The following is a 72,089-nucleotide window of genomic DNA, read 5'->3' as shown; positions in this document are numbered from 1 at the left end:
GAAAAGGGGAGGGATTATTTAGTGAGGGTTTTAGGAGGGTGGTTTTTGGACGATCTTGGGCTTGGGGCCGACAGGTTTTGGGCAGATTTTTTGACTGGCTAAGCTTTGGGACAATTAAATTACTAGCTCAATTAACAAATGAGGGCAGACAACCTTCTTTCTTTTCTTTTTGTATTAGTCCTTTTGAAAATTAGCCATTTTGGACTCAAATTTTAATTAAAACCCATTTTCATATGATTAGCCTATTTTATCTCTTTTACCTAATGATTGACTAATGACCTAATTAATTAAATAACCTAAGAATGCAATTTTTTTTATTTTTAGTTATTTAAAAGATGCATTTAGCAATGTAATTAAATCCTAAAATGCAATTTAAAATCTAAGAGGCCATGAAAAATTAAGATTTGGATATTTTTTATGATTTTAAAACAACTCTAAATATGCATGAACAACTCTAAACTATTTTGGAATATTTTTAGGAGTGATTTGCATTAGGGCAAAAATTAGGTGCTAATAGCTGCCCCTCTTTGCTCAGAAACATGAAAATTTTGGGGCAAAGATAAAGTGAGCAATTATGAATAATTTTTGCCCGTTTGATACCCTTTTGGAAGCATTTTGAAAAAGTTTGACCAACCTTTGCTTTGGAAGTTGCCTACATATCCTTGGCTATAAGGAATCAGGTCAGTGTAGTTCTGAAAATTTTGGTAGCTGAGACTACCGAGAATTTATAATTTCACTGTTGTTGATGTTGTTACTGCTTGCTGAGCTCTTTATTATACCAAAGTCAAAAATAAAAAAGACTAAGGGTGTGTTTGGTATGAAGGAAAATATTTCCGGAAAATATTTTCCAATTTTTTTATGTTTGGTTGACTTAAATGTTTTGGAAAAAAATTTCCTTATGAACTCATTTTCCTCCAATTGGAGGAAAATATTTTCCTTATCAAGAGAAGGGAAAACATTTTCCAAAACTCCTTCTCAACCTTCCCTACCATCACCAACCCACCCCACCCCCTCTCCAAAATAGGCTTCTTTTTTTTTCAATTTTTAGTTTTTCCGTTACCACCCACCCTATTACCTCTCCACCCCACCCCACCCCCCACCCCCTCCCGCAAAAAAAAATTATTTTTTTATCTTTTGTTTTTTTGCAATTTCAAATTTCTGTTTTTTCGTTTTTTTGCACCACCCATCCACTCCCTCAACTCCCCCACCCCACAAAATATTTATTTTTTTTTACATTTTTTGTAATTTAAATTTCTGTTTTTTTAGTTTTACTGCCGCCCCCTCCCCTAAAAAAATATTTTTTAAATATATTTTTCAGTCTTAATTTTTTTATTTATTGGTTTAAAGGTTCAAAATTTTACAAGTTCCAAAATTATGTGTTCAGAGGTTTATGTATTTGCAAGTTTATGGGTTTAGAAATTATAAAGTTTACGGGTTCGAAATTTTGCGGTTTTGAAAGTTTAGCGGTTCGAAAGTTTATGAAGTTTGTGGATTCGAAAAGTTGTTGGTTTGAAAGTTTATGGCTTCATGTTTATTATATCTAATTATTTATGAATACTCTAGAGAAGTCATTTTTCTTAATTTGCGTACCAAACACCGGAAAATGAATAAATTACTACTTGTTTTCCAAGAAAATATTTTCTTGAAAACCATTTTCCACGGAAAATATTTTCCGTTATACCAAACACACCCTGACTAAGCTTATCAGCTATGAGTTACAAGATTCTTATCTATTAGTCTTGATCTTGAGTCTTAGCTCGTTCTTCACGCAGACTCTAATCTGAACCTTGATGCTTTCTAGCAACATGTTCTAGTTCATTTTTCTTCAGCTTTTTCGAATCAAGACTTGACATGCAAAACTTGTGACTTCAATCATGTCTTGAGCGGTCCACATCTTTTCTCCGCTTCTGTGCTTTGAATTCACTTCTTTTCCTTTTCTTTTCTCTATTTTGGATTGAGACTTCTTTTGGTCTTCTTAAACCATGTACCTCGAGGTATAACCTGCCCAGGCACCAAAACAAACAAACAAACAAAAATTATCTGCCCCAGTTTTTACTAGGAAAATTTCGTGAATTATTGGTAATAAAACTCTATACTACTTCATTATTGAAAGCGATAAAAGGTCGGGGTTGGTGTACACTTGGGAAAATAGAAATTAGGGAGTGGAGACCCTATGTTGGAAAATTGACTAGGGAGTGGAGCCATTATGCCTAAAAATTATCTACTACGGAGTGGAGACCCTATGTAGGAAAAGCGACAAGGGAGTGGAGACGCTATGTCAAAAATCATCAACTAGGGAGTTGAGACCCTATGTTGGAAAAGAGACTAGGGAGTGGAGACCCTATGTCTAAAAATCATCAACTAAGGAGTGGAGACCCTATGTCTAAAATCATCAACTAGGGAGTGGAGACCCTATATTGGAAAAGCGACGAGGGAGTGGAAACCTTATGTCTAAAAATCATAAACTAGGGAGTGGAGACCCTATGTTGGAAAAGCGACTAGGGAGTGGAGACCCTATGTCTAAATATTATCAAGTAGGGTGTGTAGACCCTATGACGGAAAAATGACTTGGGAGTGGAGACCCTATGTCTAAAAATCATCAACTAGGGAGTCGAGACCCTATGTTGGAAAAGAGACTAGGGAGTAGAGACCATATGTCTATAAATCATCAACTAGGGAGTGGAGACCCTATATTGGAAAAGTGACTAAGGAGTGGAGACCCTATGTCTAAAAAATCATCAACTAGTAAGTGGAGACCTTATGTCGGAAAAGCGAATAGGGAGTGGAGACCTTATGTCTAAAAATTATCAACTAGGGAGTGGAGAACCTATGTTGAAAAAGCGACTAGGGAGTGGAGACCCTATGTCTAAAAATCCTCTGTCACACCCCTTTTTTACCAACTCACTTAACCCTCTTAAATAAATAAAAAGATTTAGTAAAGCTTGAAAAGGGTTTTCCAATTAGAACGTGACAGAAATTGTATTAAAAAGAAAAATAACTCAGTGTCACCACATTTGTTTTCGGTGTGTTAGGTCACCGTTTTTTTAAAATAATTTTTCCTTTCAAAACACTTGAGACTCCAAAACTAAGTATGCACCAGAGGTTTGGGTAAGGGGGTTCATTTGACTCGGGGAGAAGGTGTTAGGCACTCCCCAAGTCCGGTAACTAGTATGGTTTCATACTCGATCTAGTTGGCTTTAAAAACATTCAAATTCAGGTAGAAAGCACAGAAAGGAAGAATAAACACACAAGAGGTTCGAGATCGTCCCTACCTAAATAAAAGAAAAGGAAAAATGAAAATAAAGTGAAAATACTACAAGTTTTTACTTTTGGCCTCCATTTACAGAATACTTCGGGCATTCCCCGGATAAAAATATATACAAATCCTTCGGGGCATTCCCCAGATAAATTTAACTAAGGGGAACGACCTCTTGCCTCAAAATTAACAAAAGTCCTAAAGTTTGCCTACCCAAGTGTAGTCAGCCTAAAACATGCTCCTAGCGGACCATATAGCAAAATAAACAAATGAATAGAAGAAACTTTTAAATCATGCTCATTTTCTAATCTATTGATTTTACTTGTTAGACCGAGCCCAATCTTAAAGCATGCCAACAAATTTAACCACTGGCGAGCTCGGCATTGTCCCGATTCCTCGGCCCAACAATCATTTAAGATGTCAAACAAAGCATCAAGAGCACAAAGTATACGAGAAGAAATAAAGCGAAATGAGGGATCAAAATATGATAAGAGCCTCTTAAGATTCTAATTACTAATTATTCTTACTTCCCAGCTCAAAGAACTATATTTATTTTTTGCTGACTTTCTTAATTAACTCCCGCCCCCTTTGTCTCTACGTAGTATGTTTATTCAGATTCCGTTAAACTAACTAGAGTCCTATTAACGCACCGTGCTAACCGAACACATATTGCGACAGAACTTTTCAAAAGAACACTTAAACTAATCGCAATACATCTGACGATTCTACCAAGACAAATAGCAAATGACAAAACCAAGTTGAACTCATGATTCTTTGTGAACGAGAATTTTGAACACATGACGATAGATTAAGCTGCTAACATTCATAATCAGCAATCCTACAAGAATGCAATTTGAAATCAATGCAAAACAAATCTAAGCAAAGTAGATTGTCCCTAACGAGGTTTAATCATTATAGTGTGCTAAATGTGAAGTTTCTCATTTAGGAGATTAATGTACCAAAGGTTACACTTCTGAAAATGATAACTTTGGTTTTAGAAGTACCCTTTTACCAGACATTAAACCTTGCGGAGCCAATTTATGTGCTGCTGCTATCCAAAATATTTAAGAGACTCCTCGAACAATTATTGAGTAGCAAATTCGATCATTTCCTTAACAGGAACCCCAATTATGCACAAGACCTTTTCCGTTTCCTTTTATGCTCATATAAATATTAATTCTTAAATAAATTAATTCATCAAAAATTATGGAGGCAAGCAGAACAAGGATCGGATCCAACAAAGTAATCACAGGCTACTTAAGTGCTGATTCAAGTAAACACGCTAATTTTCGTGCTTAGATACGTGACAAAGGGTCATTGGGCACTAAGAAAACTTTGAACGATAATCCTGACACTCCTTTTCAAGTTCGAACTCAACTAAACAAGCAGAACTATTCAACAATGTTTTTGGTACATGGTCTTTAAAACATGGACACTAACTTGAAAATGAAACTAAACGCATCAATTCAAATATCCAAGTAGATCTCAACACGACTAATCTACATATTCATTCTTCTTCGATTTCGATTTCAAACCAGCATATATGACACTAATTAAATTTGCAAATGACACGCATCACTGATCCATAAATCACACGAACAAGCAAATTTCGGAAACTTAGAAAGATCGAGTTAAGCCAACAACGAACTTAACTTCAGAACAGAAACACGGCTTATATCAAAGTAAAACAGAGTATCAAGCAACCAAGCAGAGTATTGAATACCTCTTTCGAGCGCAAATCAATGCCAAAGAAAGAAACGATGAAGGAAAAGACGGACCTGTTAAGCCGAGGTTTTTCTCAACAACAATAAAGAAGCAATGAGTACACAAGCTTTGACTCCAAAAATCTCGTCGTGAAATGGCAACACAAAAAAAAAGAGCAGCAACCGCGATTAAAGCCGCGAGCAGAAACTGAAACCTCAACTCGGCACCGCAAATCTCGAATCGAACACAAACTCGAACGAAACTTAAGATTGGCGACTGATATCGAACCTCGAACCTCAACTAAACTCCATTTCGAACAAGAATCCAGAAGAAGAAATTGATTTTTTTGATTTTGTTTTTTGTATTTTCTGACTTGATGTAAAATTCCAATTAGAAGAAACTAGTTTTTGTTCTTTTTATATATGAAAACGTACAAAACAGAATCAAAGAACACTAAAAAGAGAACTCTAATTTTCGAATGAATTGAAATTTGAAGAACAACCAAAAGTCCGTAAACCCTCGCTCTTTTTCCCACCATTCTGTCCAAAAACCCAAATACATAGCCTTCCCAAATCTTCTCTCCTTCTTCAACAAGAAATCACCTCAAAACCGTGTGGCCTCTAACAAGATCCGAAAATCCCATTTTTTTACAAATAGAAAATGGAAGTCTTGGATCAAAATTTAATCCAACGGCTCCCATTTTCCAACATTTATTTCAAAGACTTGGATTTTTTGTTTAATCAAAAGAAATAGAAGAAGAAATCCGCGTGAATCGGATTGAAATGATGAGATTTCGTGCGATTTGAGTGATGTGGAAGAAGGAAAGGAGAGGAGGGGGGGCCATGGGACTGGGACGAGTGAACTTGTCTGATTTCGGCGAGTTCGTGGTGTTTGGGCGTGGCAAAAGCTTAGAAATGGGGGGCGCCGATTTGGTTAGGGATTTAGGTTTAGGGTTTGGGAAATATTAGGGTTTTATATGGAGTGTGGGGATTAATTATGGCCATTGGATGAAATTAAATTGATGGCTGAGATTTGAGTAGGGAGATGGGGCAGGTTGGACGAGTTTTGCAGGTCGGGCGAACTAGGTAAGGGGTCAGCTGGGTCTTGGCACTGTTGGGCTCAGGTTTGGCCCAATTTGGTCTTTTTTTTAGACAAGACTAGCCCTAAAATTCATTTTTCTTTTTTCTTTTCTTTCATTTTTCATCATTTTTTTTAAACAAAAGAACAACAAAATACTAATTAATTTTAACTAAACTAAATCTATATTAAAAGTGAAATTATATATATTTTTTGTAATTTTTCCAAAGATTATGTTAAAGTGAAAATAGAAAAGATAGCAAAATTAGACTAATGTCACTATAAGAAAGACTAGTAATATTCAATTGTATTAAAATATAAAAATATTTGTATAACATGAGAAATATTATAAAAATAAAACTATTTTTGTGTTTTCAAATTTTTGTGCTTTAAAGACTAGAATTAAAATTAACAATAAAGTAAAATCCTATAAAAATAAACTCAAATAAATATCCTAAAAATTACTAGGACTATTAGAGGTTATTTTAATGTGTGGGTCAAAAATTACATGTCTACATCATCAACTAGGGAGGAGAGACCCTATGTTGGAAAAACGACTAGGGAGTGGGACCCTTTGTATAAAAATCATCAACTAGTAAGTGGAGACCTTATGTTGGAAAAGCGACTAGGGAGTGGAGATCATATGTCTAAAAATTATCAACTAGGGAGTGGAGACCCTATGTTGGAAAAGCGACTAGGGAGTGGAGACCTTATGCCTATAAATCATCAACTAGAGAGTGGAGACCCTATGTTGGAAAAACGACTAGAGAGTGGAGACCCTATGTCTAAAAATCATCAACTAGGGAGTGGAGACCCTATATTGGAAAAGTGACTAGGGAGTGGATACCCTATATCTAAAAATCATCAACTAGGAATTGAAGACACTATGTTAGAAAAACGACTAGGGAGTGGAGAGACCCTATGTCTAAAAATCATCAACTAGGGAGTGGAGACCCTATGTTGGAAAAACGACTAGGGAGTGGAGACCCTTTGTATAAAACTCATCAACTAGTAAGTGGAGACCTTATGTTGGAAAAGCGACTAGGGAGTGGAGATCATATATCTAAAAATCATCAACTAGGGAGTGCATACCCTATGTTGGAAAAGCGACTAGGGAGTGGAAACCCTATGTCTAAAAATCATCAACTAGGGAGCGAAGACCCTATGTTTAAAAATCATCAACTAGGGAGTGGAGACCCTATGTCTAAAAAGAATCAACTAGGGAGTGGAGACCCTATATTGAAAATGCGACTAGGGAGTGGAGACACTATGTCTAAAAATTATCAACTAGCAAAGTGTAGACCCTATGATAGAAATGCAACTAGGGAGTGGAGACCTTATGTACAAAAATAATCAACTAGGAAGTGAAGACCCTATGTTGGAAAAACGATTAGGGAGTGGAGACTCTATGTCTATACATCATCAACTAGGGAGTGGAGACCCTATGTTGGTGTCATGACCCCAAACTTGGACTCGGTCGTGATGGCGCCTCTCGTGAAGACAAGGCTAGCCGACACATTTCCAATCCAGTTTTAAGCAATTTAACAATAGGCATTTAGTCCTAAACATGTTATAAGTCCAAAAGTAAGCAGTAACAATACAAATAATTCGCGGCTGTGAATGCCACCAGCTACCTAGAGAATTTTCGAATCCGCCCGAGCTGGAAAGATCAACACTCGCTAGCGGGATCATCAACGGTTGAATCTGCACACAGGGTGCAAGGAGTAAAGTTAGTACTCCAACTCAGTGAGTAATAATCATAAATAAAGACTGAAAGCAAGAAATCACGTAAGGCACATTATAGGCTATAAGGAAACAGTAAAAGCTAGTAAAGCAGTGAAGCAATAAAGATGTGTAAAATTATTGAGTTCAGTTTAAACTTCATAAAAATGTCTTTTTAACAATTAAGCAAGTAAATGATAGGCAAATAGGAAAGATAAGCACATAAAGGATCGCCCATCGGGCAAGATCAAAGAACAACACCAGCCCATCGGGCTATCTCTCACATCACACTGGGTACCCGCGCTCACTGTGGGTGTGCAAACTCCTGAAGGGGCCCCTTTAGACCCAAGCGCAATATCAAGTCATCTCGTGGCACCATCACTAGGCTCTCAGCCTCATGTCAACAAGTCACCTAGTGGCGTACATATCTTAGGCCCTCGGCCTCATAATCATAATTAGTATTTCCTAACAATATAGGCCCTCGGCCTTACTTAATCAGAATCTCACAGCCACTCGGGCAACAGTAAAACATAGTGCTCAGCCCAAAATATCATTTAAAATGTCATTTAAATGTTAAAGCAGAGTAAACATGGCTGAGTTATGAAAAGCAGTAAATATAACATGACTGAGTTCAAGTATAAAGTCAAAACAGTGAGGAAATATCAATATAAACCCCCTAAGGGTTCAAATAGTTGGCATGGAGCCCAAATATGGCATTCAGCCCAAAACATGATGATATCAAACCGTTTTAAGTCAAATACACAGTAAAACAGTCATTCGAAACGGACTAAGTCACAATCCCCAACAGTGCACGACCCCACACTAGTCATCTAGCGTGTGCGTCACCTCAATATAGCACAACGATGTGCAATCTGGGGTTTCATACCCTTAGAACATCATTTACAATCATTACTCACCTCAATCCGGTCCAAATCTAGCCCGCGACACCTTTGCCCCTCGAATTGGCCTCCACTCGCGTAAAATCTAACCAAAATTAGAATCACGGTGTCAAAATATGCTAAGGGAATGAAGCCCAAGCAAAAATAATCAATTTACAACATAAATACCGAAATTACCAAAACTTGACCCCTGGGCCCACGCCTCGGAATTCGATAAAATTCACATCAATAGATTGCTCATCTCCCCACGAGTTCATACATATCAAAAGTACCAAAATCCGACCATAAAGGGTCCCTCAAATCCTCATGTCTAGGTCTCAAATACCAAGCCCTAGTTTCCCCCAATTTTAACTCTTAAATTCCTTTAATTATAGCTCTAATCCATGAAATAATACCATAGGAATGAGTTTTAGGTCCAAAATCCTTACCTCAATGAAGTTTCCTTGTAATCCTTCTTCAAAATCGTCCAAAAAGCTCCAAAGTTGACATAGAAATGGTGAAATAGCTCAAAAATCGCGAAGGAAACAATTTATACTTTCTGGCCCAGGGATTTTGCATCTGCGGCCATTCCCGCTTCTACGGTACCACTTCTGCGGTCAGGCCACCACATCTGCGGTCCTCACTTAGTCCCAACTATTCGTATCTGCGATGAACATTCCGCACCTGCGCCTTCGCAGGTGCGGTGCCACAGCCGCATCTACGGTTCCTGCCTTCCTAGGCATTTTCCGCTTTTGTGGCCTCCCTTCTCGCATCTGAGGCATCGCGCCTACGGTCCCCAATCTGCATGTACGGAAATACCAGAAGCAAAAAATCTGCAGCTCACCAAAATTTCAAAGTTTTCTGTCAACTATCCAAAATCACCCCGAGGGCCCCGGGACCTCAACCAAAAGCACCAACATATCCCATAACCTTATTCAAACTTATACCAATCTTCAAAATACCTCAAACAACATCGAATCTTTTGGCCCAAGAACAGGTGAAGTTTTGAAGAATGACAAATGAACTCAGTCATGGACCAGGTCCATCTTGTGAAGCACTGTCATGATCAACCTACACATGTGAGATGCACGTGAAGGAGATAAGCCCTACTGATCAAGCAGCAATATCTCCTGATCTGATCGAAAAGGTTGCATATTGGATAAGGGGAGAAAGTTTCCTTATATGAAGAGAACATAATCCGGATAAAGAGAGTGTTAGAGTTTGATATCTTCAAGGACTCAACTACGATAGAAAATCAGAAATTGAGTCCCAATCAAACTCTGATTTCTAACCTATTAAATGACAGTGAATGTTCTCTTTTACTGGTGTTGCACAAATGCAAAAGTTAAACTAAATTGAAAGCAAAAGAGCAAGGTGATTTTGCAAGCAATTTATGTGAGATTTGAGTGTGCACTCCTGAAGCTACTTGAACGAGATAGAAGAATCAGTTCCATTGTGTTTTTTCTTATTCTAGTTCAATTGTAGTAGGTGGTTTAAAATTGTACCTTTCAGCTTTTATAGAAGCAATTGTATTAGGTACTTTGAGTGTTCAAGTTATAAGCTAACTTGAAGTTGTCGCAACAGTTGAGGCTGTGTGCTACAAGGGATTAGACTTAATCCCTAGGTTTACAAAGAGTTTTTGTAAATGCTATTTTGTATCAGTGATTTCAGTGGAAGTTTGGAAAAATCCTACTGAGTAGTAAGTCGTGGTTTTTTCACCTTTTGAGCCAGGTGTTTTCCACGTAAAAATCTCTGTGTTCTTTATTTTATGTACTTTTATTCCACAGATAGTAGTAGTTAGAACATCTAGAAGAACCAGGTTCTTCTAGAGCGAAAATCGGATACCACACAAATCACCCCCCCCCCTCTTGTGTGGTATTGATGTTTAGAATATCAGTTGGTATCAGAGCAGGTTATCCTTGAAGAGGCTAACGCCTTAGGCTAAGATCAACATGAGTGCACCACCTGGGAACTGGGAAGGGCAATCTACTGCTAGGCCTCCACTTTTCAATGGTCAGTACTATTCTTGGTGGAAGAACAAGATGAGGAATCACATCATAGGAGAAGACTATGAACTCTGGGACATAGTCACTGATGGTCCTCTAGTAACTACTAAGAAGAATACTGAAGGAGTGGATGTGCCAAAGATAAGAGCTGACTGCACTGCTGAAGACCTGAAAAAGTGGGAGAAGAATGCCAAGGCCAACAAATGGCTTGTGTGTGGACTAGGTCCAGATGAGTACAATAGAATTCAAAGTTGTACCACTGCTAAGGAAATCTGGGACACTTTGCAAGTGGCTCATGAAGGAACACCTCAAGTGAAGAGGTCTAGAGGAACACTGTTGTATTCTCAGTATGAGAATTTCACCATGAAGGAAGGAGAAACCATCCAAGAGATGTATACAAGGTTCACCACACTGACAAATGAACTTATGTCTCTTGGAAGGATTATTATTGAAGAAGACAAAGTTGAGAAGATTTTGACAAGGGTTCTGCCAGTCTCTTAGGAAAGCAAAATCACTGCTATTCAGGAATCAAAGAACATTGCTACCCCCAAGCTGGATGAACTAATTGGAGACCTTACTGCCTATGAACTGAGAAGGCAAACCATGAAAATGGATGCACCAAACAAGGAAAGAAGTCTGGCTCTCAGAATTGCTTAAGGTTCATATCTGGAGGATGATGAAATGGCTATGATTACAAGAGATTTCAAAAAGTACCTGATGAGAGGAAAGGGTTTTTTAAGAGGTACAACCTTCAACAAACCAAGGGATCCTGAGAAACAGACCAATGAGGGTTGCTACAAGTGTGGTAAAACTGATCACATGATCAAAAATTGCCCTCAATGGTAAATTGAGTGGAAAGAGGAAAGGGCTAAATGAAGGAACAGGAAGAAGGAACAGGTTCAACCAAAAAGGAACAAAGGATCAACAAAGGCTATGGTTGCTGCCTGGGGAGAAACATTAGATGATGACTCAGAAGATGAAGCTAGAGATGAACAAGCACTTATGGTCATCGGAGAATCAGATGATGAACAAGAGGTAAGTATTCTTCATCTTAAAGACAAGATTAAATTCTTGTCTAAAGAAAGGTTGTCTGAGCTACTGCTAGACTTCATTAATGAGTCTGAAATAATTAACGATGAGAAGGAAGAGCTGTCTAGGGAATGTATGATCCTAAAAGCCAAGTGCAAAAATCTAGAGTCTAGGGCCAATGAGAGTGAAAGCGAAAATATTGAGTTGAAGAACCAGGTTCTTGAACTTGACACTAGTGTCCTAGAACTTAGGTCTGAGAACTTAAAACTAAAACTAGGAATAGGAAAGAAGAAAGTTGATCACACACATCTCACCAAATGAAGGATGAGTTGTCCAGGAAAGATGAGCAGATAAGAGTATTAAAAGAAGATCTAGGGAAGGTAAAACATGAACTAGACAGAACTTGTAAATGGAACAAGGCTTCTGATGCACTCTCCTGGCTACAAGAATATCACAGTAGAAATAAAAGAGGACTTGGTTATGGGACTCAAGCACCTAAGTGGGATCCTAAAAGCAAGTACCTCACTCTTTATGAGAACAAAATTTGCACAGACTGTGGCAAGCCTGGCTATTACAAAAATGAATTTAATGCAAAAAAAAAAGCCAGTCAAAAGAACAAAACTTTTGTTCAAGAAAAAAATAGGTTGCCTGGGTGGGTTAGAAGGAATCTGATTTATCCCTTTGACCATAGAAAGGGACCCAAACTAGTTTGGGTTCCTAAGACTAACCCCTGATTTCTTTTTGCAGGTACAAGTGAATGGAAGCAGCCAAATATGGTACATAGATAGTGGTTGCTCAAAACATATGACTGGAAGCAAGAAGCAGTTCCTTTCACTTGAGAGCTTAAGGGGAGGCAATGTCTCTTTTGGAAATGGGAAGAAAGGTGAGATCATTGGGGTTGGAAAGGTAGGTAAGACAGACTCTCACTCCATTGAGAATGTCTACTTGATAGGTGTCTTGAAATACAGCCTGATCAGTGTGTCACAACTATGTGATAGATGTAACCTTATATCATTCACCTCTATTAAATGCTTTGTGATTAACTTTACCACTGACAAGATTGTTTTGCAGGGAAAAATAGTTAACACTATTTACATTGTAGATTTGTCTACTTTCTCAGAAAATGAACTAATCGACCTAAGTGTGCTGGATAATGATCCCCTCTTGTGGCACAAAAGACTTGGTCATGCCAGTCTGAATCAGCTAAACAAATTGGTTTCTAAGGACTTGGTGATAAGGTTACCCAACATCAAGTTCAAAGAAGACAAAGTTTGTGAGGCGTGTGCAAGGGAGAAGCAGGTAAGATCATCTTTCAAAAGCAAAAAAATGGTAAGCCGTTGGAACTGGTCCATATGGACCTCTGTGGTCCAATGAGAACCATGAGCAGATGAGGAAAGAAATATGTAATGGTACTTACTGATGATTATTCTAGATTTACCAGGGTACTATTTCTAACATCTAAAGATGAAGCATTTGACATGTTCACTGCCTTTGTTAGAAAAACTCAGAAACAATTAGGAAATCAACTTGCATCAATTAGGTCTGATCATGGAACTGAATTTGAAAATGCTAAGTTTGCTGAATTTTGTGATGAAAATGGTATAGTTCATAACTTCTCTGCCCCTAGGACCCCTCAACAAAATGGAGTAGTTGAAAGAAAGAACAGGACTCTTGAAGACATGGCTAGGACTATGCTTCTTTCTAGTAAACTGCCCCATAGCTTCTGGGCAGAGGCTGTAAACACTGCATGTTACATTACTAATAGATGCATGACTAGGCCTCTTGTAGAGAAGACTCCCTATGAGTTACTTAAAGGGAGAAAACCAAATATATCCCATCTTAGGGCATTTGGATGCAAGTGCTTTGTGCACAATAATGGAAACGACTCCCTAGGTAAGTTTGATCCCAAAAGTGATGAGGGAGTATTCTTGGGATATTCTTCACATAGCAAAACATATAAAGTGTCCAATAAAAGAACCTTGTGTGTAGAAGAAAGTGTACATGTAGTATTTGATGAAACTAACATTCTTTCTGAGATACAGGAATATGAAGATGAAGCCATTGGATTGGTAAAGGATTTGACTAAAGCCTCAGCACAAGTCAAAGTGTCACCAAAAGAAGGAACAGGTGATGGAACAGGTTCTTCCATCCAGGGCAACCTGACATGGGGAACTGATCAAAGAGGAATTGAAATAAATCCCCTAAAAGAACCTGTTCATGACCCTGTTCCTCAGAAACAGAACATGGGAGAAACATCTAGCAGAAACCAGTTGGTTGTAAAACCTCACAAGTATCAAATCTCTCATCCTATTGAGAACATTATCATAGATCCAACATCTGGAGTCAAAACTAGATCACAATTAAAGAATCTGTGTGCTTTTGATGCCTTTTTATCTCTTATTGAACCTAAAAATGTTGTTGAGGCTTTGCAGGAAGCAGATTGGGTGAATGCAATGCAAGATGAACTCAATCAGTTTGAGAGAAGTCAAGTTTGGCATCTAGTTCCAAGACCCAAGGACAGATCAGTTATTGGTACAAAATGGGTCTTCAGAAACAAACTTGATGAAGATGAAATAGTTACAAGAAACAAGGCAAGACTGGTGGTCCAAGGTTACAGTCAAGAGGAAGGCATAGATTATGATGAGACTTTTGCTCCAGTTGCAAGACTAGAGGCAATCAGACTCCTCATAGCCTTTGCAGCACACATGGAATTCACTCTTCATCATATGGATGTAGTGCCTTCCTGATTGGCTACCTCATAGAAGAAGTGTTTGTAAAATAACCTCCGGGGTTTGAGAGCAAAGAATGTCCTAAACATGTGTACAAGTTATACAAGGCTCTCTATGAACTCAAGCAATCCCCAAGAGTATGGTATGAACGACTGTCCAAATTCCTACTGGAGCATGGTTACAAAAGAGGTAAAATTGACAGTACCTTATTCTTAAGGGAAAAAGGTAAGGATCTCCTTACGGTACAAATATATGTTGATGACATAATCTTTGGGGCCACCATTGATAAGCTAAGTAAGGACTTTGCAAAATTAATAGGGGTGAATTTGAAATGAGTATGATGGATGAGCTTAACTTCTTCTTAGGCTTGCAGATCAAACAAAGTCCTAATAGAACCATGATCCATCAACAGAAGTATGCAAAAGAGCTTATCAAAAAGTTTAAATGGAAGAATCAAAAGAAATAGACACACCCATTGCAACTGCCACTAAATTAGACATTGATGAACCTGGTTCATCAGTTGATCAAAAGTTGTATAGGGGTATGATTGGTTCACTCTTGTATCTTACTGCCAGAAGACCTGATATTGTTTTCATTGTAGGGCTTTGTGCTCGCTTTCAAGCAAATCCTAAAGAGTCTGACCTTACTGTTGTCAAAAGGATACTAAGATACTTGAAAGGCACCACTGATCTGTGTCTTTGGTACCCCCAAAGGTAGTAATTTCAATCTATTAAGATATGATGATATTGATTATGCAGGTTTCCTAGTGGATAGGAAAAACACCTTAGGTATGGCACACTTCCTTGGTTCATGTCTAGTGTCATGGGCTACTAGAAAGCAAAATTCAGTGGCCTTATCTACTGCTGAAGCTGAGTATGTTGTTGCTACCTCTTGTTGTGCTCAATTGATATAGATCAAACAGCAGCTAGTAGACTTTGGCATTGAAGTTGGTTGCATTCCTATATTCTGTGATAACACTAGTACTATAAGTATGACAAAGAACCATGTTCATCATAAGAGGACTAAGCACATAGATGTTAGCACCATTTCTTAAGAGACAACTATGAGAAAGGTTTGATCTCCATAGAATTTTGTACTACTGATAAGCAAATTATTGACATCTTCACTAAAGCACTGAGTAGAGAAAACTTTGAAAGGAATAGGTTGGAATTAGGGATGATTAAGATCACCTAATAGATCCAGCTCAAAATGCACAAAAAAAATGAATGAAAAAAATATATTTTTTTTGGCTAGGAATTCTAACCTTGTGTAAATATCTAGATTAATTCTTACTCAGTTTCATACTTTAATTAGTATACTCTTGTGACATGTGTATATATGACTCACTGATCTCTTACAACATTTTCTCTATTATGGCATTTGAAGCATGTTCAAGAGAGTTCTATATGAAGAACCTGGTTCATCAGTATGGGTTCATATGAAAGCTCAGGTATGTTTTCTATACTCTGCACAATTAGAAAGATTAATAATTCAATCATGAGCAGAAGTCATATACTAGTCAAATTCCTAGAAAATTCTATCCGTTGAGCATTGAACCAGTTCCGTCTATCTAGAACTCTAAAGCATAATTTTTGACTAATATCTAGGGAATCCAAATCTATCATTAAAATTCTGGAATTTCAGTTTGATTAGACTTCTATTTGACCCTTGAAAAAGCTGTCGTTACTTATTTAATATTTAATTCTTTATAAATACACACCATATCTCCAGTCTTCTTCATAATTTTAAAACCGTCAAAAATTCCTCCTCAATTCTAATTGCCTTCTTCTCTAAAATTCCCAAATTCTCTCAAGAAATGAAGAATCATGTCTATCCCACAAGATCATCCTGGCACTCCTCCACCACCATCTCCCGCAAATTCATCCTCATCTACTCCACCCAGTGTATCTCTAAAACCTAGGTTTCGAAGGCAGAAAATGCTTGCTCGAAAAATTGTAGCATCTGGGGCTCTAAGGAAGGTTTTAAATGAAAGGTTGAAAGCTAGCCAAGTAAAAGAAATCCCAGCTCCAAAGTTTGATTCTAGCTCTGAGTCTAAATCTTTTCAATCTGCGACTGAGGGAGATGGACATGTGTCTTCTGACTCTGAAAAGACTCAAGAATCTCCTTCTGAGGTAAGTTCTTCTGTGGTTGAAAACTTAGAAACTAGGTTTGTACTAGTTGGACCCATTAGGGATGTTGAGTTGCCTGAGATGAGTAGGAGTGGAGGTAAAAGGAAGTCTAAAAAAGAAGAAGAGATGGAACCGGTCCATCAAGAGAGGGGTACAACAGTGGAGGTTCCTACACCCAAGCCTAAGAAACACAAGACTTCCTCCAAAAAATCCTCCTCAGTGCCTATAGCTGCTGAACCCATCCTAGCCAAGAGGACAAGATCTGCAGTTAAAGCTAAACAAACCAAAGTTTCTGATGATGATGATTGGAGTGGAGAAGAAGAAGTGATGAATCTGAGAAGGAACAGGATAAGCTTGTCAGTTTTGGCAGAAGAAAAATCTTAAAAGGTAGATTGTTGAAGGACCTGGTGGAACCAGGGATGAAGAGATTGGTAGACTCTTTGGCTGCTCAGGGATGGAACGACATGGTCCTGCATATGGAAGGTAGGCTAGCTAGAAATGAGTTGATTGAATTTATGGCAAATGTTGTTATTAAGGATGGAGTTGTCAGTAGCCTGGTGAAGGGAGTTCAAGTGCATTTTGATGCTGTGAAACTGGGAGAGATTCTGGACATACCCACTGAAGGGTTTGATGACTACACTAGGAAAAGGTGGCCATGCCTGGACTCCCTCCCCATTGCCCTTGAAATCACCAAAAGTTTCTATGATTCAGAGAATGTGAATGAAGCCATAGCTATGTAGAAAAATGAGATGAGGCCTCAGCACAAGGTGGTGTTTGAGTTTGTCAACAAGTGCTTATTGCCAAGATAGGAGAGAAGGCAAACTGCCAACTATATGGATCTGGTTTTTATAGAATGCCTGGAGAGAGGAAAGCAAATCAACTTGCCTGCCCTCATAGTCAAACTGCTAGACAGGGTCATAAATGGTTCCAAGGCTCATGCTACCCCATATGGCTTCATACTAACCACAGTTCTGGATAGGCTTAATGTGCCTCTGAAGAAATGGGAAATGGCCTCGAGCAAAGAACACTTTGGCATCAAAACTCTTCTTATTTGTGACTATCCAGTCAATGCCATCCCAGTTTAACCTGGTTCATCCTTGAGGACACCCATCAACAGAAAGGTTAGGACTTTGGTTCAGGAATGTTCAGCTAAGGATGCTGAAATTGCTAGGCTCAAGGCTCGTGTGGTTGAAGTGGAAGCTGAGAGGGATGGTATCAGAATTGAGCTTGCAAAAGAAAAAGAGAAGAATGATGGAATTCTTCAGAACATGCTGAATCTTCTCCAAACTCAACCCTCCATTTCCTCCAAGCCTTAGGACTCCTAGTTTCTATCTCCTAAACTAGTTCTAATATCCATCAGTGACCCAGATTAAGGATTTTTCTATTTTTTTGCTCATGGTTTGGATGTTTTTCTTTCTTTTTGCGGATTATTAGTGGCAACATATCTCTATCAATGACAATTGTTGTTTTCTCTTGTTCAATGCTTATTCTGACCTTGATAGTATAAATATGTTTGTTTGATTACTAATGATTGCACCATGATTGCACTTGCAGTTGCCCCAGTGGCCATGAGTACTTATTAAAATATGGAATTCACACTGTGTATGCAACTTTTCGATGATTCCAAAAGAGGGAAGAGATATTGTGTTTTACACATTATTCTGAAATAAGTGATATTTATAACCTAATTAACCTGGTCCTTGATGAAAAGAAAATTTTCTAAGTTTAGTGTTGATGGTTAAGCTGAGTTCTTACAGGTTTTTTGATCAGTAAAAAGCACAAAATTTGTCATCATCAAAAAGGGGGAATTTGTTGGCCCAAGAACAGGTAAAGTTTCGAAGAATTACAAATGAACTCAGTCATGGACCAGGTCCATCTTGTGAAGCACTGTCATGATCAACCTACACATGTGAGATGCACGTGAATGAGATAAGTCCAACTGATCAAGCAGCAATATCTCCTGATCTGATCGAAAAGGCTACATATTGGATAAGGGGAGAAAGTCTCCTTATATGAAGAGAACATAATCCGGATAAAGAGAGTGTTAGAGTTTGATATCTTCAAGGACTCAACTACGATAGAAGATCAGAAATTGAGTCCTAATCAAAATTTGATTTCTAACCTATTAAATGACAGAGAATGTTCTCTTTTACTGGTGTTGCACAAACGCAGAAGTTAAACTAAATTGAAAGAAAAAGAGCAAGGCGACTTTGCAAGCAATTTATATGAGATTTGAGTCTGCACTCCTAAAGCTACTTGAACGAGATAGAAGAACCAATTCCATTGTGTTTTTTCTTATTCTAGTTCAATTGTAGTAGGTGGTTTAAAGTTGTACCTTTCAGCTTTCATAGAAGCAATTGTATTAGGTACTTTGAGTGTTCAAGTTATAAGATAACTTGAAGTTGTCGCAACAGTTGAGGCTGTGTGCTACTAGGGATTAAAGTTAATCCTTAGGTTTACAAAGAGCTTTTGTAAATGCTGTTTTGACTTGGTGATTTTAGTGGAAGTTTGGGAAAATCCTACTGAGTAGTAGGTCGTGTTTTTTTCACCTTTTGAGCCAGGTATTTTCCACGTAAAAATCTTTGTGTTCTTTATTTTATGTATTTTTATTACGCAAACAGAAGTAGTTAAAACGTCTAGAAGAACCAGGTTCTTCTAGAGCAAAAATTGGATACCACACAAATCACGCCCCCCCCTCTTGTGTGGTATTGACGTTTAGAACATTAGAATCAACCAAAACACATCGGATTGGATTCAAGCCTTAGTTTCCAAAATCTTTCGAATTACGCTTTCGATAAAACCCAACCAAACCACGTCCGAATGACCTGAAATTTTGCATATACATCCCAAATGACACCACGGAACTACTGCAACTCTCGGAGTTCCACTCTGACCCCTATATCAAAATCTCACCTATCAACCGGAAATCACCAATATACAAACTTCGCCAATTCAAGCCTAAATCTACTTTGAACCTCCAAAACTCATTCCGATCATGTTCCTAAGTTTCAAATCACCTCCTGAAGCTATCCGAACCATCAGAACTCACATCCGAGCCCTCTAACATATAAGTCAACATCCGGTTGACTTTTCCAACTTAAGTTTCCTCAAAAGAGACTAAGTATCTCAAACCTTACCAAATCCTTTCCGAACCCGAGCCAACAAACCAGATCATACATAGAACCGATAGACAAAGCAATAAGAAGCAGAAATAGGGGAAACAGAGCGGTAACTCATACGATGACTGGCCAGGTCGTCACATCCTCCCCAACTTAAACAAACGTTCATCCTCGAATGAGTCAAGAAACATACCTGAAGCCTCAAACAGGTGAGGATATCTATTTCGCATCTCCCGCTCGGTCTCCCAGGTAGCCTCCTCCACAGGCTGACCTCTCCATTGCACTTTCACTGAAGCTATATCCTTTGATCTCAACTTTCGAACCTGATGCTCCAAAATAGCTACTGGCTCCACGTCATAAGTCAAGTCACCATTCAACTGAACCGTGCTGAAATCCAGAACATGAGACGGATCCTCAATATACTTCCGGAGCATAGAAATATGAAATAATGGATGCACACTCGACAAGCTAGGTGGCAAAGCAAGCTCATAAGCCACCTCCCCAATCCTCTGAAGCACCTCAAAAGGACCAATGAATCGAGGACTCAACTTACCTTTCTTCACAAATCTCATGACACCCTTCATGGGCAAAACCTTCAACAGAACCTTCTCACCAACCATGTAGGATACATCTCGAACCTTCCTATCAGCATAACTCTTTTGCCTCGACTGCGCTGTATGAAGCCTCTCCTGAATTACCTTCATCTTTTCTAAACCATCCTGAACCAAGTATGTCCCCAATAGCCTAGCCTCACCGGGCTCAAACCAACCAACTGGAGATCTACACCGCCTCCCATACAAAGCCTCATATGGATCCATCTGGATACTCGACTGGTTGTTATTGTTATAAGCAAACTCTACAAGCGGTAGAAACTGATCCCATGACCTTTTGAAATCAATTACACAAGAGTGCAACATGTCCTCCAATATCTGAATAGTATGCTCGGACTGCCCCTCCGTCTGAGGGTGAAAAGCTGTGCTCAACTCAACCTAAGTACCCAACTCTCGCTGCACAGACCTCCAAAATTGCGAAGTAAACTGAGTGCCCCTATTTGAGATGATGGAAACTGGGACACCATGCAAACGAATAATCTCCCGGATATAGATCTCTGGCAGCCGCTCTGAAAAATAAGTAGTACACACATGAATGAAGTGTGCGGACTTGGTCAGCCGATCCACAATCACCCAAATAGCATCGAACTTCTTCAAAGTCCGTGGAAGTCCAACTACAAAGTCCATAGTGATCCGCTTCCACTTCTACTCTGGAATATCCATCCGCTGAAGCAAGCCACCCTATCTCTGATGCTCATATTTCACATGCTGACAATTGAGACACCGAGCCACAAATCCCATAATGTCTTTCTTAATTCTTCTCCACCAATAATGTTGCCTTAAATCCTGATATATTTTCACGGCACCTGGATGAATGGAATATCGCGAGCTATGGGCTCATCCAGAATCAACTCCCGAAGCCCATCTACATTGGGCACACAAAACCAGACTTGCATCCTCAACACCCCATCATTACCAATGGTCACATCTATGGCATCATCATGCTGAACTCTATCCTTAAGGACAAGCAAATGCGGATCATCATACTGGCGCTTTCTGATGCGATCATATAAGGAAGACCGAGAGACCACACAAGCCAATACCCGACTGGGCTATGAAATATCTAACCTCACAAAACGATTGGCCAAGGCCTGAACATCAACTGCAAGAGGTCTCTCCCCAACTGGAATATATGCCAAACTCCCCATACTTACCGCTTTTCGGCTCAAGGCATCGGCCACCACATTGGCCTTCCCCAGATGGTACAATATAGTGATATCATAATCCTTTAGCAACTCCAACCATCTTCACTGCCTCAAATTAATATCCTTCTGCTTGAACAAGTGCTAGAGGCTACGATGATCAGTAAACACCTTACAAGACATACCATACAAGTAATGCTTACAAATCTTCAACGCGTGAACTATGGCAGCCAACTCTAAATCATGAACGGGGTAGTTCTTCTCATGGGGCTTCAATTGATGAGAAGCATAAGCAATAACTCTACCCTCCAGCATCAATACACACCCAATACCAACCCTCGAAGCATCACAATGCATAGTATATGAACCTAAAGCTGATGGTAAAACTAACACTGGAACTATGGTCAAGACTGTCTTGAGCTTTTGAAAGCTCTCATCACACTCATCCTACCATACAAATGAAGCACCCTTCTGAGTTAACTTGATCAAGGGCAATGCAATAGACGAGAATCCTTGAACAAACCGGCGATAATAACCTGCCAAACCAAGAAAACTACGAATCTCTATGGCTGAGGACGGTCTGGGCCAACTCTGAACCGCCTTTATCTTCTTCGGATCAACCTAAATACCCTTGATGGACATCACATGCCCCAAGAAAGCCACTGAACTGAGCCAAAACTCACACTTGGAGAATTTTGCATAAAGTTTCCCCTTACTCAATCTCTGCAACACAACTCTCAAATGCTTCGCATGCTCCTCCTAACTACACGAATACACCAGAATGTCATCATTGAAGACTATGAAAAACGAGTCGAGATATGACCGGAACACGTTGTTCATCAAATGCATGAACGCTGCTAGGGCATTGGTCAGCCCGAAAGACATCACTAAGAACTCATAATGACCATATTGGGTCCTAAAAGTCGTCTTAAGAATATCCAAGTCCCTGATCTTCAACGGGTGTGTCACGACCCAAACCGATGGGCCGGAACGGGTACTCGGTACCTTACTCAACTGAGTACCAACGTAACGTATCTTTCTTAATACATCATCATATACACATGCATACGGGCCTAATAGGCCAACATAATCCTTTATAAACTCAAAACGTAGGCCAACAAGGCCGTACAATCTTTTATGTACACGACATATGTCTACAAGCCTCTAAGAATACATAAATGTCATAAGGGTCGGGACAGAGTCCCGCCATACCAAACAACACACGTCTAAATCATACTAACCAAACGACCAACTCCGAAGCAAATGGAGCGCACCAACATCTTTCGCGGAGCTGATAGCCTACTAGGAGGGCTCTCGATCTATCTATCGGGACCTGCGAGCATGAAACGCAACGTCCCCAAGCAAATGGGACGTCAGTACGTATAATGTACTGAGTATGTAAGGCACATAAATAAATACATGAGAGATATGGAAGACATATAGAGTACATGACTCAAACCTGTAAGTCTGAATAACTTTGTAAATCATAAATTACTTTTAACGTCATGCATATGCGTATGAATGTCATGTCGTACATAGGTACATATTTAATAATATCATCAGCCTCTGAAGGCATACCATCATATCATATCAGCCACTGTGGGCAAAATCATCATCGTATACCAGCTGATCAGGTGGTGATGCGTATATAATGCCATAACCTTTCTCATATCCCATACACATATATACATACATATATACGCGTATATAATGCCGTTTGAATCATACTTAAATATATATGCATATACAACACCGTTTGAATCATATTTCGGCCACTGTGGGCAACATCATCATCATATACCAGCTGATTAGGTGGTGGTGCGTATATAACGCCGTAACCTTTTCCCATTACATATACATAAATTTACATATATACGCATATATAACGCCATCTAGTCATGGGTCAATGCACATGAATGCAATGCATGAAAAATACGTCAATAAAATCATTTGGAAGGTCATAAGACCACTTTGCCTCTTGAGCAATATCATAAAGTAACATTTTTTCAACTTTCATATTTTTCTGAGACCCATGAACAGATGATAAAATATTATGACACATGGAAATTAAAGAACATAGATATTTCTATTACTTCTATGAGTAGAATCATTTATTGAATTTGTGCATTTGCACATTTCGTTCATATCATATGGATCATGCCAAAAGAAAGAAAGGATAACGTTAACATACCTAGAATAGGAAAAACTCTGTATAATACTCCGTTGGAAAATCTTCGTTGACTGAGCGAAACTTGCCCTTGCTTCTTAAGGATTCACGGATGAAATTTGTTTTTGGTTCCTAAAATTTTGGAATGAATTTGATCTGATTTTGAGTGAGGCTTGGACGTTAGATTGGAGCTTGAAATTGATTCTGCTTTTCACGTTGTTTCATAACAGAATGTAGCAATTGTTGTTGGTTTTGAAATGAAATGAATTTGAAGTCATTAGAATGAAGCTTGTCTTTTGAAATTGGAGTTTGATATGCTTTCCATTGTTCTTGGCAAATTATAGTCTTAAAAGCTTTTTGTTCAAGATATTTTTACTAATGTCATGGGATAAAGTCTTACTAAGATTTTAAGATTAAGGTTCTTTAGACACATGTAAAGCTTAACTATGACTCACCCTATAATAAAGAGGGGCTGCCACCTTTCTCCTTGGGGTGATTTTGTTAATTTATCCACTTATTAGTTAACCGAGTAATGTCTCGTTACCCGGTAATTAATCTATTACCCGCATAATTTAAAATTTATCACAAATTACTTAAAATTCTATTTATTTTCAAAATACTTTATATATTATACTACCGTGGTCATATGGTACCTTGCATGATACTAGTTTATAATTATCGGGTGTTATCGCTCGACCCGTATTTTATTCCAAATTGTCCATTTCCAACGAAACTCGTTTTCTTTAATCTATGTACCCTTTTATCTTTCATAATACATATTTATCACTTGTTATAAATAGCGTAAGTACGTTAACGTCAAGATGATCTCATCCCCGCATCTACGTCAGTTAACTGAAAATGAAATTATAACAACAAAAATGTAAAATATAATATCTCATTTTCGGACATTCATCACTTAACTTATGGCGTACTTTCATGCACGAAAACATGGGGTGTAATATCATTCCCCCTTTGGAGCATTCATCCTCGAATGTTGACTGGTGCACTTATCATTTTCGTAATTTATGTCTTCTGAATACTTTGTACTCTTCTTTCCATCACAACAACTATTTTATGAGTAAATCCAAATGCTAGGGCATTCCCCCCTTTAGGCCTCTTTTCACATACCACGACTTGTGGTCGGAATTTGTCCAATCTTGTAACTGTTACTACCTTTTGTCATACAGCCTATACAACTTCTTCCTACTATATGCGCCTATGGGACTCTTTCCTTTATCTTTTAACTAATCGTGTTTCCTTACTTTGGGAACATATACAAAACTTGACAAGATGTCCCTTTGGGTATCTATAGGTATATTGAAGTTCTTTGCTCGGTACTTTGTTGAACTTACGAATATTGCTATATCTTGTTTCATAGACCCAGTTATCTATCTGTATGACTTTAGTGCATCTAGATAGGTCATACTACCAAACTCCAGGTTACTTTCGTTGATTATCCTATAAGTATAAATCTAAGTCCTTTAATGTTTCCTTACCGCTGTTCATCTTAAGAGTGACAGCCTAATCTCATCTCATACTTTATGACTTCTGTCCATCTATTGTCGATTTTCCTTAATGTAGATGTATCATCTATAAGTGATAACTTGATCTCTTATGTAACTGCTTCTAGGGCTCATGTCTCATCGTGGAACATTTGAAGTGATTGTCTTGATCCACCTAGCGGCGATACGATACTATACTTCCATAATCGTAGTTCATAGCATCCCGGTGTTATTTTACCTTACGTGGATATTTTAATCCTGTATAATTCATGAAATCATTACTCAATTTAAGGCCCAAACGTCATCCTTCCTCTATCCCAATTACACCTTCATTATATTATCAGAGTAGCATTCCATCTCTTCTAAATGCCATTAGACTCATTTGAGTTACTCTAGGCTATACTGAGCTTTGTATAACTTAGAGAAACTATAAACTCTTCTTGTTTTCGTGGGCTTAATCCTGAGGAATTATCCATTCTCGCCTCCTTCTCATTTGCCCTCTCTTATACTTACTCTCGTCTTCCTAAAACCTTGTTGCTTTACCATACTTTAGCTTGTGACTTACACATATCTGTTTGTATTACTGGCAACCTTCCTTCAACTTGCTTGTATCATAGGTTCCCTTGACTTATTCTGGAACATCATCTGAGACATAACACCATCTCTAACTCTTTTTTACTCTCTTTACTAGACCTCTCAGTACCTAGAAATCATAGGCTAGAAGATATACCACTAAAGACGTTGTTATCATTCCTGTATACTGAATCCCCACGCTTCTAGCCTTATCTGCAGTACGAACTATTCACAACCTTCTACATTTGAGTATTTCATACGTCGTTCACCTTTACATTACTTTCCTTAAAATATTGCATCATATCTTCTATCTCTTTCCTGACCTCCTTTCCACCTAGGTGTAATTCACGTCCATAACTTGAAGCTCTATTATAATACTCACACCTATACTACATACACAATCCAATGGGAGCTTCGTACTGACTTCTTATGAGGTAGGTACTTCTTCTAACTAGCTTCCTTGTAAAGCCATTATAGATTATGGTTGTTATGTTATTTCTCTTGAACATCTGATATTAAGAGTGATTCTGTCATGTTCTCAAGCACAACTTTTATAATTTTTTCTAGGTCCAATAATCAGACTCTTGATTTACTTGGGTGATGTAATTCTTTAGTTTCATCTTCCTTCTGATCAACCTTTATGTAGGCTTAATCCATCCTCCGATCTGTGGCTCATAGTATCAGTTATTCTCTTAGCCTTCATGGGTGTTATGGAATATACATGATACAATGTTCTAACAATTCAATCTTTTGTTTATGCCCTAGGCTCAATTCTTCTTTTTAACTTATATCGGAGTCTTCTATGGATGTATGATTGTCAACAAATATAATGCTCCAAAATCTCAGGTGTATCCATAACGTACTAACCCTGGATAAATGATCGAATAATTCATTTCGTTCCATCTCAACTTTCTTTAAACGTATGAAATTACTTTTCCTGGTCTTTCTGCCCCTTGTTGCGTGCATACTTAACTTATCCTAGTTCCTCCACATACCAGAATTTTTTGTGCAACTCATATAGTCTCAAATATTACCTTCGATATTTCTCCTCGTTCATTAGCCCTGGTAGGAACCGCTTTCTTTTAAAGGCATACAATTTTTTGTTGTGAGATTGCTTTTACATGACCATTTCTTCATTAGGTCATTGTGCTTAGGTTGAAGCCTTCTTCTACATTTCCTCAGCTAGTCCTTCACTATGGCACTTAGGGAGGATCCTCTAACTCTTGTAAAGATGCGCGTATACTTGACGGACCTTCTGTTGTCCTTCCTTGCCTATACTTATCCGTAGTTACTTATCTCTATACCCTTATGCTTATGGGGTTGCTTCTAGACTGATATTTTGACCGTCTTCCTAGTGGCACTTTCTTTTATTTCCGTAACACTCATACAGTACCTTTTTAACTTCCCCAACTCCTATATGCATAAATCTCAAGTAATACAATGTCATAACTGCGAAGCTAAATTCTCCATGTTGGGGTTTACTATAGTTATCTTGCATGATCTGCTGATTTGTCTGTAACTTCTTGTTTAGCCATAACTGGGATCTTCCTGACCAATTACTAACTACTCGTTGGCCCATTTTCATATCAATATTCCTTGTAATCTTCCTTGGGTTATTTCCTTTGTCTTAACTTACGTCTCGTACTGGCTCTATTTCTATTAATAACATCTCGGTCAGGGACCCTTACTTCCTCTCATTAACGTCGTATTTGCATAATGTTTTGGAATTGTAGCATATACTTAGGGGCTGAATAAGTGTAATCTCATTCCTTTTTCGTCTTTACCGCACTCATCATTTATTACTCCATATTCCCCCCTTTAGAGGAGTACTAAGACTTGGAGTTATGACGACATGCCTACAGATATTTTTCCTATTCATCTTCGACATCCTCTCACATTATCAATGACCCTTACTCACCTTGCGGTAATCCTTTTGTACAAAGGATAACAAAATCCTTTGCTCGCGATGGTGACACTTAGTGTAACTGGCACATACAGTATCTTAAGCTTAACTTTGCTCACATTGCTTGCTTTAGGGAAGTGTCTCCCTGAATGAACATTTTCTGAATTTATCATGGATTTTCTTCTGTTGTCCATTCTATTATTGCCGGAATGCAATCTGCAATTCTCATAATGCTGACTATCATCAAATCACTCAGTTCCTTATTCATATTTGGTTTATCTTGTCCACCAATTCATACTGGTTCTATTATTCTGGGGTCTAACTTTTCCTCTTGGTAATCGCGCTAGAGTTGCGAACTTATTTCTCGAAATGAGGGCATGACTATATGGCCTATACTCTTTTGTTGCCCTAAGGCTTGTTACCTCTCGTCTCTTTCTTCACTTGACTATAGATCTTGTAATATTGTCATCTTTTTTATCTACCGTTGCCATCCATGTTTTTATATCTTACTCATAATGCTTCATTAACTCTTTTCTTATTTCCCGCTAACATTTATGCCGATCACTTTATTCTGAAAACTTGATCAAGACATTCTTTTGCTTTTAGCCTCCCTTTGCTCCATCCAATGACTCTTCAAATTGCTTAACGTTCTCGCTTTACTAGGGACACAAGTCACACTAAGGTAATATTTATCCCTTCAAGGCATATAGTGCATGTCTTTGTAGTACTCATATCTGGCTGCACTATTTTAGAGTGCACCATCTAGGTGTCTCATAAAAAGATTTATTAGCACATTTGCAATATCCTTCGGAAATGTCAACTGATACAAACATTTCATCCATTCTCTCTTCTTATGCTACTTCTATTGACCCCCATAGGGCATATCTGGAATGGGTGCGATAAATTGTATATAGCTTTCCCAAAAAGCTCATGTGCCTCTGCCTGAATTAGAAACACTGTTAACCTTTGTTAACTGAGCAGCTCGTACCATTCTTTATCTTGCTTCTTTTACTTGTTGAAACTTGTATTTATCTTCTTAATCTCTCATTTTCTTTCACCATAAAAGTGGATAGGCATTCTTGCCTTAAGGCTTCTTATAAAGAGGCTTACACCTTTCAGTATACCCATGATTTGAAAAAGACCTCATATTTACCTATCGTAAGCATCATACAAAATTACAGTTCCTCTGATTCAGCTCGTCCACAACTATCTCTCTTTCCAACCTTCATTCCAGATCTAGGTATCGTTTTTTTATGAATAAAAAAAATTCGGAATTTGAATTCTTATAAGTGAGCTCTACCACACGATCTAGAGTAAGAAGAAAGAGTGATAATCCTAAATGCCCTATAGCTTCCTGCTTATAAGTGTGGTGCACGACACACCCATAAACAAGACTCTACTAGACACGGCTTGTAGACTCCCTAGGACAGAACTACTCTTATACCACTTTTTTCACGACCCAAACCGATGGGCCGGAATAGGTACCCGGTACCTTACTCAATTGAGTACCAACGTAACGTATCTTTCTTAATACATCATCATATACACATGCATACGGGACTAATAGGCCAACATGATCCTTTATAAACTCAAAATGTAGGCCGACAAGGCCGTACAATCTTTTATGTACACGACATATGTCTAAAAGCCTCTAAGAATACATAAATGTCATAAGGGTCGGGACAGAGTCCCGCCATACAAACAACACACGTCTAAATCATACTAACCAAACGACCAACTCCAAAGCAAATGGAGTGCACCAACATCTTTCGCAGAGCTGATAGCCTACTTGGAGGGCTCTCAATCTGTCTATTGGAACCTGCGGGCATGAAACGCAACGTCCCCAAGCAAAAGGGACATCAGTACGAATAATGTACTGGGTATGTAAGGCACATAAATAAATACATGAGAGATATAGAAGACATATAGAGTACATGACTCAACTTGTAAGTCTGAATAACTTTGTAAATCATAAATTACTTTTAACGTCATGCATATGCGTATGAATGTTATGTCGTGCATAGGTACATATTTCATAATATCATCAGCCTCTGAGGGCATCCCATCATATCATATCGGCCACTGTGGGCAAAATCATCATCGTATACCAGCTGATCAGGTGGTGGTGCGTATATAACGCCATTACCTTTCCCATATCACATACACATATATACATACATATATACGCGTATATAATGTCGTTTGAATCATACTTACATATATATGCGTATATAATGCCGTTTGAATCATATTTCGCTCACTGTGGGCAACATCATCATCATATACCAGTTGATCAGGTGGTGGTGCGTATATAACGCCGTAACCTTTTCCCATTCCATATACATATATTTACATATATACGCGTATATAACGCCATCTGGTCATGGGTCAATGCACATGAATGCAATGCAAGAAAAGTACGTCAATAAAATCATTCGGAAGGTCATAAGACCACTTTGCCTCTTGAGCAATATCATAAAGTAACATTTTTTCAACTTTCGTATTTTTCTGAGACCCATGAACAGATGATAAAATATTATGACACATGGAAATTAAAGAACATAGATATTTCTATTACTTCTATGAGTAGAGTCACTTATGGAATTTGTGCATTTGCACGTTTCGTTCATATCATATGGATCATGCCAAAAGAAAGAAAGGATAGCCTTAACATACCTAGAATAGGAAAAACTCCGTATAATACTCCGTTGGAAATCTTCGTTGACTGAGCGAAACTTGCCCTTGCTTCTTAAGGATTCACGGATGAAATTTGTTTTTGGTTCCTAAAATTTTGGAATGAATTTGATCTGATTTGGAGTGAGGCTTGGACATTAGATTGGAGCTTGAAATTGATTCTACTTTTCACGTTGTTTCATAACAGAATGTAGCAATTGTTGTTGGTTTTGAAATGAAATGAATTTGAAGTCATTAGAATGAAGCTTGTCTTTTGAAATTGGAGTTTGCTATGCTTTTCATTGTTCTTGGCAGATTATAGTCTTAAAGCTTTTTGTTCAAGATATTTTTACTAATGTCATGGGATAAAGTCTTACTAAGATTTTAAGATTAAGGTTCTTTAGACACATGTAAAGCTTAACTATGACTCACCCTATACTAAAGAGGGGCTGCCACGTTTCTCCTTGGGGTGATTTTGTTAATTTATCCACTTATTAGTTAACCGGGTAATGTTTCGTTACCCGGTAATTAATCTATTACCCGCATAATTTAAAAATTATCACAAATTACTTAAAATTCTATTTATTTTCAAAATACTTTATATATACTTTATATATTATACTACCGTGGTCATATGGTACCTTGCATGATACTAGTTTATAATTATCGGGTGTTATCGCTCGACCCGCATTTTATTCCAAATTGTCTATTTCCAACCTAACTCGTTTTCTTTAATCTATGTACCCTTTTATCTTTCATAATACATATTTATCGCTTGTTTTAAACAACGTAAGTACGTTAACGTCAAGATGATCTCATCCCCGCATCTACGTCAGTTAATTGAAAACGAAATTATAACAACAAAAATGCAAAATATAATATCTCATTTTCGGACATTCATCACTTAACTTATGGCGTACTTTCATACACGAAAACATGGGGTGTAACAGGGTGGTAACCTGAACAAAGATCAATCTTGGAGAACACTCTCGCTCTCTAAAGCTGGTCGAATAAATTATCAATGCGAGGTAGAGGATACTTGTTCTTAACTGTTACTTTGTTTAATTGCCTATAATCAATGCACATCCTCATAGTGACATCCTTCTTCTTCACAAATAAAACCAGCGTACCCCAAGGTGACACACTAGGCCAAATGAACCCCTTATCAAGGAGTTCCTAAAGCTGCTCTTTTAACTCCTTCAACTCTGCTGGTGTCATACGATACGGCGGAATAGAAATGGACTGAGTGCCCGACACCAGGTCAATACCAAAGTCAATATCCCTATCTGGTGGCATGCCCGGCAGGTCTGCAGGAAACACATTGGGAAAATCCCTCACAACTGGAACAAAATCAATACTAGGAGTCTCTGCACCGACATCCCTCACAAAGGCTAGATACGAAAGACAACCCTTCCCATCCATACGCTGGGCTTTCAAGAATGAGGTTACTCTACTGGGAACATAATCAGTCAAACCTTGCCACTCAATCTGTGGCACACCCGGTATAGCCAATGTGACTGTCTTGGCATGACAGTCTAGCATAGCACGACATGGAGATAGCCAATCCATGCCTAAAATGACATAAAAATTCACCATACACAATAATAAAAGATCCATACGGGTTTCGAAACCCCCAATAGTCACCACACACGACCGGTACACACGATCTATAACAACAATATCGCCTACCGGGGTAGATACATGAACAGGTGAAACAAGTGACTCATGAGGCGTACCCAAATAACGAGCAAAGTATGATGACACATAAGAAAAGGTGGAACTAGGATCAAATAATACAGAGACATCTCTATGGTAGACTGAAACAATACCTGTAATGACAGCATCGGAAGCAATAGCATTGGGTTTGCCTAGAAGTGTATAGAAATGGGCCTGACTGCCACCTGATCGACCTCCCCCTCTAGGGTGACCCCTAGCTGACTGATCTCCACCCCTACTGGCTGGACAGATGGTGGGGAAGTAACTGGCGCTGAAGCCGATGACTGACCCCTCTGGTGAGACGAACCCGCAAGATGACGATGGCACTGCCTCTACATATGACCTATCTCTCCACACTCATAACAACTCCTAGGTGCTGGAGAAGGGGACTAAAGGGAACCCCTCGCATCGGAGTGACTAACAGATGCACCTGGCATAGAAGAGCCCTAAACTGAAGGAGCATGGGACGAGCTCGAAGCTAGAATGGCACTAAGTGATGACAGGCCCGGATGAGAACTGTGAGAACCATGACCTGATGAAGCCCCACGATAACCTGGGCGAGCTGGCTGAGCATGCCTGAATGGATGGCCTCTACTGTGCTGAAACTGACCTCTCGAAGGAGCACCACTATAACTACCATATCCTCGAGGCCTCTTGGTCTCCCTCTCCTCTCGCTCCTGGCTACGAACAGACTCAATCTCACGAGCAATGTCCACAACCTCCTCAAAGGTAGCACCAGTCATCCTCTCCCTGGTCATGAGAATACGAAGCTGATAAGTGAGGCCATCAACAAACCTCCTAATCCTCACTCTATTTGTCGGAACCAACTAAATAGCATGACGAGCTAACTCGGAGAACCTCATCTCATACTGTGTCATAGTCATCTCTTCCTGACGCAACCACTCAAAATCCCTACACAGTTCCTCTTTGCGAGACTGCGGTACATACTTCTCTGAAAAGAGAACGGAGAACTGCTGCCAGGTAAGGGGTGCTGCACCAACATGCCAACATCTCTCAAAAGTCTCCCACCAAGTGAAGGCAGCTCCAGAAAACTGATAAGTAGTGAAAGCGACCCCGCTGGTCTCTAGAATACCCGCTGTAAGAAGCATCCTCTGACACTTATCCAAGAAACCCTGGGCATCCTCGCCCTCTGCACCATTGAAGGTCGGAGGCTGAAGTCTACCAAACCTCTCCAACCTACGCTGCTCGTCCTCTGGCATGGCAGGAACTACATAGTCCTGAGCATTTGCAACCGGTTGGGCTGGATGTGCCCCCTGGCATCTGAAGTCCCTGTATAACCTGCTCAGGTGTGCGAGCGGCAGGAGTCTGATTGCCTCCCCCGGCCTGAGAAGTAGCTGCGGCTGTAGTGAAACCGCCTGATCTAGGCCAGTGAAAACTGATAGGATCTGAGCCAAGGCCTCCTGAAGACCCGGATTCACAATGGGCACAGCTGGTGCATGAGCTGGTGCTGCTGGAGCGTCCACAACTGGGACCTGATCTTGAACTGGGGCGGCTGGTGGATCTGCATGTGCTGCCCTAGCTGTTGTGCGGGCCACACCCCTACCCCTACCGTGACCACGACCGTGTTCTCGACCTCTAGTGGTCATAGCTGGTGGTACTGGTGGTCATCCATCCTGACCGATAGCGCGTGTCCTCGCCATCTGTGAGAGAATAGAATAATAGAAGTTTAGTACTCGGATCAACAAATTCGCACGACAAGAATTTCAAAAATATAAAGTTTTTCCTAAAGGTTCTGCAGCCTCTCGAGGATAAATACAGAAGTCTCTGTACCGATCCGCGAGACTCTACTAAACCTGCTCATAACTCGTGAGACCTATGTAACCTAGGATCTGATACCAACTTGTCACGACCCCAAACCCGGACTCGGTCGTGATGGCACCTCTCATGAAGACAAGGCCAGCCGACACATTTCCAATCCAGTTTTAAGCAATTTAACAATAGGCATTTAGTCTTAAACATGCTATAAATCCAAAAGTAAGCAGTGACAATACAAAAAATTCACGAAATATAACCCAACACAGCCCGATACCAGGGTGTCACTAGTCATGAGCATCTAAAAATTCGGAATAAGACAAGAAAGTCTATAGAGTTCAATACAAATCTAAAACAAAGAGAAATAAGATACGGGAAGAAGCTCTGGGCTGCGAACGCCGCCAGCTACCAAGAGAATCTTTCAATCCTCCCGAGCTAGAAAGATCAACACTCGCTAGCGGGAGCAGCAACGCCTAAATCTGCACATGGGGTGCAGGGAGTAAAGTGAGTACTCCAACTCAGTGAGTAATAATCATAAATAAAGACTGAAAGCAAGAAATCACGTAAGGCACATTATAGGCTATAAGGAAGCAGTAAAAGCCAGTAAAGTAGTGAAGCAGTAAAGATGTGTAAAATTACTGAGTTTAGTTTAAACTTTATAAAAATGTCTTTTTAACAATTAAGCAAGCAAATGACAGGCAAATAGAAAAGATAAGCAATAAAGGATCGCCCTTGGGCAAGATCAAAGAACAACACCAGCCCCTTGGGCTATCTCTCACATCACACTAGGTACCCGCGCTCACTAGGGGTGTGCAGACTCCTAGGGGGCCCCTTTCGGCCCAAGCGCAATATCAAGTCATCTCGTGGCACCATCACTACGCTCTCGGCCTCATGTCAACAAGCCACATCGTGGCGTACATAGCGCAGGCCCTCGACCTCATAATCATAATCAGTGTTTCCTCACAATATAGGCCCTCGGCCTTACTCAGTTAGAATCTCATAGCCATTCGGGCAACAGTAAAATATAGTGCTTAGCCCAAAATATCATTTAAAATGTCATTTAAATGTCAAAGTAGAGTAAACATGGCTGAGTTATGAAAAACAGTAGAATATAGCATGACTGAGTTCAAGTATAAAGTCAAAACAATGAGGAAATATCAATAAAAATCCCCGAAGGGTTCAAATAGTTGGCATGAAGCCCAAATATGGCATTCCGCCCCAAAACATGATGCTAGCAAATAGTTTTTAGTCAAATACGCAGTAAAACAGTCATTCAGGACGGACTAAGTCACAATCCCCAACAGTGCACGACCACACGCTCGTCATCTAGCGTGTGCATCACCTCAATATAGCACAACGATGTGCAATATAGGGTTTCATACCCTAAGAACATCATTTACAATCATTACTCACCTCAATCCGGTCCAAATCTAGCCCGCGACGCCTTTACCCCTCGAATCGGCCTCCAGTCACGTTGAATCTAAGCAAAATAAGAATCACAGTGTCAAAATATGCTAAGGGAATGAAGCCCAAGCGAAAATAATCAATTTATAACATAAATCCCGAAATTACCCAAACCCGACTCCCGGGCCCACGTCTCGAAATTAGATAAAATTCACATCAATAGATTCCTCATCTCCCCACAAGTTCATACATATAAAAAGTACAAAAATCCGACCACATAGGGTCCCTCAAATCCTCAAGTCTAGGACTCCAATACCAAGCCCTAGTTTTCATTAATTTTAACCCGTAAATTCTATTAATTATAGCTCTAATCCGTGAAATAATACCATGGGAACGAGTTTTAGGTCAAAAATACTTACCTCACTCTATTTCACATCGAATTCAAGCCTAAGTTTCCAAAATGTTTCGAATTACGCTTTCGATCAAAAACCCAACCAAACCACGTCCGAATGACCTAAAATTTTGCAAACACATCCCAAATGACACCACGCAACTGCTGCAACTCTTAAAATTCCATTCCGACCCCTATATAAAAATCTCACCTATCAACCTAAAATTGCCAAAATACCAACTTCGCCAATTCAAGCCTAAATCTACTCCGAACCTCCAAAACTCATTTCGATCACGCTCCTAAGTCTCAAATCACCTCCCGAAGCTGTCTGAACTATCAGAACTCACATCCGAGCCCTCTAACACATAAGTCAACATCCAGTTGTTGACTTTTCCAACTTAAGCTTCCTCAAAAGAGACTAAGAGTCTCAAACTTTACCTAATCCTTTCTAAACCCGAGCCAACCAACACGATCACATATATAACCGATAGACAAAGCAATAAGAAGTAGAAATGGGGGGAAACAGAGCGGTAACTCATGAGACGACTGGCCGGGTCGTCACAGTTGGAAAAGTGACTAAGGAGTAGAGACCCTATGTCTAAAAATCATCAACTAGTAAGTGGAGACCCTATGTTGGAAAAGTGACTAGGGAGTGTTGATACCCAATTTTTTCCCTATGTATTTTTATGCAAAAAATGCTTTTAAAATAACATGTATATGCATATATAAGCATACGCAAGAGTCTTGGTATTTTTCCCTAATTTTTAAAGATTTTTAAAATCAATTTATTATCTATTTCTAGCAGTACAAAATCCAATAATTATTCCCAAATTATCATTTTGGTGAATAATTTACTTCTACTCTCATATTTACACGAAAATATAATTAAGGTGATTTTTGTATATTTTTACAAATTTATTTAGTATTTCTAAATCTAAATTGTATAATTGCAATTATAGCCTATTTTAAGATTAATAGCATTTCTATAATTGTAAAATTGGTTTCAATATTTTTTGATTAATATTTATGCATTATTAGTTGCGTCAGAACTTTTAATTTGTTTTTAAAATCTTTTTTACTATTTTATAAAATAAAAAGGAACAAAATTGGCTATTTAACACAGCGCCCATTTCTATTTCAATTACAGTCTTATTTCTTTTCAATTTTAGCCTCAATTTGACCCAAATTCCGCCCCAAATTAAAACCAATCCAATTTTAACCCAACCCACGACTCGATTTTAAATAACCCAACTCGTTCCCCACCTACCACTTAAATCTGGACCGTTGATCACTCAAGATCAATGACCAAAACTAGCCCTTTCCTTATTAACTCCTAAATGACTACCCTAATCTTCCTCATTCTTACCTGACCCACCACCTTGAAACCCTTCGTCTCTCAAAACACTCTCAAGCTCTCCGAAACCCTAGTCATCTCCCATCTTATTCTACCATGTTCCAACCGGAATCCATGACGTTTCAGGCAATGGATGGCCTGTACTCACCCTCTCTCACCATTAAACCTAAGTTGTTTGATGATTTGAAGCCCGACTCTGATGGTTCTCTTCAGATCTTTCTCAGATCTGTAGATCTATGGCCTCTCCCACCATTTTCCGGCATTTTCAAGAAATATGAGTCTTTTCGACTCAGGATCCGACTATCCTCGAGACCTTTCTCATTCTAGGGTTTCTCTACAACTCTAAGCCGTCTGAGGTTCTGTACTTGCTTATTTCTTTTAGATCTGTGTCATGCCTGAGCGATATTTGACGTTTTAAGGGTTTTCCTCAAATTTCCTCTTTAAAATCGTTCAATCTCAATTTTAGGGTTTCTGAAAAAGGTTTCTTCAAATATTTTTGATTCTTTCAGTTCTCTCTTCATGTGTGTTTATCTATTCTTTCTTTTCTACTATGCTCGAGTTTGCCCTCTTGTTTCTTTTCTGTTATGAAAGACTTTTTTGATTCTTTGTTGTTACTCTCATGCTCGCACATTAATTTGTGTTGTTTTCCTCACTCATTGCTAAAATCCCTGATTTTGGCCGCTTTACTGAGTTTTGTTTGTATATTGTTCCCTACTGTTGTTTAAAAACTTGCATCATCTCTTTCTTCTAAGCTTATTTGTGTATGTTTGCCTCTCATAAGTTTTTGAAAGAGATTTCTAATCCTCTTTTAAAGACATTGTTTTCTCACCTCTGATTCTATTCGAAACCTTAGGTTTTGGGGTTTCTTTGACAAGTGGTACTAGGGTTCCGCTTTGGGACCCTAGGCTTTCAGACTCACTGTGAGTTTGTAATTAAGCTTGAATCGCTTTGCTTATGACTCTGAGACCTTCGGTGTTAAACTCTTTTTCTAAATAACCTAACGACTCTTTTTGTTTGACTTGTGTGCTTATATATATATGAGAAATTTCTCTTTCAAAAGGTTTTTATCAACTAAGTGATTGATTCTGAAATCCTTTTAATAAGGCTAATTATTTGCCACTGATTTTCCTTCGGTTGAACCTCATTTACCTTTCTTGACTTGGTTCGTTCAATTGAACTTGCAATTTTTGGTTTCATGGTTGTTTAATTGATTCCCTTGCCATATTTGGCACAAACCGTGTACCATTGACTGTTTCCTTAAATAACTTCTATGTATTTACCTATTTTGTGCTACTTTGAAAGGTTTTAATCAAATTTTCTTTCCTTAACTAATTTTCGCCCGTTGGAATCAGAATCCCTTAACCAAAGGGAGTCTGATTTCGATGACGATTCCTTGCCTTTCTTACTTGTTTCTCTACACTATAAAAAGGGCTGCTGCACTTTTAACACACTTCCAAGACAGAACTTTACATCTAGACTTCGAATTCAATACTTTCATACACACTTGCAAATACTTGTTTTGAATTCAACACTCTGCATTGCTTGAGACCTTTTGGAACTGCTGAGCTTGCAACTTGTCATTTCAAAGACTACTGTTTTCTTACTTGTTTCCTTTGAAACTGGTATATTTTTCATTTAATTTTCTACCTCACCCCTATGTGTTTACTTCACAGTTTCAGCATCCTTGTTTACTTTACTGCTTATGTTCAGTGATTTGTGCTAATTATGTTCCTTCCTTACTCTTTCTATTGTGAATCCTTACCCCTATTCTTTTATATGTATTTGAGTTAAGGTTCTTGGCCTAGCAATATCCTAATTACTGCCCAGGCCATAACTTGATCCACAATGGATCCCAACTCTTAAGTTTGGCTAACGGGCTGGTCAGGGGTGTGCCAACAATCCCATTTACTGGGCATGACCACCAGCTTGCCATGGCTTTCCCTAATCCCCCTATGCACTTACACTTACTCTTAGACTCTAAGTTTTTCCCCTCTCTTATGAGCCTTGCTTTGGGACCTTGAGTTTCCTCCGAACTTGGACATTGGAGGGCTGACATTTCCACACTGCACTATGATCTTAATTCTGCAATGTGTTTGGAGTGTAAGCACTGCCCGGAGCCCCTTTGACACTCTTGGGAACTTTGATACATCCCAAATATGAGAAAGGCTTTTGGAAATCTGATCCTGAAAGTTGGTTTATCTCATATTGTTGGACTTTGAGTCTGAATTAGGCTGTATGGATGTAGCTGGAACTTCTGATGTAATTTTACTTTTCTTTTCTGATTCATTTGGGTCTGTAATAATTTGTAATAACGATTGGGGATGCCTAGTGAAAAGGGATGGGGATGAATGCATGCAAAGGGTAGAAAACTTGCCTATAGGTTATTTATAAATTCTGCACTTCTGCAGCTTAGAAAGTATGCCTATAAGTTCTGCATATAGAAATCATGATCTTAAATTTTTCTGCATTTCTGCACTTCTAAATCTTAGAAAGTATGCCTATAAGTTCTCCATATAGAAATCACGATTTTAAGTTTTCTGCACTTCTGCTTCTTAGAAATCATTCCTATAAGTTCTGCACGTTTTAGAAATTATGCCTATAAATTCTGCATATAGAAATCATGCCTATAGAACCCTTGCATTTTTGTAACCGTTTTAAACCAATGACACTTAGAGATTATGCCTATAGGAACAATTCAGCTGAATCAGTTTCGCTATACCATCTCTAAGTTTAAAATCAGTAGTAATATCGTTTACAATCTGCGGAACTCTTGTTTGTAAAACCAGTAACCCTTTCTTCAAAATTAGTATTGTTAGATGTCATGTCTATAGGTCTCACCTAAGCAAACCATTAGGTGATTAATTAACTGTGTCAGTTTTGATAAACTACATCCAGACAAGGCTAATTCGGACTCCTCATCTGAGAAATATGTGATGTATCAGCCTATCCTATGCTTTATTTATTAAAGACCTAACCAGTACTTGTAAGTCATGCTAAATAACTTGTTGCTTTGAATGAGGAGGCCTACTTGAGCCTTAATTGCTATTTGTTCACCCTTTAATTGATATTTATTTTGCTTGTCGCCTAGATTTTTATCCTTTTGAAACTCTGAAAAAGCCCCAACTCCCTCCCCTTTAGGATTAGTAGTTTCAAATGCCTCTGGGACTGATAGGATCGGGACGGGTAATAGCATGCAATAAGTAACGACACCATTCTGCGCTTTAATACCTTAACGGGGTGGGAAGGGTAGCTATGAATATGATGATCGGTGCGTTAATACCACGTGTAGCCCCTCTTTTGAGGAGTGATTACCGGGTATTGCATTGATGTGATCCATATTAATCATAAACCTAGGACCCCCTCTTCCCTTTTATTTGTTTTCATCTGTTTGTAGAATTGTTTAAATCTTTCATTAAATTCCTGCCCCCTCTTACGCTTTCTCAAGTTTCAACTTACTTGCAATGTTGTATGTGAACCCCTTCTTACTTGAGCCCTTAATTGATTATTTGATTATGTGAAGTCACAAATTGTAGCATGGCCGGGAACCACACTAGTGGATCTTGAGGGGTGCCTAACACCTTCCCCTCGAGGATAATTTCTAGCCCTTACCCAAACGCTGGTTCTTCAAAGTCAAACCCTTCTTAGTGTCCTAATGCACTTAATCATTAGGTAGAGACTCTTCAAACCCAAAAACCCAATTCCCAAAAGGGAACGAGTTGTCCTCCCAAATGTCATAAACCCGATTTCGCTTTCAGAAAAAGGGGCGCGACAGCATGGCGACTCTGCTGGGGTTCGTTTTTTTAGGCTTTTACCATTTCATGTTACTTGTGACTTTACTGTTTCTTTATTGCCCTTATTTAATGTCTTTATTTCTCTTCTATTACAAAACTGACTTGGCTCCTTGTTTCTTTTCTTTAATGCTTTCTTTTACTGCTTTCCTTCAAAACTGTTGTAAGTATAAGGAATTATCATAATCATTACTTTATGAATGTGCAAATACATGACAACTTGTTTCATTCTTGTAATTGCATCCTCAACATCATATTCCACTCGTGCCAAACAAAATACCATAGTAACGCTTATAATGAGTGGTTGCGCCCTTCCAATATTATCACCCCCTAAATTTGGCAAAGGTGTATTTGTGCTAAAACCAGTCGATCAGCGGTGCAGTAGACGGTTCTGTGCCTTTTCCTCTTGAGTTGTCCACTCAAGGGTACCGGTCTAATACCCTATAGAAACCTTACTATGTTCAATTGTGCATGCATCATGTTCAAACCTAGCCGAGTCAGTTATGTTGTTCGCATAATGACTCTTTAATATAGCCTTGCCCAAAGTACCCTGGGTTTCCTTGGAACCCAAATGGACATTACCATATTCTGTGCATTTATTTGGAGAACTAAATGTTGCTTATGTCGATTGTTGATATTTAACAACCGATTCTGTCAAAAGTATGGCCTCACCCTTTTGTTCTGCAGAAATGAATGACAAAGTTCCCGACTTTGGTATGGTCAACATACCCTCACTCTTACTGACCTGGTGGAGGAACCTCCCATCAAGTAACCAAATTAACGAATGGAAAGAGAGAGTCACCAGGGCTAGTGAGAAGCTGGAATATCTGGAATATAGTCTGCCGGATTTAGAAGGGAAAGTAAGGAAAAGAGTCACTGACTGCCAAAACGTTGAGGAAGGCAAAGAAGAACGTCTGGCGAAGGCATTCTTACTAGAAAATCTGTGCGAGCTAGAGGATCTGATCAATGAAAACATTCGACCTAAAGAAGGTCCTTCTGGGACCAAGTAGTTTGGAGTCTTTTCTTTTGCTTTAAAAATGTAATAAGGCCAATGGCCTTTAGTGACATTTTATTTGTTGCAATCTTAGTGTCGTTTTGGGATCCGTCTTATTTTTTATCAATAAAATGAGGCATTTAGCATTATAAGTTCTCCAAATTAACTTGTCGCTAGGCCTACCTTGGGCACAACGAGGCTCCCAAATTAGGACACGATTTATATTCTCGCACTATGTGTTTAAATATTGCAACATTTCTTCTCATAATCTGCACTAACTTGCTACCTTTTTTACTTTTGTTTTATTCCCCTCCCCAAAGGTTAGTTCGTGCACTCTGGCTTCGTCATCATACTCCACAAGATCTAAGGGTCCTCCACCTCTTCCTCCTCCAAGTCCTATCAGGAACAAGAACAAGGGAAAAATGGAAGATTTGAGCAACATTAGAAAGGAGAACTCAGTTGAAAGGGTAGAGGTTCCTCAGGGTATTCAAGTTTCCAAGGAAAATGCCTCTCAGCTCGAACAGAAGTTATTGAAATTTCAGGAAGAACTGGACCAAGTTCGGAATTTGGCAAGCTTGTCGTTTTCCCTCACTACCCCAGATGTCAGTTTTCCAAACACCCAAAACCCCGCACCTCTGCAAAACATCCCGAAACCACGAAAACAACCCGCTCCCCATCACCATTGTAACACATGTCACACTTCAGACAACACCCCACTACTCATCCCTGAACCACTAAAATCCACAAATAATCATCTCCGCAACGCCCCCATCTATGTGGAAACCATGACACACTATACTTAACCCGTTTCAATCACATCCGAGTCCGATGACAAAGACTCTATTATCAAGAATCTGGTTGCGGAACTCAAGAATTTGACTAGCAGAGTTCAGGGTGTTGAAGGAAGCAAGGGGATCGAGGGATTGAATTACGAAGACCTTTGCATACAGCCAGATGTTGAACTGCCCGAGGGGTATAAACCTCCCAAGTTCGAGATGTTTGATAGCATTGGGGATCCCAGAATTCATTTGAGGACGTACTGCGACAAGCTGGTCAGAGTAGGAAAGGATGAAAAGATTCGCATGAAACTCTTTATGAGAAGTCTGAAAGGGGATGATCTACATTAGCCAAGACCTGAAGAAGTGGTCAAATTGGGTAGGTATGGCATCCGATTTCATGGACAGGTTCAGATTCAACACGGAGAACGCACCAGACGTATTCTACATCTAGAACTTAAAGAAGAAACCTACGGAGACATTCTGCGAGTATGCTATGGAGATTAGAAGTCGCTAAGGTCAGGCCGGCTTTAGAAGAAGAACAAATAAATAGGTTTTTCGTCTGTGCTCAAGACCCACAATATTATTAGAGGTTGATGTTGATTGAAGGCCACAAATTTTTCGACATTATTAAGATAGCATAAGGATCGAGGAAGGTATTAAAAGTGGTATGGTCACAAACTTTGAAGCATTATAGGCCACCAACAAGGCTCTACAGTCTGGTGGCACGTCCAAGAAAAGGGATGTGAGTGCCGTGATGGTTGCACAGAGAACAAAATCCCCAATCAAATACCAAACCTACCCATTACCTCCACTCACATATCAGCCTACCCCAAATTACCAAGCACCCTTGCCCTCTTACCAAGCTCCACCACCTATTTACCAATCATCTCCACCTCTTACATATCAGCCTACTTCGCCCAGATACTCTCAACCCGCACCTGTCTACCAAGTCTATAACACCCAACAAGCCCACTATCAATCACCTCCTCCTCGCTAAAACTTTCCTAGACCCCGACCAAACTTCAACCGCAGATCCTCCAAACAGTATACTGCCATTGCTGAACCTATCGACCAACTGTATGAAAGACTCAAGGCTGCTGGTTACATCACCCCTATCCCTGCCATAAACCCTGAAAACCCCTCCTAATGGGTTAACCCAAACAAAACTTGTGCATACCATTCCGGCATGAAGGGGCATACCATTGATGAGTGCCGCTCTTTGAAAGATAAGATCCAAGCTTTAATTGACAACAAGATCATTGTGGCAAAGGAGCCTAGTCCAAATGTCCGCAACAACCCTCTGACTGACCACAAGGGTGGAGGCGTTCACATGATTGAGATAGAGGACGATTGGGATCCCAAAGGGTCGATCGGATTGATCGCTGAAGGTGACGAGCCAAAGAAACCAACAGTCACACTTAATCCGGTTGTGGTCCAAACCTAGCCTTCCAAAGACACTGAAGTAAACATGTCCATACCACTTGAGTTCGAAGCACCTTCTTCTGCAAAGACGCCATGATGTATTGAGGTCGAGCTTGGGCCCCCAAAGACACCTGCACCATTCGAAATGGCTGTGCTACCATCCGCGGCAAAGGTACCCATCCCAATAGCTATGTCAACTATAGCACCATTCCATATGAAGGCCATCACTTGGGATTACACAACCGAGGTGAGGATAAAAGGGAAAGCCAAATCTGGAGAAGCAGTTGCGGCACAGGGTATGACAAGAACCGGTAGAGTTTATACTCCGGAACATTTAGATGAGTCGAGTAAGAAGGCCTCTGGTCGACCAACCGAAACCGGGCCTGATGATCTATAGAGGAAGATACAAGCTAAAGAGTATTCGGTCATTGATCAGTTGAATAAAATGCCAGCCCAGATCTTTATCTTGGCTCTGCTACAAAGCTCTGACGCACATAAAAATGCCTTATTAAAGGTGTTGAGCGAGGCATACATACCCAACAACATAACTGGAGGAGAAATGGCAAACATGGTAGGACAAGTGTTAGAGAGTCACAAAATCACTTTCCACGAAGATGAGCTACCACCTGACGAGCTAAGCCACAATAAGGCGTTGTACTTCACTATGTAGTGCGAAGATTATTTCATCACCAGAATCCTGATCGACGAGGGTCCAGCCTCAATATTTGTCCATTGGTGACTCTCAGAACATTGGGAAAGAGCCTGCATGAGATTAGGGATGGAGCCATCAATGTCAAAGCTTTCGATGGATCCCAAAGGTCCACTATTGGGGACATCAGTTTGTGTCTGCAAATGGGACCGACTTGGTTCAACGTTGATTTTTAAGTGATAGACATCCCAGCATCTTACAACTTGCTATTAGGACGACCCTGGATCCATGCCGCCGGGGCTGTAGCATAAACCCTACATTAAGCAGTGAAATTCGAGTGGAATCACCAAGAGGTAATTATTCACGGCAATGATAGCAATCCTATATACAGTCGCCAGACCATCCCAGCAATTGGAGGAAGAAGGAAGATAGGCGGAGAAACCTACCATCACATTGAGCGAGTCAACGCCGTGGATAAGGATAAATGGTGGGATAACAAAATTGAAAGTATACTGAATTGGTGTGGACATGAACCTGGCAAGGGACTTGGAAAGAATCCCCAAGGAATCGCTAAGCCTATCAAGTTGAAGAAACACAGTACCACTTTCGGTTTGGTATATGAATACACTTGGGAGGAGTTCAACCACTGGTCGCCACCATGACGCAGTCCCTACTACCCACTAGAACATCTGATACCTCGCTTGGAGAAGACTTTCTAGCCAGTCGATGTCATATATGGATTGGAAGAAGAGGGAAGTACTGGCGGCGATGAGGAATTTGTTTTTGGAAGATGATAATATGGACTGTTGTGCCATTTTCGAGGAGGAGGGGGAGGAATTCCCTTCTATACAAGATGTGAGATGAGGAGCACGCCTCAACAATTGGTCCATTAGAACCGCCAGAGCCTGGAAAGCTTCGGGGTAGCAAGGCTGAACGAAGCACCATGCATAATCTCTACATTTCGCTAATTAACTTCTTTTTTTCGCATTTTTTTAATATTGAAATAAGAGCTCCAATGTTCAAAGCAATTATGAAACTTATCAAAGAATTTTGGTTTCTCATAAATCTTGCTCTTATTACTTTTATCATTCACTTTATTTACATAATATTACTATCACTTATCTTGATGAACCGATGATTGTGACATGCAACGAGGCAACGTAACAAGCGAATATAGACTCAGAAAAAGAACATATACCAGAGGAGGTTGTCAAAGAGGCTGAGGATTTTTAGAACAGACCTAAGTCTAACCTAGACGAAATTGAGATTATCAACCTGGGAGATGCAAAAAATGTTAAAGAAACGCGCATCAGTGTTCATTTGTCACCATCAGAAAAGGAAGAGTACACGGAATTTCTAAGGGAATATGAGGACATATTCGCTTGGTCGTATGACGACATGACAGGTTTGAGTACATTTATTGTGGCGCACAAGATACCAACTGATCCGACATGCACATCGATAAAGCAGAAGCTCAGGAAGTTCAAACCTGACATGAGTTTGAAAATCAAGGAAGAAGTCACCAAGCAAGTCAAAGCCAAGGTTCTCAGGGTGGTTGAGTATCCAACATGGTTAGCCAATATTGTGTCAGTGCCGAAGAAGGACGGAAAGGTTAGAGTCTATGTCGACTACCGGAATCTCAACCAGGCCAGTCCGAAAGACGACTTCCCCTTACCGAACATACACATTCTAACTAACAATTGCGCCAAGCATAAACTGCAGTCGTTCATTGATTGTTTTGTTGGGTATCATCAGATATGGATGGATAAGGAAGACGCGGAGAAAACGGCTTTCATCACACCGTGGGGGATGTATAGTTACAAGATGATGTCGTTTGGGTTAAAGAATACTAGGGCCACCTACATGAGGGTCATGACTACTATTTTCCATGATATGATACACAAATAGATCGAGGTGTATGTAGATGACATCATTATCAAATCCAAGAGAGCCAATGACCACATGGAAGATCTGAGTAAATTCTTCAACAGACTAAGAAGATACAACTTGAAGCTGAATCCTGCCAAGTGTGCATTCGGGGTTCCTACCGGAACACTACTTGGGTTCATTGTGAGTTGCCGAGGAATAGAACTGGATCTGTCAAAGGTCAAAGCCATCCAATAATTTCCACCACCAAAGGACAAGAAATAGGTTATGAGTTTCTTGGGAAGACTTAACTACATCAGCCGGTTCATAGCTCAATCCACTGTTATTTGTGAGCCAATCTTTAAAATGTTGAAAAATGATGCCGCTACCAAGTGGACTGATGACTGTCAGAAAACCTTTGACAGAATTAAGGAATACCTATCAACGCCACCAGTTTTGGTCCCGTTCGAGCTGGGTAGACCTCTATTACTCTACGTTGCAGTATTGGATGGAGCTTTTGGTTGTGTTCTGGGGCAGCACGATGAAACGAGAAGAAATGAGCAGTCCATCTATTATCTCAGCAAGAAGTTCACCCCGTACAAGGCCAGGTATTCTCTATTAGAACGCACCTATTGTGCTCTGACTTGGGTAGCTCAGAAGTTGAGGAACTATTTCTGTACCTATACTACTTATCACATATCAAGAATGGATCTTTTGAAGTACATCTTTCAGAAGCCCATGCCCATTGGCAAGCTAGCCAAGTGGCAAATCCTGCTGAGTGAATTCGACATTGTTTATGTGACTCAGAAGGCAATCAAAGGACAAGCACTGGCAGATCATCTTGCTAAAAATACCGTGGATGGAGAATACGAGACTCTAAAGACATATTTTTCTAATGAAGAGGTATCTTTCATAGGGGAGATATGGTAGAATCCTATGATGGTTGGAGAATGTTTTTCGATGGAGAAGCAAACTTCAAAGGAATTGGCATATGAGCGGTCCTAGTATCAGAAACTGGCCAGCATTATCCGGTGTCTGCCAAGCTCAGATTCTCGTGCACCAACAACATGGCCGAGTACGAAGCCTGCATCTTAGGGCTCATGCTGGCCATTGACATGAACATTCAGGAGCTGCTAGTGATTGGAGATTCAGACCTGCTTATACATCAGGTCCGAGAAGAATGGGCAACCAAGAACTCCAAGATACTCCCTTATCTGCATCATGTATAGAGGTTGAGGAAGAGGTTCACAAAGACAAAGTTCCAGCATGTTCCCAGAGCGCAGAATGAGTTTGTCGATGCATTGGCGACCCTATCATCTATGATTCAGCATCCAGATAAGAACTTCATTGATCCTAGTTCGGTAAAGATCTATGATCAGCCAGCTTACTATGCTCACGTAGAAGAAGAAGTAGACGAAAAACCTTGGTTTCATGATATCAAGGAATATTTGATGAAGGGAGAATATCCAGAACTCGCAAATCCTACTCAGAAGTGCACACTTCGGAAATTATCCAGCAACTTCTTTCATAGCGGAGGAATCCTGTATAGGAGGACTCCTGATTTAGGATTACTAAGGTGTGTCGACGCGAGGGAAGCATCCAAACTGCTAGAAGAAATCCATGTTGGGACTTGCGGTCCACATATGAATGGCTTTGTCTTAGCCAAGAAGATACTCCGAGCTGGTTATTTTTTGATGACTATGGAAACGGACTGCATCTAGTATTTCCGGAGGTTCCACCGCTGCCAGATACATGCAGACATGATAAAAATACCTCTAACCGAGCTTACTGCAACAAGCTCGCCATGGCCTTTTGCCGCTTGGGGAATGGATGTTATCGGACCTATCGAGCTTGCTGCATCAAATGGGCACAGGTTCATTCTAGTGGCAATTGATTATTTCACCAAATGGGTTGAAGCGGCATTGTACAAATCAGTAACTAAGAAAGTGGTAGCAGATTTTGTCCGCGACCGTATTATTTGTCGGTTCGGAATTTCGAAGTCAATCATCACTGATAATGGTTCCAATCTCAATAGCGACCTGATGAAAGCCATGTGTGAAACTTTCAAGATCAAACACAAGAATTCTACAGCTTACAGACCTCAGATGAACCGAGCTATAGAAGCCGCCAATAAGAATATCAAGAAGATACTAAGGAAGATGGTAGATAAACATAAGCAGTGGCATGAGAAGTTATCATTTTCTTTATTGGGATACCGCACCACAGTTCGCACATCAACCGGGGCAACTCCCTATATGTTGGTTTATGGTACAGAAGCAGTCATTCCTGCCAAGGTAGAAATTCCGTCCTTGAGAATTATACAGGAAGCAGAACTTGATGATGCAGAATGGGTAAAGAGTCTCTACGAGAAGTTAGCTCTTATAGATGGGAAAAGAATTAATGCAGTTTGACATGGTCAACTTTATTAGAACAGAATGTCCAGAGCCTTCAACAAAAGAGTCAAGCCGAGACAGTTTACACCGGGGCAGTTGGTGTTAAAAAAAATTTCCTGCATCAAAATGAAGCCAAAGGGAAGTTCTCTCCCAAACTGGCAGGGTCCATACATGGTTCACCAGGTCCTAACCGGAGGAGCCCTCATAATTACAGAAATGGACGGTGAAGTTTGGCCGAAGCCGATCAATTCAGACCTAGTAAAGCGATAATATGTGTAACTCTTACGATTTCCTGTATGATGTAATTTGAACTACGCGTGACCTGATTCCCGTTTAAGAGGGGATACGTAGGCAACCCTATGGGTTCGGTCATAATTCAACAAATTTTTCATTTCCCCCGCTATTGGAAACTGGGGCAGAATTTTGAGGAGGACTCTCAAAATTCCAAAGTTGATTTCAGCCATTTATCGTACACAGCCGTCAGAAGCACCAGCCCAGTAAACTGGGGCAGAATTTTGAGGAGGACCCTCAAAATTCTGGAGCAAGAAAAGTTGCAATATCTTGAACCACATCGCAGTTATCAGTTCATCTAAAGAAAACTATTCTTAATTATGTATTTGTTGTCATATTTCTCTACTAAATCTTGCATGTCTGCTACCAAAGTTGCTTCGTTTAACAACTCTACCCCAATGATACGCACAATATCATCGGAACGGATTCGAGCAGGTCAACCAGAGCCAGCAGGAATACGAACTAACCTCTCCTCTTTACAAAACTCATGATTTTTCTTTGAACGCTGGCACTTCAGTTGCAAAATCATCAAATATACTATACACTCACGAAACTCACATTGCTCAAAAATACAACTCTCGGAAGTGTTGCACTTACTCACAGCTTCTATCCGCACGCAGTGTCCCCAGCAGACACAGTATCCCCAGCAGTCGTAATATCACAATCCGCTATCAGCTAAGAAAATTCTATTATCATTTTGCCCTTTTACTTCTTGCATAAGACTACCTTTCTGCCTTTCGAGGTTAAGCTCTACCTCCATCTGCATTTTTCTGCATTGCACAAGGCTACCTTTCTGCCTTTCGAGACTAAGCTCTGTCTCTATCTGCATTTTTCTGCATTACATAAGGCTATCTTTCTACCTTCCGAGGTTAAGCTCTACCTCTATCTGCATTTTTCTGCATTGCATAAGGCTACCTTTCTGCCTTTTGAGGTTAAATTCTACCTCCATCTACATCTTTTTGCATTGCATAAGGCTACATTTCTGCCTTTCGAGACTAAGCTCCGTCTCCATCTGCATTTCTCTACATTGCATAAGGCTACCTTTCTGCCTTTTGAGACTAAGCTTTGTCTCCATCCTACATTTTTCTACATTGCATAAGGCTGTCATCTTGCCTTCTGAGGTTAAGCTCTACCTCCATCTGCATGGCTGAAATATCTCCACCTTTATTTAAATTCTGCATAGGCTAAAATATCGCTACCTCTCTTCACATTTCTTGCATGGCTGAAATATCACCGCCCTTATTTATGTTTCGCCTCGGCTGAAAGATCACCACTTATTGCATTGCATAGGCTGAAAGATCGCCACATTTTGCATCTTATGGGCTGAAAGATCGCCAAATTGTTCGAAGGCGTCATTGTTCGGAGGCACCATTTTCATAGCCCGAGAACGCCATGCCATGGCCTGAGGACCCCATCTTATCTTTTGCATATCATTATTCAAAGGCATCATAGTTCGGAGGCATCAATCTCATAGCCCGAGAACATCATTTCATAGCCTGCGAATCCTTTATTACACGCTTCATGGCCCAGGACGTCATGGTCTGAGGATGTCATCCTAACCGTCCAAGGACAACATTCATGGTCCAACGGGAACTTGCATCATGTTTAAATTTATGCACGATATATGTTGGTATTATTCATTTACAGGTACACCGGCTAGCAACGACCGTCTTAGCAGGAGAGATCCCGCTCCAGTTCCCGCAGCCTATCAGACTTTGACCATCCTTCTCAACCTAAATATCGCGTCCGTCTTTCGAAATCTCCATCGGCATACTCTGCCAAGAGATCCTGAACTACATATGGCCTGATTCTTGTAAGACCAGGGATATGTAGGCAACTCAGGAACCAGAGCTCGGTCAAAATTCTTCAAATCGTTTTATTTGGTCAAAATTGGTCATCACATCTTTACCCGACAACTCTTTCATCCTTCCCGGGTAAAGAGGGGCAGCTGTTGATATCCAATTTTTTCCCTATGTATTTTTATGCACAAAATGCTTTCAAAAAAACATGTATATGAATATATAAGCATACCCAAGAGTCTTGGTATTTTCCCCTAATTTTTAAAGATTTTTAAAATCAATTTATTGTCTATTTCTAGCAGTACAAAATCCAATAATTATTCCCAAATTATCATTTTGGTGAATATTTTACTTCTACTCTCATATTTATACCTAAATATAATTAAGGTGATTTTTGTATATTTTTACAAATTTATTTGGTATTTTTAAATCTAAATTGCATAATTGCAATTATAGCCTATTTTAAGATTAATAGCATTTCTACAATTGTAAAATTGGTTTCAATATTTTTTTTATTAATATTTATGCATTATTAGTTGGTTCAGCACTTTTAATTTGTTTTAAAAATCTTTTTACTATTTTATAAAATAAAAAGGGATAAAATTGGCTATTTAACACATAGCCCATTTCGATTTCAATTACAGCCTTATTTCTTTTCAATTTTAGCCTCAATTTGACCCCAATTCCGCCCCAAATTAAAACCAACCAATTCCAATTTTAACCCAACCCACGACCCGATTTTAAATAACCCAACACGTTCCCTACCTACCACTTAAATCTGGACCGTTGATCACTCAAGATCAACGGCCAAAACTAGCCCTTTCCTTGTTAACTCCTAAACGACTACCCTAATCTCCCTCATTCTTACCTGACCCGCTTCCTTAAAACCCTTCGTCTCTCAAAACACTCTCAAGCTCTCTGAAACCCTAGCCATCTCCCACCTTATTCTACCATGTTCCCACCGGAATCCATGGTGTTTCAGGCCATGGATGGCCTGTACTCACCCTCTCTCACTATTAAACCTAAGTTGTTCGATGATTTGAAGCCCGACTCTGATGGTTCTCTTCAGATCTTTCTCAGATCTGTAGATCTATGGCCTCTCCGGCCATTTTCCGGCATTTTCAAGCAATATGAGTCTTTTCGACTCAGGATCCGACTTTCCTCGAGACCTTTATCATTCTAGGGTTTCTCTACAACTCTAAGTCGTCTGAGGTTCTGTACTTGCTTATTTATTTTAGATCTGTGTCATACCTAAGCAATATTTGATGTTTTAAGGGTTTTCCTCAAATTTCCTCTTTAAAATCGTTCAATCTCAATTTTAGGGTTTCTAAAAAGGTTTCTTCAAATATTTTTGATTCTTTCTGTTCTCTCTTCATGTGTGTTTATCTATGCTTTCTTTTCTACTATGCTCGAGTTTGCTCTCTTGTTTCTTTTCTGTTATGCAAGACTTTTCTAATTCTTTGTTGTTACTCTCATGCTCACACATTAATTTGTGTTGTTTTCCTCACTCTTTGCTATATGTGTTTATGTTTGAATCCCTGATTTTGTCCACTTTACTGAGTTTTGTTTGTATATTTTTCCCTACTGTTGTTTAAAAAACTCGCATCATCTCTTTCTTCTAAGCTTGTTTGTGTATGTTTGTCTCTCATAAGTCTTTGAAAGAGATTTCTAAGCCTCCTTCAAAGACATTGTTTTCTCACCTCTAATTCTATTCGAAACCCTAGGTTTTGGGGTTTCTTTGACAAGTGGTACTAGGGTTCCGCTTTGGGACCCTAGGCTTTCAGACTCACTGTGAGTCTATAATTAAGCTTGAATCTCTTTGCTTATGAATCTGAGACCTTCAGTGTTAAACTCTTTTTCTAAATAACCTAACGACTCTTTTTGTTTGACCTGTGTGCTTATATATATGAGAAATTTCTATTTCAAAAGGTTTTTATCAACTAAGTGATTGATTCTGAAATCCCTTTAATAAGGCTAATGATTTGCCACTGATTTTCCTTAGATTGAACCTCTTTTACCTTTCTTGACTTGGTTCATTCAATTGAACTTGCATTTTTTGGTTTCATAGCTGTTTAATTGATTCCCTTGCCATATTTGGCACAAACCGTGTACCGTTGACTGTTTCCTTAAATAACTTCTATCTATTTACCCGTTTTGTGATACTTTGAATGGTTTAAATCATATTTTCTTTCCTTCACTAATTTTCACCCGTTGGAATAAGAATCCCTTAACCAAAGGGAGTCTGATTTCGTTGATGATTCCTTACTTTTCTTACTTGTTTCTCTACACTATAAAAAGGGCTGCCCTTCTGCACTTTTAACACACTTCCAAGACAGGACTTTACATCTAGACTTCGAATTCAATATTTTCATACACATTTGCAAATACTTGTTTTGAATTTAACACTCTACATTGCTTGAGACCTTTTGGAACTGCTGAGCTTGCAACTTGGCTTTTCAAAGACTATTGTTTTCTTACTTGTTTTCCTTTGAAATTGATATGTTTTTCATTTAATTTTCTACCTCACCCCTATGTGTTTACTTCACAGTTTCAGCATCCTTGTTTACTTTACTGCTTATGTTCAGTGATTTGTGCTAATTATGTTCCTTCCTTTGCTCTTTCTATTGTGAATCCCTACCCTTATTCCTTTCTATGTGTTTGATTTAAGGTTCTTGGCCTGGCAGTATCCTAATTATTGCCCAGGCCATAACCTGATCCACAATGGATCCCAACTCTTAAGTTTGGCTAATAGGCTCGTCAGGGGTGTGCCAGCATTCCCATTTGCTGGCCATGACCACCAGCCTGCCATGGCTTTCCCTAATCCCCCTATGCACTTACACTTACTCTTAGACTCTAAGTTCTGCCCCTCTCTTATGAGCCTTGCTTTGGGACCTTGACTTCTCTCTGAACTTTGACATTAGAGGGCTGGCATTTCCACACTGCACTATGATCTTAATTCTGTAATGTGTTTGGGGTGTAAGCACTGCCCGGAGCCCCTTTAAGACTCCTGGGAACTTTGATATATCCCAAATATGAGAAAGACTTTTGGAAATCTGATCTTGGAAGTTGGTTTATCTCATATTGTTGGACTTTGAGTCAGAATTAGGCTGTCTGGATGTAGCTGGAACTTCTGATATAATTTTACTTTTCTTTTCTGATTCATTTGGGTCTGTAATAATTTGTAATAACGGTTGGGGATGACTAGTGAAAAGGGATGGGGATGAATGCATGCAAAGGGTAGAAAACTTGCCTATAGGTTATTTATAAATTTTGTACTTCTGCATCTTAGAAAGTATGCCTATAAGTTCTGCATATAGAAATCATGATCTTAAGTTCTGCATATAGAAATCATGATCTTAAGTTTTCTACACTTCTGCACTTTTGCATCTTAGAAATCATGCCTATAAGTTCTGCACGTTTTAGAAATTATGCCTATAAGTTCTGCATATAGAAATCATGCCTATAGGACCCTTGCATTTTTGTAACCATTTTAAACCAATGACATTTAGAGATCATGCCTATAGGAATAATTCAGCTGAATCAGTTTCGCTATACCATCTCTAAGTTTAAAATCAGTAGTAATATCGTTTACAATCTGCGGAACTCTTGTTTGTAAAACCAGTAACCCTTTCTTTAAAATTAGTATTGTTAGATGTCATGTCTATAGGTCTCACCTAAGAAAACCATTAGGTGATTAATTAACTGTGTCAGTTTTGATAAACTACATCCAGACAAGGCTAATTTGGACTCCTCATCTGAGAAATATGTGATATATCAGCCTATCCTATGCTTTATTTATTAAAGACCTAACCAGTACTTGTAAGTCATGCTAAATAACTTGTTGCTTTGAATGAGGAGGCCTACTTGAGCCTTAATTGCTATTTGTTCACCTTTTAATTAATATTTATTTTGCTTGTCGCCTAGATTTTTATCCTTTTGAAACTCTGAAAAAGCCCAACTCCCTCCCCTTTAGGATTAGTAGTTTCAAATGCCTCTGGGACTGATAGGATCGGGACGGGTAATAGCATGCAATAAGTAACGACACCATTCTGCGCTTTAATACCTTAATGGGGTGGGAAGGGTAGCTATGGATATGATGATCGGTGCGCTAATACCACGTGTAGCCCCTCTTTTGAGGAGTAATTACCGGGTATTGCATTGATGTGATCCATATTAATCATAAACCTAGGACTCCCCCTTCCCTTTTATTTGTTTTCATCTGTTCCTTGTAGAATTGTTTAAATCTTTCATCAAATTCCTGCCCCCTCTTACCCTTTCTCAAGTTTCGACTTACTTGCAATGTTGTATGTGAACCCCTTCTTACTTGAGCCCTTAATTGCTTATTTGATTATGTGAAGTCACAAATTATAGCATGGCCGGGAACCACACTAGTGGATCTTGAGGGGTGCCTAACACCTTCTAGCCCTTACCCAAACTCTGATTCTTCAAAGTCAAACCCTTCGTATTGTCCTAATGCACTTAATTATTAGGTGGCGACTCTTCAAACCCAAAAACCCAATTCCCAAAAGGGAACGAGTTGTCCTTCCAAATGTCATAAACCCAATTTCGCTTTCAGAAAAAGGGGGCACGACGGGGAGTGAAGACCTTATGTCTAAAAATTATCAACTAGGGAGGGGAAAACCTATGTTGGAAAAGCGACTAGGAAGTGGACACCCTATGTCTAAAAATCATCAATTAGGGAGTAGAGACCCTATGTTGGAAAAACGACTAGGGAGTGGAGACCCTATGTCTAAAAATCATCAACTAGGGATGGAGACCCTATGTTGGAAAAGCAACTAGGGAGTGGAGATCATATGTCTAAAAATCAACAACTAGGGAGTGAAGACCCTATGTTGGAAAAGCAACTAGGGAGTGGAGACCCTATGTCTAAAAATCATCAACTAGCGAGTAGAGATCCTATGTCTAAAAATCATTAACTAGGGAGTGAAGACCCTATGTTGGAAATACGACTAGGGAGTGGAGACCCTATATCTAAAAATCATCAACTAGGAAGTGAAGACACTGTGTTGGAAAAACGACTAGGGAGTGGAGACCCTATGTCTAAAAGTCATCAACTATGGAGTAGAGACCCTATGTTGGAAAAGCGACTAAGGAGTGGAGACCTTATGTCTAAAAATCATCAACTAGGGAGTTGAGACCCTATGTTGGAAAAGAGATCAGGGAGTGGAGACCCTATGTCTAAAAATTATCAACTAGGGAGTGGAGACCCTATGTTGAAAAAGATAATGGAGACCCTATCTAAAAAGCATCAATTAGGGAGTGGATACCCTATGTTGGAAAAGAGACTCGGGAGTGGAGACCCTATATCTAAAAATCATCAACTAGGGAGTGGAGACCCTATGTCTAAAAATCATCAATTAGGGAGTGGAGACCCTATGTTGGAAAAATGACTAGGGAGTTGAGACCCTATGTCTAAAAATTATCAATTGGGGAGTGGAGACCCAATATTGGAAAAACGACTAGGGAGTGGAGACCTTATGTCTAATAATCATCAACCAGGGACTGAAGACCCTATATTGGAAAAGAGACCAGAGAGTGGAGACCTTATGCCTAAAAATCATCAACTAGGGAGTGGAGACCTCTATGTCTAAAATAACGTCAACTAGGGAGTGGAGACCCTGTGTTAGAAAAGAGACTAGAGAGTAGAGACCCTATGTCTAAAATAAAATGCAGGTAGGGATTGGAGACCCTATACTACCATGATTATAAATTTTCTTCTTTTTGAGTTGCTGCTGCTGCAGAGCTATTTTAGTCTCCGCGCGATTTCTTTTGGTTGCATATGCGATTTCCAGTAAGAAATAAGATGAAATTTATATTATTTACTTGAGCAAATAGAATTTATTCTTTAAGGACAAGAAGAATATAATATTATTACAAGATATATTTGAGTACGAGTTAGCATATTGCTCTGTCATGTCGAGCAACTAAAGCAAATGCACAATTCATATGCCAAAATCATGATAAGACATTAGAATAATTTTATGTACGTACGTATGTTTTTTATAAGTTAACTATATATTATCAATATTCATCAATTTCAAGAGCTTGTGATTTTTTAATTTTATTTTATTAACTCAATTACATAGATTAATAATATTCATGTAATTTTTAAAAAACTTATACACATTGATATAAAGTACACACGCAACACACGTATATATAAATATAATCTCTTTTTATTTAATATTTACTTATAATTGAGGTATTTGTAGTCTTCAAGAATAATTAATATTAAAGGTAAATTAAAAAAAAATAATTAATTTAATTTTAAACTTTTAATATAATAAATAATTTAAAACAACTAATTTTAGAAATAACGACAGTAATTTGAGACGGGTGAAATATTTTTATTTAATTGATTCTTGTCTTGGTGACCTTGTTTTGCTTCCATTTTTGTCTTAAAATTTAAATGGAGTGACAAAGATTCTTACCTTTCCCAAAATCATCTCTCCCGTAAAAGAGAAAACCCTCCCCTGCTGCCCACCGATAACCACTTCATCTTCAGTCCTTCACTGTAAGTCTGTCTCTTGTTTATTTTCTGCTGCTATTTCTTTCTCTTTTTGTTTATTGAAAATTTTCTAGCCTTTCTGCAGGTAATTATAGACTTATAATATCCTTTTTATTTTCCTTTATTCAATTCAAATTTGATTTTTTTTTTCTTTTTGCGATCTTTTATTAATGCTTTATTGTGTTAATCTGAAGATTATTCTCTTGTATCTCTGAAATGATTATATTTTTGTTAGCCTTTTTTATTATTTTTGTTTAAATATGTGATAGAACAGTCTTTCGTGGTCAAAATAAGTTTTTTGTTGCTTTATATTTGTTGTTGATGGTGTTCTTTTTAAGTTTAATTTTTCAAGATTAATTCAAAAAGTGTTTCTAGTTCTTGTAAATTGAGATGGATAACCCGACCCGATAAGATGAATAATCTGAACCAAAACTCAAAATTGATCAAACCAGCAAAAAATTGTTCCCTATTGTGAGAATGTAATAGCTATAGGGGTGTCAAATGGGCGGGTAAGCTGATTTTGGGCAGGTCAAAATGTGTTGAGTCAATAAATGGGGGGTCAAAGACCCGTCCAAAAGTTTATTGGGTTGAGATGAGTTTGGTCAAGTTGGGCTAAAATTTGGCCTAGCTTTAATCAGTATGTGTTATTTTTTTTTATGAATTGTATAATTACTAAATAAGACTTTTTTTTTCTTTTGTTATGGTCATATATAATATATCAAACAAAAAAAAGTTATTTCTAAGATATTTTGGTAAAGCTACTCATTGATCAATTTAGACTAAAATCAGCCCAACTTTAAAGTAAAAATTGTGTGGGGTAGCCACTTTTTAAAGTGGTATTTACTTTTTATCCAACATTTTTAATGTTTAGCAATAGTAGCCACTAGTCTATTAAAATTAATATGAAAAGACTGTGTTACCCTTTCTTCTACGTCTCTCCTCTAACGAAGATAGTTTAGGTTCTCAGCTCGGTTAGAAGACCAGCAAAGATTTTAGTACTTTCTGTTTCCACCTTGCTTTCAGTAGAAGCTGTGGATCTAGCAGCAGAGGTGCTCGTTTCTTGGCACGTCCTCTTCATTTCATTGTTCTTTTCTTCTTTTTAATTTGTATTGGTTCTGGTTTGTGAGCTTCAGTGGTGAAATGAGTCGAATATATCAAGCCAATTCATATGGCCAGACAACGAGAAACCTTGTGCTAATGCTCGAGAACTTCAAATACCACATATTGACTTAGGAGGAGTACTTTCAGGTGATCTTTTTGCAACAAAACAAGCAATTACCCTTGTTAATGAAGCATGTCAAAAACATGTTTTTTCTAGTTATTAACCATGGAATTGACAATAATCTCATTTCTTGGCACGTCCTCTTCATTTTGTTGTTCTTTTCTTCTTTTTAATTTGTGTTTGGTTCTGGTTTGTGAGCTACAGTTACAAGTTCAAAAGTTAATGACACTTGGTCCTGAGCTTCGAGTTCCAAGTTCAAAAGCTAAGGACACTTGGTCCTGAACTTAGAGTTACAAGCTCAAAATTTAAGGACACTTGGTCCTGAACTTAGACTAACAAGCTCAAAAGTTAAGGATAATAGGTCCTGAACTTACAGTTACAAGCTCAAAAGTTAAGGACAATAGGTCCTGAATTTAGGTTAAGAATCCCAAAAGTTAAGGACAATAGGTCCTGAACTTAGAGTAACAAGCTCAAAAGTTAAAGACATGCAGTCCTGAAGTTAAGTTCAAAAGTTAAGGACATGTAGTCCTGAAGTCCTGAACTTAGAGTTCCAAGTTCAAAAGTTAAGGACATGTAGTCCAGATGTCCTGAAGTTAAGTTCAAAAGTTAAGGACATGAGCAGAAGGGTATTTTTGTCCGGACAGTTAAAGTTTATTAAAGCAGTAGCTAAAGACTAAAGACATTTTAAACAGTGGCTTAAAAGTAAATACATGTGTTATTAGTGGCTAACCGTGCACTTCCCCCAACTTTAAATGGATGGGATCATGATGGGTTGAGTTCAATAAATAAACGGGTCAGTAACAAGTCCAACCTTGGACGTGTCATTTGGTCTTGGGCCAATTTTGACGGCCCTAAATAGCTACATGCATGTGTACGTTTAAAACAGAGTAATAGCCAGAATATCCAAATCCTAAATTCTTATCTCTTTCCAATTCTTAGTTATATTTAAGAACTGTGCAATTTGAATAGAAACTTTAGCTCTATATCCCTGGAATTCCAGATGCCTATGATTCAACTAGTACCCTTGTGTAATTACCATTTTGCAAATGTAACACCATTTAGGAACTTAATTTTGGTAGTTAAATAAAGAGTTTAAGCTATATATGCTTATAGTTTTTACACAATCAGCGTAATCTGACTAGCTATAGCAACTTATATCATGTTTGATTTGAAATGTTGCCTGTTATTGTAGGCCAACTTAACCTATAACCTAATAGTGTATAAGTGTTTTAACTTTGAAACCGTGCATACAGAACATAAACTTATAAAAATTAAAATTAGCTTTAAACTTCTCTTCAACCTCCCTGGTGCACTCTTGAACCTTTCCGAATGGTGTCCGAGTCTAATTAATAAGGCTCAAACAACTTTTAGAAATTGAAATTAAGTTCTTTATCTGTTTGACTTGATCTTCCAATTACAACTACTCAGAAAGAAGAGAGAATATGGATATGATCAAAGTTGGCCCAGCGGGAGGAAATCGTGGAACCATTTGGGATGAAAAGGGTCGAGACCTAGTTGGTGGGATATTTGTTTCCTACAGCAGAGACAGAGTTCTGTCACTTCAGTTCTTTTTCCACGAAAATGGCAACTTAGTTCAGTCAAACAAGCACGGCATTGATGACTGTCGTAACTTCTATGCAGTTGTCTTTGATTATCCATCAGAGTTTCTTACTTCCATAAGTGGTTCCTACATAAACACGGGATACGCTACAGTTTTGGAATCTATAAAATTTAGCACCAACAAGGGTTCCTATGGACCATTTGGGTGTACCCTGCCTTCAACTGGTGCCAATAACTTCAACTTTGAGATAGGAAATCATCGTTTTTTTGGTGGTTTTCATGGCCGCAACAATAGCTCTGGCGTTGAGAGTATTGGGATATATGTGAAGCCCATCATACCCTCCATGAAAAACTTGAGAATCCAGAAGTGAAGGTTGAAAAGGGAAGAAGATTAACTCATGATATAAACTCACCTTCTGGTAATTAATTTCCAGCTGAAATAATTAGTCTTATTTAATTACTCTCTGCTTATTTGGTTTTACCTTTGCGCAATCGATCTACTGATTGGTGTATGGTTATTATGTAAGGATTATCTTTTAAGTATTTTATTAAAAAGTTAAGATGGTAAAGCCCCATAAACTATGTCAGTGAGGTACATCACCTGCAATTTTGATTGCCAAAATGTCATCTTCATGTTTCGATAAAACTGTCACTTATGATCTTTTAATTTAGTCAATCTGATTTCTATAGCATTTATAAGAGCTTTCTGCCAAAGTTATCTCTAAAGAAGGTCTAACTTTGTCCTTCAAATAGTATAACTTTGAGCATTATTCAAGTAATAGAAAACACCCAAAAACACTGTTAAAACTAACAGAGAACCTCCACATGAACGACAGAGTATTTGCAATTTCTTTATTTATTGAGTAGACGACAGAAAATACTTTTAAGTTAACTTTTAATGATAAGTTACGGCATTATAGATTGTGGATTAATAGAAGGCAATGCACAATTCTTGTAACATCTGTTGTAATGCTAAGCCCTTTGGTTTAGGTATCAAATTCTATGAGAGAGCTCTCCCATATTCAGTTTGAGCTGTTTTAGTGGGTGATTGGACATAAGAATTGCAAAATTTCGAAAAATATGACTTTTTTTTTCAAGGGAAAATGGTATTCGAAAATTAAAGTGGTATTTGGACATGAATATAATTTTGGAATGTTTTGTATTTTTTGGAGTAATCTGAAGTGAAAATTTTGAAAAATAGCTTTTTGGAATTTTTTAGATTTTCGAAAAATTTCAAAATTCATCATCAATTGAAATTAAAATCGAAAATTTCATGGCCAAATATTGATTTCGAAAAAAGGAAACTTTTTTTTATGGCCAAACGAGCCCTTAGATCCTCCGCAGTTGGACTAACCTACTATATATATATATATATATATATATATATATATATATATATGTTCAATTTCAAATCTTGACCTTTCCATTTTCAAATTTCTAAAATGGCTAAATTTGTGTAAAGTAGTGAAAGAAAAATGTTCTAATAGCATCTATTCCCAGATTCCCAATCTTAGCTAATTCCCTCCTAAGATACTCCTTTTTCTTTTTTAGCAAAAGAACCGAACACCTTTAAAATAAGCTTTTAAAATTCTCTAGATGCTTCCTCCTGCAGTCTTTGGGGGTACATAATGATATTAATTATCAAAAGAAAAAATTAAGATAATGAAAACTGAAATTCATTGAACTTCCACAATTAAAGTGAAAAAGAAACTAAGCGTCAGAGTACTCCTATTATTCCGAGATATATAGAAGAACAAAAGTCCTAACGTGTGACAAATGAAAAGGCTCTTGAGTGCTAATTAATACGACTCAAAAACTTCTTCAGCAGGAGTTGAAACTCTTCTATATATATAACTTGATCTTATATATATTGAACATAAAAAGTACTACAAGATCTTCCAACTATTCCAATTCAGATATTATTATTACAAGAGAATATGGATATGATCAAAGTTGGCCCAGTGGGAAAATGTGGTAGACACATTTGGGACGAAAAGGGAAGTGACCAAATTGCTGGAATTTTTATTTCCTACGGCGAAGACATAGTTTTTTCACTTCAGTTCATGTTCTACGACAATGGCGACTTAATTATCTCTGAAAAACATGGTAGAAGATCATATAACCAGCGCGAAGATTACTGTGCAGTTATCTTGGATTATCCGTCAGAATTTCTTACTTCGATAAGTGGTTCCTTCGAAAAAATGAATAAAAAGCGTACAGCTTTGAGTTCAATTAAATTTGGCACAAACAAAGGTTCTTATGGACCATTTGGTACACCTTCTACTGAAAATATGGATAAGACTGATTTCTTCAACTTTCAGATAGGAAATTATCGTCTTTTTGGTGGTTTTTATGGAAGTCAGAATGAAGATAGTATTGAGAGTATTGGTTTCTATGTCAAAGCCATCCCATCCTCCATTATCAATTTGAAAGATTCTACAGTGAATGTTAAAAAGGAAAAAGATGAAGAAGAATAACTATGCTATAGTTCGTATTGTTTACTAATTTGGTTTTACGTTTACGTAATAGAGCATCTGATTGGTGTTTGGTTATTATGTACGCTTTATTTCCTATATCCAGTTTTGTTATTACAAAGAAAAAAAAAAGGAGTAATGTACGATGTCTTTTATCACAATTTATTCCAGCAATTCACTTTTTTTTTATTTAATTTTTGGTAGTATTTATTTCACCCATCATAATTGGGTGTTAATCGGGCCGGGATGGCCCTTTCACAACCCGGATCGACCCAGTTCACCCCGGTACTGTATCGCTTGGGGACAGGTTGGGCGGGGAGCGGGTTTTAGACGAAAAGTTTCTGAATAACGGTGCATCAGAACCCGCTAAGCCTGATAACTCATTAACGGGTTTTTAACAGGCTACAACCTGTTTCAACCCGGTTTCTATTAGATTTTTCTTTTAATTTTCTGGACCGTTGCAAACGGTTAAATTCAAAAATGATCGTTGGCCAACGACCCTTTTTTTTCCAGAAATGGCCATTTCGGCCTAGCCCCTTAAGCAAATAGGCCCCCCTGCCACACACACATATACACATCTAGAACCGGTGTTTTGGATGATTATAATGGTGTTGAAGTTTATTTGATTTGGTCTACACTAGGAGAGCATCAACAAACCAGTAGCAGGAATATTGATGAACTCCAATTCTATTTGCAAATTAAAGTCACCAGAGCCCCGCACAAAGGAATTTCTACGGCTGGGTTGGTGGAGGAGCAACTCAAATCAATTTCCTGTTCTTTCGGCCATAGCTCGAGACGTGCTAAATGTGCCGATTTCAACAGTCGCATCAGAGAGCGCATTTAGCCAAGCAAGACAACAACTAGGAGATACCCGTCATTCACTAGGCAGCAACGCTTTGGAAATTCTAGTGCGCTTCAGAGATTGGATAAGATCCGAACGGAGAAATCAAGGGCATGACAAGGTAGATGAAGCAGAGGACCAAGAAATTTGAGATATAATGATTTATGGTTCCGATTCAACCAATGCCGAAAACCAAGAACCGCATGTTGACATGGATGAACTTACAAAAATGATGCAAAGCATGTGATGTACTGTTTTTATTTTTTGTAATTGTTGTAAACTTTTAATTTGCAAGTTCAAAAATAAAAAATAAAAAAAGAACTTGCAAATTTATTTGAATTATTATATATTATTCAATAAAAATATCAAATGAAAGCCTTCGGAGCTTGATCCTTACATATTGCCTATTGGTCTTATTAGATAATTTTTTGTAACCACTTAAAATTCAAATTTCAAATTTGAAAGTTGAAACTTTAAACTTCCAAGTTTAATTCTAAGCCTTAAAAGTTTGCTAACACTTAAATATCAATAACAGTAAATCAGAAAAACAAAATGTACTTTTAAAAACAAAAATTAGCTCGGCCCGACCCGGACCTGATAATTCCGAATCCGGACGGGCCCAAAAAAGCCCGAAAATGTACAACCCGCTAACAGCCCGCTAACCAGCCCGGAACGTTAAACGGACGAGCTGGTTTGTTTTGCGTTCAGCCCGTCCCAACCAGCCCGTTAAATACCTTTACATCATATTTTACCAAATATTAATCTCCCTAAGCAGTAGTGGCGGAGCCAAATTGAACCAAGGGGTGTCAAGTGATACCCCTTCGCCGAAAAATTACACTATATTGCTAGATAATTTTATTTTATTTTATGTATATTTACTATACGTTGACTCCCTTTAACTTTTTGATATATCTAATTATTTATATTTTGACACCCCTTGATGAAAATTCTGGCTCCGCCACCGCTAAGAAGCAGAGGTAAGAAAGAAACTTTGACCACGAATTCATATATAGTAGTCTCACAAATCTTATACTAGTTCAGTTGTACAGTTGAACTTTAATGTAGAAATTAAACTTGGGGCAGCATTACCTAATCGCCTATGTTGCAACTTAGTTACAAATGTGCTTGAATAATTAGAAATTATGTCTCAGTAATTACAATCCAATAAAAGCAAAAAAGAAAAATATGAATACCACGTATAAAATGGTCAAATTTTGTACGGAGGAAATATGTGACTTAAGTTCTTAATGTATAAGCCCTATATGTGGGTTTTGTAGACATGAAATAAATTAAACGAAAGTCTACAGAAAATTATTAATAATCAAATGATTAAATTTCAGTAATTTAATATAATTTGATTAGTACATATAATCTTAAAATTTGAGGAATTAAATAATTGTTTATTGTTGAATTCGAAATCTAATAAGGAGAACAATTACAAAATTTTAGTGACATAATTATCCTTTTAACGCAATTACAAAGAATTTCAGGTTAGAAAAGAATATGATAGGAAACTTTTATTACTAATTAAGTAATTATATTAGAACTATGACAAACGATCGATTACTTGTTTGGAAAGAAATATAAGACCTAATTCTTGTTTGGTAAGGATTTTACCAAAGGGAAAATGAACTCTATATATTAGGGTTTCTTCCAACGTCAAAAAACAACAATTCATAGAACGTAACATACTTTAAAAGAAAATCTTGATATCTTCTGCTGTCTACTGTGTGTGATTTTCATAAGAAAGAATATGAATATGCAAAAAGTTGGTCCAGTTGGAGGATATGGTGCACGCAAACTTTCAACAATTTGGAGTGAAAAGGGACGAGACCAAGTTGCCGGTTTTCGTATTACATACGGCAAACACTCAGTTTATTCACTTCTGTTCATGTACTATGAGAATGCCAGATTAGTTTTATCAGACAGACATGGTGATTGTGATGATGATGAAAAAAGAAACTACGTTCCCGTTGTTTTTGATTATCCATCAGAATATCTTACTTCGATAAGTTGTTCAGTGAAACACGGGCCATTATTAATGTTCATGGCATCCATAAAATTTGGAACACACAAAGGTTCCTATGGACCATTTGGGAGCCCTTCAACTGATGGCAATGATATTGACTTCGACTTATTGATAGGAAATCGTCGTTTATTTGGTGGTTTTCATGGAAGTGAGAATTGCTATGGCGTTGGGAGTATTGGGGTCTATTTGAAGACAGAAAGCAATGATCAAGAAGGATCTTCGAGTAATAAAGCGTCGAAAATGACGAAGATCTATTAACTCATCAAATGTCTTTATGATTTTGCTAAATATTGTGTACTTTATGTTAAAATTTTTGGTGCATTCATTTATTGATAAAAAATTATTTACTTATACAAAGTTTAAACAGCCTTCACAAACTTTTGGCTACGCAACTGGTTGTTCTTAAGAACAGAGTGAGGAAAAGGAGAGTGAAAATGATAGTGAAAGAAGTTAAAGCAGAATCTCCTGATGAGAAAAAGTAATATTTATTTCTTTTTATTCATACAATTTTATGATTGTGATTATTCTTTTATAGTTAATGTTTGATTTCATAATGCTGCTTAGTTTTTTCATGTTTTTGGCAAAATTTGTGGGAAAGAAAATTTAGCTTGAATAGTAGCCACTCTGATGTTGATCAAGTATAATTTAAGTTTTATACATTGAAAATGTAATGATTTTTGCATTAGTAATGTAATTTAATCTATTGTAACAAATTACTTGTCGTTATTATGGTATCAATTTCATACACCCTTTTGCTTGTTTGCCACGACATATGGTCCGTCCGGCCATACTCCAAAACTACTTGAGACCGAAGAGAATACTTTGCAAATGAAACACCATTTAAGATCGTGATTTTGGTCGTTAAATAAAGTAGTCTTTTGAAAAAAAATTAAATCAATAATAGGGACACCTTATTGAAAATTGTGATTTAGTAGCCACCAAAATTAAACTGAAAGAGAGAAACTAAGAGTCAGATTCATATTTCGAGGTTAAAGAGGTAAACTGAACGGCTCCAAGTAGTATGTATGTATATATATATATATATATATATATATATGTATAAAAAGATTTTACACATACTCAACTTTAGAAAGAAGATAGAATATGGATATGATCAAAGTTGGCCCAGTGGGAGGTTATGATATTGGTGGAACCATTTGGGATGAAAAGGGACGAGATCAAGTTGGTGGGATTCTTGTTTCCTATAGCAAAGACGGAGTCGATTCACTTCAGTTCTTGTTCTATGAGAATGGAAACTTAGTTCAGTCAAACAAACATGGTATTCATCACCGCGAGAACTTCTGCGCAGTTTTCTTTGATTATCCATTAGAGTTTCTTACTTCGATAAGTGGTTCCTCCGAAAAAGTGAGTCAGTACATGAGCTCCACAATTTTGACATCTATAGTATTTGGCACGAACAAGGGTTCTTATGGACCATTTGGGAAATTCTCAAATGATGTTGACAATGATATTGACTTCAACTTTCACATAGGAAATCATCGTCTGTTTGGTGGTTTTCATGGTAGCCAGAATTGCCATGGCATTGAGAGTATAGGGGTCTATGTGAAGACTACCACATCCTCCATGACCCATTGAAAAATCCTCGAGTAAAGGGTGAAAAGGAAGAAAAAGATTTACTCTAAGGTATTTTTACCTTCTAAAAATTTCCAAAAGATATATTCCGTTTTATTTTGCTACTATATGCATTATGCTTTTCTATCTTAAAAAGACAACGAAATTTGAACAAGTTTTTTTAAGAATATTTCCTGTACTTTTTTAGTAAATTTGCCTAATTTATTATGTCGATTAATTATATGTTATGTTAGAAAGGAAGGCAAAAAGTACTGACTGGTGTTTTGTTTACTACTTTTGCATAATAGATCTATTGATTGACGCTTGATTATTATGTAAGGATTATACACCGTGAGTATTGCTACTGGATCATCAAACTATAAATTACAACACATAATAAGCAGGGGTGTCAATGATTCATTTTGGCCGATTAATTTATAAAATTTGTACCATACCATTCCATTACTCAAATTTGTATAACTACAATCAGACATTTCAAAATCGTCTCATCATCTAGATCGGGTTCTCTTTATTATTAGTACGATTTGGTTAGTTTTTGATATTGTTTTAGATGTCATGTAAAGTCGCTGGAAGTTAGAACATGATAGCATACATGTTTGTATAGGACTTTGAAAAATTCTCTAGGCATTTTTATTGTTTAAAAAGCTAATGAATTAAGAAAACATGAAAGAAGGCTAGAGTAAAGATCCATCCCACTATTCTACAATATAATAAGAAAAAAAAGTTAAGACAAAAGAAATATAAAATCACACGAGTGATCAAAAGAAATTAATTAAGTTGAAACTGGAGAATAGAGTCTATAGAGGCTTGAATATTCAAAAAGAGAAATCAAAATCGTAGGAAATATATTTTGCACATTGTAGTTTGCTACTCATAATCGTTGAATACCTTGTGCTTTGCTACTCAAGGATGATGGAATTAGTTATAATAGAACTATAAAAGTAGCAGAATAGGTTTGGAGTTAGAATTTTAAATTTTAATTTCTTGTTAGCTTGAATCCATTTTCATAGGGAGAAATTCAAAAACAGCAAGATTTATAACTGGTCGTTCAAAAATAGTCCAGTTTCAAAAGTAATCGAAATTTAACCACTTTTCATGTAAAGATAAATCTGAGCGAAAACACTGTTCAAAACCCGAAAAATACGCCAGTATATTATACTGGAGTTCCAGCATATTATACTGGAGTTCCAGGATAAGTATGTTGGACAATTATAATAGCCACTATTTTGCTGCAACAGAGACCGGTCCAGCATAATATACTGGAGTCAACAAAGTATACCGGTCCAGCATAATATGTTGGAGTTCATACACTGGTGCACCGAACTCCAGTATATTATGCTGGACCGGTCTCTGTTGCAGCAAAATAGTGGCTATTTTTCATTGACTTCGTAAACGCTGACTATTTTTGAATGACCAATCCGGAAACTGGCTATACCGTGCTATTTTAACATTTTCATAATCCCAAGGGCCATGGGAAAAATTTAAAGCTTTATTATTTTTTAACTTAATATATAAGGTATATTTTTATATGTAAATTTATTTGGTACGATTCGATAATTTTTTGGTTTATTTTCAAAAAAGTAAAAAAAAAAAATCCACCCTAATTATTCAGTACGATTATAAATTAATATAAAATCTACAGTCATATTAAAAGAAACATAATAATTGGTTCAACCGATTTAATAGATTTTTAAATATTCATTGACACCCTTAATAATAAGTGCAATTATACAATACAATCTAAACAATAAAACCGACAACTTGTTAGAACAAGTTAAAATATTAATATTTAAAATATCGTGTACTTTCCGGTGTAATAAATTAAATCCAAAACTTGCTACACTCTTTTCTAATATCTTGGTACTTTCGTTAGAATCCACACATTTTACAGGGGTATAAATACCATCACATATAATCATTATGTGTGAAGCTAGGATTGCACATTACCTAATCTCCAACATTACTCTCCTATTTAATATTATCGGTCAATCTAATGGCTATGGTACAATTATTTCAACGTTTATTCGTGAAGACATCGTGAACAATATATAATCTTGCTATGCTACACTATAATAGTTTAAGTCGCATTTTTTTTTCTTTTTACCCCTCAATTTAAGGGTAAATTTCACAAATGGTTATATAATTATGACTTTTTTATTTATATAACTTGGTTTTCTCACACAAAAATCATATAAACTATGACTTTTTTTCACCAAAGTATAACTTTTTTTTCTCGCACAAAAATTATAAAACTTTAACTAACTCACAAAAAAATCATAGTGGTCCGAAAATAAATTTTCCGATAGTATTTTCTTATTTTACAGTCTAATAAATAATTGCCCAATTAAAATAGAAGAAATATGAGTATATATATTTTTAGCTGGTCCTAAAATAGTAGCAAATAAAATATTATATATATATATATATATATATATATATATATATATTTGTATTATGAAGGGGAGCCTTGGCGTAACTAGTAAAGTTGCTGCCATATGACCAGGAGGTCACGGGTTCAAACCGTGAAAACAGCCGCTTGCATAAATGCAGGGTAAGACTGCGTACAATAGACTCTTTTGGTCCGGCCTGAAAGTACGGGGGGAGGGGGGGGGGAATTGTGGTCTATTAGAAAATAGTTGACTAAGGATGAGTTTAGTCAACTAGATTTCGTGCAGAATGCAAATAGAGATAAACAAAGAGAATAGTAAACAGAACAACACACAAGAATTTTTATACTGGTTCGGTACCGGTGTGGTACTTACATCCAGTTTTCCTTGGTTCACAAGGGTTCTCTTAGATCTTGAAAATAATTACAGCAATGATGGTTTTAACTCGTTCACCACCAACTGAATGTAGCAGCTATATATTTTGAATGTTGACACAACTCTCTTTCGGGTTCTAACTCTTCCTATCTTTTATGACACTGGTAAACTGAAGAATACAGTGTTTATGCTAAGAAGCAGAGAGACTTAGAAGACAATGTTTGTAGTTGCGCAAGTTTTCTTTATGAACTGAGCAGACTTCTTATAGGAGAGTTTGAGAGCCGTTGCAATTTGTCTTGATTGAGGCACAGAATCCTCTAAGAGATTTGACCCAAGGGGTGCCTCTCGAATCTTGCACTTGAGATGGGCTGGATTCATTCATGATTTTCCTTGTCACGTCCTTATTTTATAGAGAGATTTGAGCCTTCGACTTTGCTGATTGAAGATGCCGGATATTCTTTGATCTTCACTTGATATATTTCCTTATTTGATAGTCTTGATCTCCTTCAATTGAGACTGAGAGGGCAAGACAGATTTGGTTTTCTTTTTGATGGCTTATTGTCATTTGATTCACCATCATCTCCTTTAGTTTAGACATCATCAACTCCTTTCCTTTTGACATCTACTTGACAGTTTTCTTTCCTTTTGTTGATACATTGATTTCTGCAATCAATGTAAATAGGTTGTCATCATTAAAGTTCATAATAGTTGGGACATGTAGGAAGACGTACCTCACTGGTTCCCTCGTCTACCATAAGGCCAAGTTCATTTGGATTTTCTTCCTCATCTGCTTCTTCATATGCCATTAGCCCAAGCTCCCCTGAATCTTCATTTTCATTAATAGCCATGAAACACATATTTGCAATTTTTTCATGATCAGATTCTTCTTCATCACTTCAGGCTCCAAAAGATTTCTTCTTTTGCATGTTTCTGCTGAGCTTCTTTTTTAGTTCAGGACAACTAGCTTGAATGTGTCCAAATTTTTCACATCATAGCACCTTCAATCATTTTTATCAGTTTCATTATTTATCCTTCCTTTCCTGAAGTTAGACTTCCCTCTTCTGCTATTTCTATTCTTCCTCATCATGTTTGTTACAACTTGAGAGAGCATGACTATGTTTTCATCTTATTCTCCTCCTTGTTCTTCCTCTTCATTTTCTGGTTCAACCACAATTGCTTTAGAAACAACTATTTTCTTGTTGAATTTGCCCATGCAAGTGAGTTTTCTCAAAGTCAATTAGATTACCTCGAAGTTGATCATAGGACATTGTCAAGATCCTGACAATCGAGAACAATGACCTTGGGCTACCAAATCGTGGGTAGACTTCTGAGAATTTTTCTGACTTATTCTCCGTTTTTTATTGTTCTACTGAAGGATTTTAGATCTCCAAGAATTTTGCTGAACCTGGAGAATATTTCCTCTGCAGATTCTCCATCCTTCATTAAAATAGCTCATACTCACGAACCAAAAGATTTATCCTTGTTGTTTCTTTTACCTTGTTGGTTCTTTCATATGTAACCTCCAATTTATCTCATATTTCCTTAGTAGTTTTACAACTTTAGATCTTTTCATACTCTTCATTACTGATAGTATTGTACAGTAGATTTTTTGCTTTAGCATTCACAGTGATAACAGCAGCTTGGTCATCAGTGTAATCATCCAAATCAAGTGGATCAGTTGATACTATGACTTGGCCATTCTCATCTTTCTTTGGGGGAATTGGAAGATTTCCCTTTTTGATCACTCGCCAGACTTTGATGTCATATGACATGGTGTATGTTTCCATACGCACTGTCCAATGAGAAAACTGTTGTCCCTTGAAATATGGTGGTGATACTTGAGAGGTTCCTTCTTGAAATAATGCACCAACGACTTTGTTCGTTCCCATGATCTTTTTCTCTCTAGTTGTTAAGCAAAGTTTGTGAGCCTTACTCTGATACCAATTGAAAGTACAAGAAGGGAGGGGGGGATGAATTGCGGTCTATTAGAAAATAGTTGACTAAGGATGAGTTTAGTCGACTAGATTTCGTACAGAATGCAAATAGAGATAAATAAAGAGAATAGTAAACAGAACAAAACACATGAATTTTTATACTAGTTCGGTAGCGCTGTGGTACTTACGTCCAGTTTTCCTTGGGTCACAAGGGCTCTCTTAAATCTTGAAAATAATTACAGCAATGATGTTTTTAACTCGTTCACCACCAACGGAATGTAGCAACTATATAATTTGAATGTTGAC

The 72,089-nt window shown here is 38.1% G+C and overlaps 4 protein-coding genes and 1 long non-coding RNA gene across 5 annotated transcripts; all 5 read left to right on the top strand.

Annotated features, from left to right (window-relative positions):
- Positions 1 to 57,241: 57,241 nt before the first annotated feature.
- Positions 57,242 to 58,616, top strand: LOC104214973 (uncharacterized). The gene is made up of 2 exons (XR_011405936.1): positions 57,242 to 57,374; positions 58,502 to 58,616. It is a non-coding gene; the product is annotated as an uncharacterized lncRNA (long non-coding RNA).
- Positions 58,617 to 60,032: 1,416 nt separating this feature from the next.
- On the top strand, positions 60,033 to 60,521 carry LOC138868081 (inactive protein RESTRICTED TEV MOVEMENT 1-like). Its single transcript, XM_070174103.1, has one exon. The coding sequence runs from the start codon at positions 60,033 to 60,035 to the stop codon at positions 60,519 to 60,521; it is 489 nt and encodes a 162-aa protein (XP_070030204.1).
- Positions 60,522 to 62,087: 1,566 nt separating this feature from the next.
- Positions 62,088 to 62,627, top strand: LOC104214975 (inactive protein RESTRICTED TEV MOVEMENT 1-like). Its single transcript, XM_009764715.2, has one exon. It carries the CDS (start codon positions 62,088 to 62,090, stop codon positions 62,625 to 62,627), a length of 540 nt encoding a protein of 179 aa, XP_009763017.1.
- Positions 62,628 to 65,218: 2,591 nt separating this feature from the next.
- Positions 65,219 to 65,752, top strand: LOC104214976 (inactive protein RESTRICTED TEV MOVEMENT 1-like). Its single transcript, XM_009764716.1, has one exon. The coding sequence runs from the start codon at positions 65,219 to 65,221 to the stop codon at positions 65,750 to 65,752; it is 534 nt and encodes a 177-aa protein (XP_009763018.1).
- An 846-nt stretch (positions 65,753 to 66,598) lies between these two features.
- LOC104214977 (inactive protein RESTRICTED TEV MOVEMENT 1-like) lies at positions 66,599 to 67,090 on the top strand. The gene has a single exon (XM_009764717.1). It carries the CDS (start codon positions 66,599 to 66,601, stop codon positions 67,088 to 67,090), a length of 492 nt encoding a protein of 163 aa, XP_009763019.1.
- The last annotated feature ends 4,999 nt before the right edge of the window (positions 67,091 to 72,089 follow it).

The sequence above is a fragment of the Nicotiana sylvestris genome, chromosome 1, assembly GCF_000393655.2.
Source record: "Nicotiana sylvestris chromosome 1, ASM39365v2, whole genome shotgun sequence".
Lineage (NCBI taxonomy): Eukaryota > Viridiplantae > Streptophyta > Magnoliopsida > Solanales > Solanaceae > Nicotiana > Nicotiana sylvestris.
This window is presented reverse-complemented; position numbering and strand designations above follow the sequence as displayed.

Excerpts from the sequence above, each read along its gene's own strand:
- LOC138868081 (XM_070174103.1), top strand. The coding sequence starts at position 60,033 with ATGGATATGATCAAAGTTGGCCCAGCGGGAGGAAATCGTGGAACCATT.
- LOC104214977 (XM_009764717.1), top strand. The coding sequence starts at position 66,599 with ATGGATATGATCAAAGTTGGCCCAGTGGGAGGTTATGATATTGGTGGA.
- LOC104214976 (XM_009764716.1), top strand. The coding sequence starts at position 65,219 with ATGAATATGCAAAAAGTTGGTCCAGTTGGAGGATATGGTGCACGCAAA.
- LOC104214975 (XM_009764715.2), top strand. The coding sequence starts at position 62,088 with ATGGATATGATCAAAGTTGGCCCAGTGGGAAAATGTGGTAGACACATT.